This window comes from Nyctibius grandis, chromosome Z (genome assembly GCF_013368605.1).
Source record: "Nyctibius grandis isolate bNycGra1 chromosome Z, bNycGra1.pri, whole genome shotgun sequence".
Taxonomy (NCBI): Eukaryota; Metazoa; Chordata; class Aves; order Nyctibiiformes; family Nyctibiidae; genus Nyctibius; species Nyctibius grandis.
In genome coordinates this window covers 10175083-10246703 of record NC_090695.1, presented here as the reverse complement: position 1 = coordinate 10246703, position 71621 = coordinate 10175083, and the positions used below count along the sequence as shown (strand labels likewise).

The 71621-nt window shown below is 40.6% G+C and overlaps 2 protein-coding genes and 1 non-coding gene across 5 annotated transcripts in view; 2 read left to right on the top strand and 1 right to left on the bottom strand.

The window, feature by feature from the left end:
* SUB1 (SUB1 regulator of transcription) overlaps positions 1–9140 on the bottom strand; it is a 12167-nt gene extending 3027 nt beyond the window's left edge. Inside the window, exons 1-3 of one of the 2 annotated variants that reach the window (XM_068422637.1) lie at positions 9001–9111; positions 7004–7076; positions 5191–5310 (exon numbers count right to left, since the gene is read on the bottom strand). In XM_068422637.1, the coding sequence (XP_068278738.1) occupies positions 5191–5310; positions 7004–7075 (192 nt within the window). In that variant the 5' untranslated portion in view covers position 7076; positions 9001–9111. Of the gene's footprint in view, positions 1–5190; positions 5311–7003; positions 7077–9000 lie in introns of both variants that reach the window. The other variant, XM_068422636.1, reaches the window with a different exon arrangement.
* A 9854-nt stretch (positions 9141–18994) lies between these two features.
* ZFR (zinc finger RNA binding protein) lies at positions 18995–69708 on the top strand. Of its 2 annotated transcripts, none has more exons than XM_068423200.1 (20): positions 18995–19084; positions 19358–19442; positions 41822–42104; positions 43768–43912; positions 44596–44814; positions 46089–46336; positions 47363–47554; positions 49706–49994; positions 50900–51093; positions 52970–53089; positions 54071–54216; positions 54604–54766; positions 56438–56643; positions 56875–57025; positions 58093–58234; positions 63163–63260; positions 64067–64162; positions 67149–67260; positions 67361–67458; positions 68193–69708. In XM_068423200.1, exons 1-20 carry the CDS (start codon positions 19048–19050, stop codon positions 68370–68372), a joined length of 3204 nt encoding a protein of 1067 aa, XP_068279301.1. In that variant the 5' UTR covers positions 18995–19047; the 3' UTR covers positions 68373–69708. The 2 variants fall into 2 exon arrangements, with proteins under 2 accessions (XP_068279301.1, XP_068279300.1); XM_068423199.1 differs by having other exon boundaries at positions 49706–50006.
* LOC137676976 (small nucleolar RNA SNORA66) lies at positions 33909–34045 on the top strand. Its single transcript, XR_011050207.1, has one exon. It is a non-coding gene; the product is annotated as a small nucleolar RNA SNORA66 (small nucleolar RNA).
* Positions 69709–71621: the final 1913 nt, after the last annotated feature.

Here is a 71621-nt window from a genome sequence, read left to right as displayed (position 1 = left end):
GACAATATAAATAGATGAACGACTTAAAATGAGTTGAGCATTCAATGCTCAATGCAAAAGTAGCTCTCCTAGAATAAAAATACCTATATTCTTAACAAGCTTACTTCTTACAAAAGCCACTAATTTACTGTTTTCTGAAACAAAATTTTGCCTCTATTATAATCATCTTTCTTTGCAGCAGTTGTAAACAAACAGGGAAAGAGGGAGCTCTACTCCCAAATCTGAATTTTAGTCCATTCCATACGTACAGAAATCAAATTAGATATTCACATGAGATAACCACAATTTCTAGAGGGACTTCTAGTTGGGTTTTTTTTTTCTTTTTTTTAAACACAGTAAATACAGATGGAAATGAAAGTAAGCCACCAACTGTACCATGCCTGCTCCCAAGTCCTCATGGCACTTCACTGGAACTGTGCTTAAAAGACTATCTCACTGTATAAGGTGTTCCAAAAAACCATCCAAACCCTCTAAGTTTACCAGCATGTAGCATAGCATGGAACGACTTTGGAATTCCATAATTTCTGCACCACACTGGCTTAACTGAACTAGAAGGGTGCTTTGGCGGGGGAGGGGGCGGGGGACAGGCACACTGACAACTATGCATTACAATACATATTTAGGCTTATTAAACATCTTTCCAAATTTGATCAAAAAATATTTGTTCCAATAAATTCAAAGTATAATGTGAATCTGAGAATCAGAAATTAGATAATGAAAACACCATCAAATACAATTCATGTAAGAAATTCTTAAGAATTCTGTGTGCACCTTCTGGATACACTTTATGAAGAAAGAACACATTCTGAAGTAAACAATTTTAAAATAGAATATTCCTTCCTGATAAAACATGAACTTTAGTTTTCAACTTCCTTAGTTTGTGCATCTTGATATAATTTAATGAGGGCTCAAACACATCTTACTACCACTAAGTCTGACCAGAAAGCTTGAACAACTCTCCAGTTAACTAAAATCATCCATAGATGTTTAAGTCATAAGCTGTTATTTCATAAAGTAGATAAAAACGAGAATGCTTTATATTTGCTTAAAGTAATTTTTCTTCTTATGCAGACCATGCTAAATTAACTCTAAAATTGATTTTAAAACAATTAGGACATCTTTAGGTATCATAACCCCGAAGCAGTTGTTTTCCTACTGCAAAGCATCCTTCAAAATGAACAAGACATTACCGTTTATAAGACAGTAATTTTGACTGATTTATTAAATACTTTCACAGTACTACAAATGTAACATTCAAAAATAAGGTATGATGTCATGGTAGCTTTGTTCTTTCAGACCAAACTTGGTACCATGCCCAAGTCCGTCAACACTGCTGGCAAAGGATATCCTAAATAGCTTACATGAACAACATTTCTTGGTTTTGCCCTTTAACACTTCAGTGACTTTTAAGGCCACCTCTAAGAACAGCTTCAAGTAGCAGCACTCTGCAACACCTTTTTTTTTCCAGGGCTATCAAAGAACATTAGTACATTGCCAAGTAATTCCAGATTTGCTCTAGGAAATAAAATCCAATACAATATAGCAGATTACAGCTTCAAATACAGTAAAAAGGTTTAGGACTTTAATTTTAAGAATAAGACTACATGTCTTAATTTAACTACAGTAAGGCAAGGGGCAGTAATGCAAAGTTCACGTTTACGCAATCAGTAAGTCTACCTTAAATGGAAACAGTTCCACACGAAAATGCTGAAATTAAGTTAGGTTTTACATCACTGCTTAGATTTCAGCTGAATCCTCACATTAAATTTTGATTACTTAGTTGAACTCTATGCAAAACAGCTGCCACCGCTAAAAGCTTTAAATAGGCTTCTAAAGTACAGTTTCAATTAACACCTAAGGTTAAAAACCTCAACAATAGATTTAACTATTTAAGTAAGTTGATGTTTCTTGATGTTCAGTTACCTGCAATTCTGGGACAGATTCATTTCTGAACAATTCTTTTTTCACACAGCAGCTGATGGTCCTAGAATAATTTCACTGATCTAAGACACCTTTGTATCTCTATAACCACAGTAGTGTACCAAGGGTTGTATTGACTTATCTCAGCGTAGTTACCACAGTTCAACCTTCATAGACAAGTTCATACGCTTTTTATTAAATATCACAGCTCCTTAGATTATACTATTCTATTGAATTACATAAATCAGAAGACATTAAAGGCATTATTTCCAGGTTTCTGTTTCTTAGAACAAAATGCACTGAACTGTGTCTTGGTTCCTTTCACAGCTATGCAACTGACTTCCTGTATGAGTTTCAGTAACCACCTTCATCATTTTTCCTCCTATTTCCAGTTTTTCTTGATTAAACTGTATACACACTGTGTATACAGCAAAAGCTGTAAAAGCAGCAAAAAAGCATCCTTCTTTCTTAGCTGATAACTGTATGTATAGCATTAGAAGGAGCACAATAAAGAGTTCTGTAAACAGTGAGATCTGCAACACAGGAAATTGATTGTGAAATGCATTAGTGACCACCTAAGTTTCAGAATTAATGTGCTAAACCAATCACCTTTCCAGAGCATCATAAACTTAAGTATTTATCTACTTTCAGGAGCCTATAATAGATAAAGACATTACACTGGGAAACTGAAGAACTATTTCTCACAAGTCAAAAAGTAAATATGACCCAAACTCTAAAAGAAAAAGAAAAAAGAAAAAAGGGAGGGGAGGGGGGGGGTGGCGGGACAACACACAGACGGTTGACTTTTGAAGTAACAATTTCAGTGAAATGCCTCATCATGCAACGTGGTTCCACTCTGGATAGTAATTAATACTGTATCCTGGCAGCATTAACAAACCTTATCCAAAACAGGCATAGGTAGATGACAGGATTTGTCAAACTAACCAAAGCACATGATGCAGAGCTCATGTTGGCCTGAAGCCATGGACAGGAATCTAATGTATCAACACTAAACCCTTCCACATTAACATGAATAATGCTTGTCCCTAGGGCCTCTAGTAATACATCACAAATGGGAGTAAGATAAATTTCCACACTCTCAACTGCACCCAAATCCTTTAACAAATTCCAAAGTATACCAGGCTCCCTATGAAACCTAAAAAGGCCAAGACATGTAAATAAATAAAATACACTTGGTCTCTTATACTGTATTAATTCCCTTCTACTTACATTTATACTGTTCTTCACAATTAGTTTCAAGAATACCATTACACCAACATTAGTCTCAAACAAAAATAGTAAAAAGTAGATCTTTTTGAAAATGCTGAATCTTCTGAATACAGCTGTCACAATGAGCTCCATATTAAGGGAAGCTGTACACATTAAGAACACAGCCTGAAGGTGTAGAACAAGCCTCTAGAGTTTCACATCATTTGCTGTCACTCCCACACATAATATGGACATCACAGAACTTCTGACTATCCTATGAATGCTTTACGGCCTGATTTCCATCAATGGAAGCAATGCTTGTAACTTACACTACAAAGTCACTTGCACATCAGAGATCATTTTACTGCCATGGGAAAGCAGAAAGGAAAGTTTCTAGTATTACTAATAGTCCTAGAACAAACAAAACCATACCTAAAAAATTAACATGCAACTCGATCTTACAGCATGCTCTCTTGAGTAGGGGGAGAGAGGGGAATTATCTTCAGACCTACAGTGCTATTTCTACACTGAAACAGTTGCATCTTGGTTAACGCACATAAGCTGATATAGCATGAAAAAACTCACAATGCTTCACATAACACAATAAGCAATATAAAAAAATTTTGTTATTGATTAACTAAAAGGCAGGCAGAGACTAAGTAACACCGATGTTTTAGGTCAAGGCGATATGCAAATTTTTTTTCTGTATTATACTCAACACTGGAAGAATACTGTTCTTATCAGACTAAAAGGAGTCCTCTACTGTCTGTTTTTAGTAACTTTTTATTATCTTAGGTCAAAAAGGTTGAAAGAAACCAGAGCACGCAAATATTTTTGCTTTTATTTGAAAGGGTTTGGGGTTTTTTTGCATCAGGGGAGCATTAAAAATTTTAACTGCTTTCCCAAGGCTGGAATTTCTGAACTTATTACAAACATAGCATAAAGCTTATACATAGTAGTTTCTTTGAGTTCTAACTGCAGTTCACTTCATTAAGTGTAGAAGACACTGTCTCGTTTTCCCTACATGGTTCAAAGCATGCCCCAGAAGAACTAAAAATACTGTATTCTTCCTTCGATGGAGAAGTCAAGGCACTGCCTTCAATTGAAACTCTCCCTCACAACTATACGTGAAGAGGAAAGTGAGAATCGATACATTAAGAATAACTGCCCTGTATAACAATATAAATCAAGCCGGTTTTCTCTCTAGAAAAGATTTTTTTTTGCCATATTACTTTGCACAGTTACAGCCCAAAACCATTTCTTTTGTCTTACTCTGTGCCGAGGACATCTTATTAGGCACCTCTCCCATACCCTTTCACAAACTTAAGAATCAAAGTCTTCAAGCATTTAAGTTCCTTTCCAACCAGCTAGTCAGAGACGTTTAGTAAGTCTTGATCCACACCTCTAAAATAGCTAATTCTGAGCTATGTATATTCTCGCAGAGCTTTCAGCACACGCTGCTGCTGCCTCGGCTAACCCCAGGAACTGCAGTACCCTGAATTCAAAAATGCATCTTGCTACTGAAACATGTACATTCATCCTGTCTTAAAAACAAGGACGATGTCAACAATTACAATCTTTTTGGACGTTCAGTGCGAAAGCCTGCACCATAAAACAAAGGAACAAGCAAAACATTCCAAGACAATCTGCCCTTGACCTAGTTAAATAGGAATGAAGAGTCCATACTTTGGTTTCCAAGAACCTTTCTTTCAAGAGTTCTGATTAAAAAACATTTCCATGTAGAGATAGCCCTGATCTAATATTTACAGTATACTCATGGTTAAGTGCTGTATTTATGGACAAAATGACCACCCAGAGTTACCATGGGCAAAAACAGAGGGTTATATCAGCTGCTACAACTCAGATTCTTCTACTCTGCTGAAACCTGACAACGCTTTTTCTGAGCATCTCATCTGCATCCTAGCATCGCAATCCCCTTTGACCCAGGCTTCAGGAGACCAAGCACTATGCTGTCAAGATATTCAGATTACCTCACAAAATTTATACTGAATATGATGTAACATGTTATGCTAACCAGGCTCTAAGAGTCATCAATTTTACCTGAAACATATTCTCGTCTCTGTTACTGCTTTGCTTAGAAGAAGCTGCACCTTTTGAACTTTCACCCGTCTTTTGTTTCTTTATAGGCTTTTCTGGCGCTGCTTGCTTTTTCCGCTTTGCCTTGGAGCAAGAATAAAAAAAAGAAAAGCATGAAACAAAACTCATTCTGTAAGTTACAAGAAGTTTAGGTTAGAGGTCACAAACTACTACTATGCAATGCGCATTATCACCTTCCTTCTGAGAATCCAGAACTGTACGTTTAGACTGGAATTTAAAAAAAAAATTCAAAAAAATCTTCAAATGAGCCCAATTCTGTTCCCAGTAAAGTTCATCACAATACTTCAGCTTTAAAGAGAACCAAATTAGATCAAAATACATTTCAAAAAGCCTACTCTTTCTGCGCAGTAATACTGCTGGTTCAGTAGTTCTAATAAAAAATGTTAAGTCTGATGGAAGTTTCACCTTCCTTTCCACCGAGTGCAACAAAAAATGCAGGACAGCTTACAACTCTTCTAGAAAAGAAAAAAAAAATAGAGATGAGATAATGAAGAAAGGATCAGGAAATCACCTCCATCAGAGCAGATTTTTTTTTTTTAAATCAGCGTCAAATCTCTGTCCATAGCATGATAAATTAAACATGTTTTTTAAATATTCAGATGATATCACCTGTAAATCAGATTACCTGCAGATGCTACAAAGTTACTATTTCTACTAATGGTTACATAGTAACCATGCCCACCCCATAAGAGAGTAACACAAAGATACCAAAAATTAGTCTCACCTGCTAGAACCATGTTGTGGACAACCCCTTTTAAAGACACACAGTTCCATCAAATATGAGAGGTTATAACAGGAAAAAAAAAAGAAGCACCTTACTGCCCACTAAAGCAGACTGTTAGACTATGTCTTTTCAGCAATATATTTCCCTATCAAAAAAAAAACCACCTGACCATTTTCTCATATTAAGATTTGACAGAAGGCTTAATTCGCAAAGTACAACCAAGTCACGTCTGCACCAACTCAGTAAAGGAGACTGAGTCTCTTCACATACTACACTAAAAGACCTGATGTCTGTGTTACCACCTATCATTTCTTAAAAAGATAAATTCACTGTTTTTTTTCATAATAACTGGTACATCTATACAAACTTATAAATAACTATTAAAAATGAATGGGACCACTCAATTTATACATTTAGAATAGCTAACATATGCTAAAATTAATGAACTCAAAGACATTCAGGTTGACTCAGCTTTTAAGTGAGAAACTAGCAGACAGTATTACAGTAAACACAAGAATCTGTAAGAAACAGAGATAAAGAACACACAAACAAGACAAGCAAGCAGCACATGAAGGACAGGGCAAGTGGAAGCTTCTGTTCTAGACAAGTAATTAAGATACCAAAATGCGTGTGGGAAGCGCATTTGTCCTCAAAATTAGCCCAAATTCTTGCCACCAGGGGCAGATTATACAGAAGCCTTCTATCACTTGCCACAAAGCAGCAAAGAATTCCAGGAAGCTTGTGGTTAGATATATCATATGGAAAATCCTGGAGAGACCAAATGCAACTTAAGAAGTTTACTGCAAGGCAAAAAGCATCCTATTCACCCAAACCCCAGTCTTGGGAGGTGTTTTGTTGTTGTTGTAGTTGTTGGGGAGGGTGGGAGTGGGAGAGGGGGGTGTTTTGGTTTAAGTGTCTGATAAATCATATGGAATAACATGCATGTTGTGACATAATGCTCACCTAATTCCTTATCCCCAGCCTGAAATATAAGAGTTAATACAGTAGTAATAAACTGCATATAATGTTCACCTTTTTGTCAACTTCACTATCTGAATCACTGGCAGACGAGCTTGAAGACACAAGTTCCTTTGACTTAGGCATTCTAGAAAGAGAAAAATAACATGAGAACACTATACAAGGAATACGTCCCATTATGGCTGGAAACCCATCTTCAAACCTGTTTGTAAAGGCTCATCTTATTCAAAACCTTCCCAAAGACTTGCCTGCCTTTTCATATAAGCTTTAACAGACGTTGCAGATGTGATCTCAGTCACTCTTCCCTCTTATCTCAATTCCCCTGTTTGCAGCAACTGCATTAAATGCATTGTTTTAGTTTCCGAACTGCTTACAGAGGGACAATTTTTCACTAGTTTCACATACACCCAGGTCTGGCAGAAACCACAACGTAAAAAATACAATACAATACTGTCCTCCAGTTGAATTCTTAGTATTACATTCACAAATATAAACTATTAAGGCCCTAGCATTATCTATGCTCTTACATGGGCATTTCACCGAGCTGGACTTGCAAGTAACATGCTGCACAGCCATCATACACGAAGCTGAGGTTCCCACCAATAATACAAGAGTCTGAAAAAACACCTCAGTTACAGTGAACTACAGTATTGCAATTAATATTTCCACTGCAGCTTCAACACATCAGTCAGTAGAGTCTATTCATTTTGCCAGACATTCAACTTTCCTTGAATGCATGCTGCCAGGTGTGCTTCTGCAACTCTAGTATGCAAACATGTGGTCAGATATAGCAGTTGCACATCTTGTGTGCTACTAGAAACTCTTTGTAACAAATAAACAGCTCATTTGTTCTTTCAGAATAAAAATAAGCATCCCAGAGAGAAACTGTATAAAATGAACTACAGCTAGGAAAGGCTAACAAAAGATTAAAGAAGTCTGTCTCAGGAAAGAAAAAGGAATAGTGGTGTTTTTAAGCTGGTAGTGAAATATACCATATGCACAGGAAAAAAAAGGAGTCTGAATGGATCAATGTGGTTCTAAAGTAGGGTAAGCTCTGTCGTAACAGCTTGGAGCACAACGATGCAAGCCATAGCACTGAAAATGAAACAGGTACAGAGAAGCAAACATAAGCCACGCTGCAGGATGGAGGCAGAGGAGAGCTAGTATGGGACAGCGTAAAAATAAGCACAGCGATGACATGAAATCGGGGAGCCGAACAAGAAAAGACTGATACGAGACGGGATCGGGCACCAGCTTGGGATAACCCCAGGGTCCGCATCAGGATGAGGGAGTGACAACATGGAGGAAGGTGGGGGCGGAAGTTGATGGAAAAATAAACGGGGGCTGGTAGGTGCCCCTCGGGAGAGGCTGGCAGGCAGAGCGTGAGGAGACACCGAAGCACCGGTGAGAGCGAGGGCGGGAGGAGACGGGCCAAGCGAGGACGGCGGAAAGGGAGAGGGTAAAGATAAGCGCGGCCGCGCTAGGAACACCAGGTAGGCGGATCCCAGCCGCCATTTTCCTCCCCTATTCCTCTTTTCCACAGCTCGTGTTGCCCCCCAGGGGAAAGGAGCGAGGGCCCGAATAGGGGGGCGCGGGCAAGGCGCCCAGGTCCTCCCGCAGCAGAGTGGCAGCTAAACGGCTGCAGGTCACCGGCGGCGGCGGAGAGAAAAAGCGGCACAAAAAAAAAAAAAAGCGTTGGGGGTCGTCAGCGGGCAGGGTCTGATCCCTGCGTGGGGGGGACGGAGCCGGGCGGTTCCCTGCCGCCATTTTCTCCCTCACTCAAATCCTCTTTGCCCCCCCAACATGGCAGCTTCTCCTCAACAGCGGCTCCTCCTCCCGCCCCAGACCCGCTTCACAGCGGGGGCATCCCTGCCGCGGGGCACAGCGGGCACTCGAGGAAAAGGGGAAGCCCCCGCCACACGGCTGCCCAGCGCGCCTTCCCCGAGCCGGCCGGGAGGCGCCGAGCCCCCCACAGTCAGCGGCGGGGCCAGGGGACGGCGAAGATGGCGGCGGCCCCGCTGGGGCGCTCGGGGGGGGACCCCAACACTCACGTCCTGCGCCGCGCGCGGCTCCTCTGCACCACGAGAGAAACGGAAGTGACGCGCCGCGGAATCCCCGCCCCTGCCCTGCATCACGTGAGAGGGGGCGGGGGAGGTGTTTAAAGGGGACGCGTCCCTTTGTTACGCGTTCCCGCCTCCCCCGGCCCGGCTGACGGGTTGGGCGGGCGGCAGCAAACGCGTCCCGCCGGGCCGCTACCCGCGTGCGCCGCCTCACGCCAGCCAAGCACCGAGGGGGCAGAATCGCGCCCTCCGAGGAAAGCCTGTGGCGCTGACGGCAGGACACCGCCCGCCCCGCGGCCCAGCCTGGAGCCGGGACCCCTCGGGGTTGCGGCCTCGCTGAGGGGAGGTGCCGCCGGGGCCGGGCCTTCGCCAGCCGCCTGCCCTCCGCTGAGAGCCTGCGAGGGGGGCCAGGAGGAGGGAGGAGGGCCCGTGATGCCCAACGGGAACCCTTGACAAGATAAACCCGTAGATGGCTGTGTGCTTTCGCACGCTGCAGCGGTTCCTCGATGTCGTTCGGAGCCACCCGTCCCGCAGCCCTGCCCGCGGAAGCGCCGTGAGGCGGCGTCGCTGCGGCGGCTTTGCACACCGAAACCGCAGCCCCGGGTGGCAGCTGAGGCGCTGTTCAGGAAAGCGCCGGTTCCCCTTTCTGCCACCCGGTGACTTGGGGTTTCATGTCCTTCCTGCAGGGCTTTGCGGGGTGGGGGTGGGGAGCTTTAGGGCTCCCGTCTTGGCTGTTGCCTCGGGTCTAGTGCAGGTCTGAAACGCTGGAGACTGAAGGCTAAAACAATCTCTGCTCCTGTTGTAAACACCTACTTTTTAAAAGCCCTCCAAGCAAAAAACAAACAAACAAAACCTGTGAAAGTACAATCTGAATCACAGAGGGGTTGGGGTTGGAAGGGCCTCTGGAGATCATCTAGTCCAACCCCCTGCCAAAGCAGGTTCCCCTACAGCAGCTTGCACAGGGTCATGTTCAGGTGGGTTTTGGGCAGCCTGTTCCATTGCTCTGTCACCCTCAAAGTAAGGAAGTTTTTCCTCATTTTCAGATGGAACTTCCCATGTTTCAGTTTGTGCCCATTGCCCCTTGTCCTGTCGCTGGGCACCACTGAGGAGAGTCTGGTCCCATCCCCTTGACACCCACCCTTAAGGTATTTGTAGGCATTGATAAGATCCTTCCTCAGTCTTCTCCAGGCTAAACAGACCCAGCTCCCTCAGCTGTTCCTCATAAGAGAGATCCTCCAGTCTAATCATCTTTGTAGCCCTCCACTGGACTCTCTCCAGTAGTTCCTTATCTTTCTTGAACTGGGGGGCCCAGAACTTCACATAGGTGTGGCCTCACTAGGGCAGTGTAGAGGGGGAGGAGAACCTCCATTGACCTGCTGACCACACTCTCCCTAATGCACCCCAGCATGCCGTTGGCCTTCCTGGCCATGAGGGCACACGCCACATCCTAAGCACCCTGGTGATGCTGTCTCCTGTGTCAGGAGTTCAAGGGGTGCTATTGGATTAGGTCATCTAAACAAATGTGTAACAGCTTCTGAGATAAACCAAAATGACACCTCTTTGAAGGTGAGGTGGGGAAAGGCTCCTCTGCCCCCAGCTTTGTGAAAGGAGATGACTTTTAGCAGCCTTTGCAAACTGCAATAGGCCAAACAAGGCTCTGACATTGGTGCTGGGGAAGCTTATGGAGCAGATCAGGAGTGCCATCACGTGGCTCATACAGGACAACCAGGTGATCAGGCCCAGTCAGCATGGGTTTATGGAAGGCAGGTCCTGCTTGACTAACGTGATCTCCTTCTATGACAAGGTGACCCGCTTATTGGATGACGGAAAGGCTGTGGATGTTGTCTACCTAGACTTCAGTAAAGCCTTTGACACCATTCCCCACAGCATTCTCCTGGAGAAACTGGCTGCTCATGATTTGGACTGGCATACACTTTGCTGGGTAAAAAACTGTCTGGGTGGCTGGGCCCAAAGAGTTGGGGTGAATGGAGTTAAATCCAGTTGGTGGCTGGTCACAAGTGGTGTTTCCCAGGGCTCAGTATTGGGGCCAGTTCTGTTCAATAGCTTTATCAATGATTTGGACGAGGGGATTGAGTGCACCCTCAGTAAGTTCACAGATGACACCAAGTTGGGTGGGAGTGTTGATCTGCTTGAGGGTAGGAAGGCTCTGCAGAGGGATCTGGACAGGCTGGATCGATGGGCCAAGGCCAAGTGTATGAGATTCAACAAGGCCAAGTGTCAGGTCCTGCGCTTGGGTCACAACAACCCCATGCAACGCTACAGGCTTGGGGAAGAGTGGCTGGAAAGCTGCCTTGTGGAAAAGGACCTGGGTGTGTTGATGTATGGGCCAGCTGAATATGAGCCATCAGTGTGCCCAGGTGGCCAAGAAAGCCAAAAGCATCCTGGCTTGTATCAGAAATAGTGTGGCCAACAGGACCAGGGAAGTGATCGTCCCCCTGTACTCGGCACCTCGAACCCTGTGTTCAGTTCTGGGCCCCTCACTACAAGAAAGACATTGAGGTGATGGAGCAAGTCCAAAGAAGGGCAGCAAAGCTGGTGAAGGGTCTGGAGAACAAGTCTTATGAGGAGCGGCTGAGGGAACTGGGGGTGTTTAGTATGGAGAAAAGGAGGCTCAGGGGAGACCTTATCACTTTCTACAACTACCTGAAAGGAGGTTGTAGCGAGGAGGGTGTTGGTCTCTTCTCCCAGTTAACAAGTGACAGGACAAGAGGACACGTCCTCGAGTTGCTCCAGGGCAGGTTTAAGTTGGATATCAGGAAAAATTTTTCCACCAAAAGGGTTATCAAACATTTGAACAGGCTGCCCAGGGAAGCGGTGGAGTCACCATCCTTGGAGGTATTGAAAAGATCTGTAGATGTGGTGCTTAGGGACATGGTTTAGTGGTGGACTTGGCAGTGTTAGGTTAATGGTTGGACTCGATGATCTTAAAGGTCCTTTCCAACTAAAACGAGTCTATGATTCTAAGTATGCTGTCAGAGCATGAGCGGTTTCACATTGTGTCTTCCCGTGTTACCTATCTGAGCCTGTACTTTCAGTTTAAGATGAGATTTATGAACATATTATCATAGTCAACACAACCTTGCACAAAATTAACACAGCTTGCTGTTGTTTGCTTATCGCTGTTTGCACCGATGGGTCATGTAGTTGTTCTGTGAGCGTGGTGGGGTGCCAATGCTTCAGATACCCATTATCAGTTCAGTTTAGTCCTTTTCTCATTGTTATTACCTCTAGACCTGTGCTTTAGCTACCATGATAGTGCAATCTTTTCATAAAAAGTGCAAGCAAACTATCAGAAATAGGGAGTGGACTCTAGACCCAATCTTAGCTTCCAGGTGAAGCTATTTTTGGTACAAGTGGAGTGGGGTGGTGCGTGATTGGCCTCTGTAGTTTCAAGAACAAACACCTCTTAATAAAGTGTTGAAAATTAAAAGTCTCGGGCTTTTTTTAAATTCCAGAAATCCCTGTTCGTTGACATGGGCCAAGGATAAACATCATGTTTCAAGAGGGGATAATCCTGCAAATCCAGCATGAGCAGCTGCAAGTCCTAAGCAGTGTTTCTGAAAAAATACTTAAGGGAGGTGGGCGAAGAGGTTTCTAGAAACGATCCGTGCAGCCTGTACCGCCTTCACCATGAACTGAGGTAAACTAGTGCTCAGTATGAGAACCAGTTTTTCACTTTTTCACTTTGATAGCAGGAAAACAGGAAGCTAATACCAGAAATTAGATGTGCTCTCTTTTAACTAATTCTTGGAAATCGGCTGTTTCATAATGTTGTTATATATCTTGCAAAATGAAAAGAAAAATAGAAAAATATACAGTTCTTACTACATGCCTGACCTTGGGAAAATAAAACTATGGTTGTTCATACAGAATCAAAGCACAGTAAATCACATGCATGCAAATATAGTAATTATCACCACTGCGCAGATATCAGGCTTGTCAAGCCATATAATTATGGAAGATGAACAGATGATCTTTTATTACTTAATGCTTAACACCAACAAAAAAAAAGAGAAAATACTCTACACAAGATAGTCTCCACATATGGAATATTAATTTGAAAAAAAATAGCCATCCTTTTCAATGATTTTAGTATCTTGTTATATTAGAATAGTAATGGCAGTTCAGGTCTTTGTAATCCCTATCTATCTGCTTTGCTTTCTTATAGGTCAACACCTGGTACACAAAGAATGCCAAGGTTTTAGAAGCATCACATGCAAACCAACAATTCTTCATGCACTTTTAATCAAGTTTTTCAGACTTGAAATAAATCAAAATAACTAAAAGAAAGAGATTTTTCTGCTGGATCTCAATGAGTTAACTTCTCCCACCTGCAGCATTTCCTCCAAAGCAAGCACCAAGTTTATTTTTACAGCTGAATTCCCAAATAACAGGTCAGTGAGGGGAAGGGAGTGTTTGCTACAACTGGGGATTTCATGTTCTGTTTTTCAGTAACGATAGGTTTCTTTGAGAATTACTCTGGTCGTTGAGTATAGTGGCTGTTTGAGCTTTTTGGTAAAATACTCTTGCTATATTTTATTCTATCTAAAAAGAAGAAAGAAGATACTAAGAAAAAATGCTAGTTTTAGAAGAAGTGGGAAAGGAGCCTGAATTTTTGCAAGGTAAATTTTTTCTGTTACCTTCTGAGTGAGTCATCTATCCCCCCAAGGGGTATAGTTCACTTTCTGAGCTCTTAAAATAGATTTTTGTAATGAGTTTGTTCCCTCATCAGACACTTTCCTTCTGTAGCTGCCTTAAAAGGGCTTAAATTCTTCCAGTTACTGTCCGATTGCCTCATTTCATATCATACATGTCTTTGGCTGAGAAGAATGTTGAAGCATTAGCTTTTTCTTCAAAGTGGAAGTTTAGCATGCAGATTTGAACAGGAATGCTGAAAAATACAAGCTTATGCTTCTGATCACATAGCAATCACTAACTGCAATATTTGACTCCTCTAGTTACAAATAGTAGAGTTGGTAGGCAACACATCTTGGGGCAAGCAGAATGAGGGACAGCTCTTTGAAGTTTTAGTATTCAGTACTTGTTAGTTTAAAAGGTGGATGAAGAAATTAGGTGAGGAAGGGAAGATGAGCCTATAATATGGGCACTAATTTTGTTGAAGTGTCAGGAAAGAAACATTAAGGGATACTGCTAGGCAGAATTTTGCTTGTGTACTGTATCTCGTTCGTTTCTCGTGTGCGTATAATGTGTAATTTGAGTTTGCATTAACACTTGCATAATTTTGTATTATGCTTGGGTTTGGGTGGTGAGGTTTTTTATGTTGCAGTTTGTTATTCTAAACACTGATAACATCAATTTGTGGTTTAATAAATTACTTTTATATATTTTAGTAACACTTCTGTTGTTATGGTCACTGTTCAATGTCTAAACCCTGTTGTTAAAAGGTAACACTTTTTTGCTTTAGTCATTTAAAACCTTGGTGAAAACATCAGGTCTTTGTCTTCACTGCTTAAAAAATGTAATTTCACTTTAAAAGAAGCTGATGAATATCTTGTCTCTGTAGCTATCTGAAATAATTTCCAGGTGAGAAGGTAGCATTGAACTCCTTATACTGATTTTAAACCTTTTCCTATCTAGGGCTTTTACAAAGAGAGCACTAAGCATTAAATTACCTTTTCAGGAAATGAAAGTGCAGCTTTTGCTAACATGGTCTGTACTCTACTGTGCAGGAAAGCTGTAATCTGCTACCTCTGCCTTGCCCTCTGGTGGTCACACAACGGCCAGGCAAGAGTGGGGTTTTAAATAAACTGGAAGATTGACCCTGAGAAATCTTCCCTCCATCTGCTACCAAAAAAAAAAAAAACCAACCAGTTTATGTTTGCTCACTTTAGTGGTTTACCGAGAAGATGCAAAAGATTTAGAGTTTTCCCTATTGTGTTTCAACTACGGTTTTGCAGTCCTGTGGTAGCAGCAGCAACATGCGTCTCTTGGACTTTGAAGTAAAATAGTCAGATTGATGACACTGCATGTGATATGGTGCTTTCTTCTTCTCACCATATTTTGGAGATCTCCTCTCATATAGATGAAATCACAGTCAAAGATTTGTTTTTCTGAATGCTAGCTTGCCATTTTTGTCTGTGATATTTTTAGATGCATTGAACTTTGCACAAACAGAGTAGCTGTACTATTTAATCCCAAATTAAAGTTTTGCCTTCTAGTGTATGTTTTCATTCTGGAAATTCTTGGCTATTCTTCTGTAATCTAAATAGGAACAGACATGGAGAAGTTTCTTTTTCCTATTTAAAAAAAAATGTTTTGAATGTTTCACTAAAGCTTTTCTGCCTTTCTCTCTCTGCCACATGATTTGCACTTTATCACTCCATTTATTTTCCTTCCAGTTAAGGATACAAAAGTCATTAAAGTTCAAAATGCCCTAAAGGATCTAATCTGAATTTATTATTGCTTCATTTTGAAGCAAATCTGATACGCACGTCTTACGAAGATGCAATCTTGTTTTATAACCCACTGAGGTTTTTTAAGTATAGACTATGAACCTGATCCTGCGAGCTAGTAGTAACATAAATAGATGTTATGTAATGGTTCGCAAAGTCACCAGGAAGCATCAGGTTCGTATTAGGAAACTGCTGAGGAAAAGACTTGTATAATACCACTGGGTGGGTTTTTTTTCCATGAAAATGGGAAGCCTTCTTGATTTTTTTGTTTTTGGTCACACTTAGTAAGTGTGACTTCTCATAAAGTATGTTGTAATCCTTTTAAAGTGGTATATGCACTGAAGAATCAATATGCAAAATTCACCCATAAAAGTAATCTGAAACTTCTGCTGGAATTACAGCTGAATTGGGCTGCCAAATAGGAGCTTTTGTTCAGACATATGCAGGGCTGAATCACAAGATATAGTGTGGAATACTTGAATTAGAACTACTAGAAATTATGTGGATGAAAGAAGTTATGAAATCTAAGACAGAAATCTGTATTGTAATGAGAAAGCTTTTTTTTTTTTCTCAGTGTGTGGAGCTAAAGGTTGGAAAGAGGGTAAATATTCCAAGTTTTACCTCATGAATGAAGAAAGAATAGGCAATTGCAGGCCTACCCACTTGCAAAGCATAGGTTTAGTGGTACAGTGTTAAAAGGTGTGTGAATGTCTGTGTGTGTATATAGATGCTTATACTTTTAATGAAATGTGTATTGAATACTGTATATTTATCAGTATATTGGAAGGTTTATGCCTGAAAAAAAATGAAAGACAGTGGAATAAAGAAAACTTCCCTTTCTTTCTTGTCCAAGCATCATGATCCAGTGGCCTAATTATGAACAATTTTCAATAAAAATAAGGAGGGGAGAGTATAGATATCTCTCATTTGTGTATCCTGACTCCACTGAGGTTCTCATGGGAGAGGTCATGCCCTGTAAGTTCTTCTATAGAAGATTTGTGCAGAGCCCTGTCCTGAAGTACTCTTGCATATAACTTCAGGATTAGGGCTTTTGTTTTTATAAGCAATAGCAATTAAATGTCTTCACTCAATAGCTGCTTTCTTCACAGAAAAGCACTTTGCGTGGAAGTGCACCACAGAGGTTGGAAATTCATTCCTTTTCCCATGCAGGTTCCTCTCCTATTGTGCTTGATTAGGATAAGAAAGAACAAGAGGTACAGTAATATTTAGTTCGTAAAACTAATAATAATGACCAACAAATTATGTTCAGTGAATTGGCAAGGATGTTTGGCGTCTTAAGTAGCTATACTTCATATGCAGCTGCAATAATGTAAGCTTTAGATGAGAAGTCACTTTCCTCTTCTCATTTGTTTTATGAACAATAATCACAGAATCACAGAATCAACCAGGTTGGAAGAGACCTCAGGGATCATCGAGTCCAACCGTTGCCCTGATAATATCTTTGTTGAAGTCTTACTGCCTAAGACGACCACAGGTAATGTGGGATAAGGGAAACGAGTGGTTTTGTGAGGACTGTGGGAGATCCCAGGCAGGGGTGTTTCGAGTAGGAGTGGCTTACGGAAAACAAATACTTCTAAAATGATCAATTTTTAATTAATCCGGAAGTGTTTTGTAAGTCTAGATTAGTTTATTAAAAATGCACATCATAGTGCAAAGTACATAAATGAGATGCAAGTGTTTAAGGAATTAAGTTTTTCTTTGTTCAGAGCTTTGAGATGCATCTGCTGCTCAGAGGGAAGGATTGCCCTAGAGGGGGAACAGAGTCATGGGGAACAGACGCGAATTCAGTCACTTTGAACGGGAGGTTACTGCACTGGCTGCAATATGCTGCCCAATGGTTTTTAGGAGGAATCTGGTGGACTGCTGGTGCCTAGGGACTTCAGACGAGTGGGCCCTGTATGGGTGAGGCTTTACCTCACGTGTGCAATAAGCACATGGGAACTATTGCAGGATTCATTTGTGGACATGTCGGCTGCAGTGCCCTGGGGACAGGTCAGACGATGTGCACATGGCTTTAGTTGGATGACAGCGACGTTGATCTTCACGTGTGTGGTTGTGGTGGTGCAGCTAGGGGCTCAGGTGAATCTAAAACTAGTTTAAAGTTTAGACAAGTCTGAGGTCTTGCTGTGAACTCTGCACGTGTGCACTAACTGCAGCTCCTGTCTTTTAGCTCCATGGCCTTGCAAGAGTGCTAACTAGGTACCTGCTGCGTATGCCAGGCTTCAGCTGACAATGTGCTTGTATGGGAAAGGTGGTAAATACTGACACATGCAGTACGCATCTGGGGACAAAACACCAATTATGTTATGTGGCAGGGGCTGTGGTGACCCGCTTCACCTGGCTCTGGAGCTACCTACTGCAGCACCTTGTGCCTTTGCAGGCAAGAATGAGAAACTGACCCTATCCAGACCTGCTGGAAGGCAGCTCTGCAGAGAAAGACCTGGGAGTTCTGGTGGACGAGTTCACCATAAGCCAAAAATGTGCCCTCGTGGCCAGGAAGGCCAATGGCATCCTGACGTGCATTAGGAAGAGTGTGGCCAGCAGGTCGAGGGAGGTTCTCCTCCCCCTCTACACTGCCCTAGTGAGGCCACACCTGGAGTAACTGTGTGCAGTTCTGGGCCCCCCAGTTCAAGAAAGATAAGGAACTACTGGAGAGAGTCCAGCGGAGAGCTACAAAGATGCTCGGAGGACTGGAGCATCTCTTACGAGGAGAGGCTGAGGGAGCTGGGTCTGTTTAGCCTGGAGAAGAGAAGTCTGAGGGGGGATCTTATCAATGCTTACAAATACCTTAGGGGCGGGTGTCAAGGGGATGGGGCCAGACTCTTCTCAGTGGCGCCCAGCGACAGGACAAGGGGCAATGGGCACAAACTGAAACATGGGAAGTTCCATCTCAATATGAGGAGAAACTTCTTTACTTTGAGGGTGACAGAGCACTGGAACAGGCTGCCCATGGAGGTTGTGGAGTCTCCTTGTATATTTATATCTCTCTCTTTGATATTCAAAACCTGCCTGGACGACCCTGTGCAACGTGCTCTGGGGGAACCTGCTTTGGCAGGGGGTTGGACTAGATGATCTCCAGAGGCCCTTCCAAGACCAACGACTCTGTGATTCTGTGATCTTGGCAATACGAGCCCGCGGGCAGGGGTGCAGTGTGGGTGCGGAACAGGGGATAGCGAAGGCAGGATGGCGACAGGCGGGCGCCGAGCACCGCGCTCCCCGCAGAGCGGCCCTGCACCGCGCCTGGGCCTCACGGAGCGGGACTACAGCTCCCAGGAGCCTTTGCACATCCCGCGCACGCACACGGGAACCTTAAGCGGGGCGGTGGCTGCCGCGGCACGCAGAGCGCAGTTCTGCGGGCGGCGGTAGGGGCCGCGGCCATAGGCCGGACTACAACTCCCAGCGGCGACCGCGCAGATCCCGCGCGTGCGGACAGCGCCGGTCCGGCCGCACTCCGCCGTTGTCGGCGTAGGTGGGTGGGAGGGTGGGGGGAAGGGAGCGAGCGCGGCGGTGAGGAGGAGGCGGAGAAGGGAGGGGGGGTGAGAGTTGAGAGTTCAGCCGCCGCTGTCGCTGCCAGCTCGGACTCATGATTCCTATATGCCCGGTAGTTTCGTTCACCTATGGTAAGTAACGGCGCTCGGTGTGTGTGTGTATGTCCGTGCGCGCGGGGAGGGTGGGGGGGCGGAGGGGGAGGGGATGCGGCCCGCGCGTGGGGCGGGGGGGTCCTGAGGGGGTCCTGAGGCGCCATGTCTGACCTGGCGCTCGCTCTTTCTGCCCCTTGTTTGTCTGTGCCCGTCTCTTCCTCCCCCCTCCGCCTCCTCCTCCCCCCTCCTCCTGCCGGGCCTCCTGTCATGGCCCCGACCGCCGCCGCCGCCTCTTGGTCATCGTCGCCACAGTGCCCAGCCGGCTGGGAGAAGATGCCAAAATGGCCACCGGCAACTACTTTGGATTCACCCATAGCGGGGCTGCTGCCCAGTATAGGTAACCACCGCGACCCCTCCTTGCCCTGCCCAGCCCCTCCCTCTGCTCGGGCCCGCAGCCCCCTCTCCCCTCTTCGCGTCCGGTCCCTGACAGGGATCTCCCCGCCCCCTCGGGGTGAGGGCTCGGGGCTGCTTCCGTCCCCCGGCCCGTGTGAGGGCCTCTTCTGCACCCCGCTCCTCCGGAATGGTGGTGCCTGGGACCCTTCTGCTTGTTTGCCCCGCCCGCGGGTGTGTTTTCTTATCCTCCTGGTAAGGGCCTTCCTGTATCCCCAGTGGTGTGAGGGTGGGGAGGTGGAGCCGGGCACCGCGGAGGGAGAGGAGGAGGAGAATCAGCGGCAGCATCAGGTCCCAAGGCCCTTAAATTAAAATGGCCACTTGCAGTCAACACCACCAGCGAGTTACTGACTGCCGCTCCTAGGCCTTTCTCCTCCTTCGGCTTCAGGGAAGATGGGGCTTGCTCCCCAAGGCTTTTCCCCCACTTATGTTGGTGTAGGAGGACGGAATCCTTTTTAACATAGATTAGGATTATATCAACCCTACCTATGGGAGACTGGGTGGATAAAGGAAGAGCTGAAGCACCAGAAAATACAGGGAACTTCATTCCATTGAAGCAATGTTATAATTAATGCCTCTAAGAAAGTAGACAAGGTATTTTCAGGGCCAGGCACCTTTTAAAAAGATTTCCTGCTTTGATACATAAGACCAGGAGCAGGTCTTATAGTGGAGCTTGAGGACATCTTGTGTAGACATGCTGCTGTAAGTCTTTGTATCTTTGTCATTTTTGTGCATCCAAACTGTGTATCAGAGTGTTAAGAAGTAGTTGGTAGCATGTATTATCTCACGTTTCCTGAAATCAGATTACTGGCAAAAACCAGATACAGTCAGGAACATCTTCACATTTGGCTAGTGTTGGAGTATCACCTTGAAGTCCACATTTGAATCTACATTATTAATTTCATAAATCTGTAATAAAGACCTTTCTTGACTTCTAAGTCTTGGTTAATGGGAAAAACAGAAGAATAAAGCAAATATATGAGAGGTTATTAACAAATGAATGCTGATGTGTGCTACTGTTAACTAGCTAATCAAAACTGCATACCTGATGTAGTTTCAGGTGTATATAGTTTTATGGAGGTCTTGGAATGACTCCCAATCTATTCTTTCTATCTATTTTTTCCTGGAAATAGATATAAAGTACATTAAATTTCATTTACTCCTATGTTCAGTAGTTAAAGGAGAGGATTAAACTTAGCTCTTCTTCTAGTTCTATTAAGATTAGGTGTTCACAGTATGTTTATGTTTTACTTGACAGTTATAGTGAAATTTGAACCTGGGTTGTCCCATGGTATGAAGGAGTTTCTAAATAGGATTTTCTTTTTTTTTTTTTTTTGTAAGTAAGCAAATTATCTTTAAGTGAATAATAAACTGAGATCCATATGTCTGCAGTTTTGAAGTGGAGGTGAATTTTTAAGATTATTGTCCTCTTATTGTGGAGTAGAGGTGATCTCTAGACTTATGAACCCGAACAACTAATGTGAAATTTCCATTTGAATTGCAATATAGAAACGTATGATTGGACTGTCATTCAAGTTCAAAACTTGCCTTCATAGTTAATCCTAAATGTGTTCCTGAGAAGATGGAAAAACTGATTGAAAGCTTTTCCTTTGGTGTCATAAGTGCAAGATACTATTTAATTTGCCATCAGTAAAAGGCTACATCCTGTAAATAGTTTATTTACCACATTTGAAAGTGAAGAAATACAGCAATCAGTGTTAAAGCAGTCCTTTCATCAGAATGAATTTAATATTTTGAGCAGAAAACACAGGAGTCACTTAAAATGTCTGAAAGGGAGCTTACCTTCATGAAGCAGGCTTGGCAGGTCCTTAGTAGCTTGTTTACAGAGTGCTGCAAAACGTGTATTCCACTACAGTATATTTGAGAAACAGATGGTGGTGGCAGGGGATGATAGTAGAAGATTTAATATTGCAACAAGTCCTCTAAGATTGTTACCAGTATTTGAAATAACAGTTTGTAGAATGATAAAATTATTATGTTCTTAGAAACCAGGATGATAAACAAATGGATGTTTATCTGCATAATTAATACATAGGTGAGCTTCATAAATCTACCAAAAAAATTTTCTAGCCACAGAGCTAATTCATGGAATTTAAAAAAGTTGCTCAAAACACAGAGTTATTTTAAGACGGCAAATCAGACACTTGAAATTTAAGACCTTAGTTCTTTGATACATGCCATTTAGAAGTCCTAGTTTTATAGCAAGTGACAAATTTTCAAAATATGTTATTGGTCACGTTTTGGGGACTTCGCTCTTGACAAAATGTCTGTAAAAAATTCTGACGTATTGGGAGAACTTTAGGCTGCAACTTTAAAGGAATGTCAGCCAGTGCTCCCTAATGATAATATGTAGAATCCTGTTGATTTCAGCATTTACTTCAGCTAAGTACAAAAATCTGTGCAGTACTTTTTAGGATACATGCCTGTCTTGGAATATCTCAAGGTATGAAACTGTTAAATCTTTAGCTAGAGACATGCAGAAAAAAAAAACCCCAAACTTTGCATCAGAAAGAAGAGAGTCTAAGTATTTGCTGATAAGTAATTTCAAAGACTAGAATAGAATAGAATATTTCAGTTGGAAGGGACCTACAACATGCATCTAGTCCCACTGCCTGACCAATTCAGGGCTGACTGAAAGTTAAAGCATGTTATTAAGGGCTTTGTCCAAATGCCTCTTGAACACTGATAGGCTTGGGGCATTGACCACCTCTAGGAAGCCCGTTCCAGTGTTTGACCACCCTTTTGGTACAGAAATGCTTCCCAAATCCAGTCTAAACCTCCCCTGGCACAGCTTTGAGCCTTTCCTGCATGTCTGTCACTGAGTACCAGGGAGAGGAGACCAGCACCTCCCCTCCTCAGGAGGCTGTAGAGAGCCATGAGGTGGCCCCTCAGCCTCCTTTTCTCCAGACCAGACAAGCCCATAGTCCTCAGCTGCTCCTCACAGGACATTCCTTTCAGCCCTTTCACCATCTTTGTTGCCCTCCTCTGGACTCATTCAAGGACCTTCACACCCTTCCTAAACGGCGGGGCCCAGAACCGCACACAGCACTGAAGGTGAGGCCGCACCAACGCTGAATACAGCGGGACGATCACCTCTTTGGACTGGCTGGTTATGCCATGCTTGATGCACCTTGGGATGCGGCTTGGCCCCTGGACTGCCAGGGCACAGTGCTGGCTGCTGCTGAGCCTGCTGTCGACCAGCACCCCCAGATCCCTTTCTGCAGGGCTGCTCTCCAGCTGCTCCTCTCCCAGTTTATACTTGTGCCTGGCATTACTCCATCCCAAGTGCAGAATCTGGCATTTGGACTAGTTAAATTTCATGCCATTGATGATTGCCCACTGCTCCAATCTATCCAGATCCCCCTGCAAGGCCTCTTGTCCTTCAAGAGAGTCAACAGCACATCCCAGTTTGGTATCATCAGCAAACTTGCTAACGGTGCATTCAAATCCTGCATCCAGATGATTGATAAAAATATTGAACAGATCTGGCCCTAGAATTGAACCCTGAGGAACACCCCTGGTGACCAGTCACCAGCCAGGTGTAGCCCCATTCACTACAGCCCTTTGAGCCCTGTGGTTCAGCCAGTTCTTCACCCAGCTCACTGGGAACCTGTTATCTCACAGTTGGACAACTTGTCCAGAAGGATGCTGTGAGGGACAGTATCAAGAGCCTAACTAAAATCCAGACTACATCTGCTGCCTTCCCTTCATCCACTGGGCGGGTGATCTTATCATAGAAGTATATCAAATTAGTTAAACAAGACTTTCCCTTTGTGAACCCATGTTAACTGCCTGATGATTGGATTATTCTTTAAATACCTTTCAGTAGCACCCGGTGTGATCTTTTCCATAACTTTTCCAGGAATGGAGATTAGACTAACAGGTCTGTAGTTTCCTAGGTCTTCCCTCATGCGCTTGTAAATTGGAATAACATTGGCTAGCTTCCAGTCAGCAGGGACCTCCCCAGACTCCCAAGACATTTAGTAGATGTTCAAGAGGGGTCCTGCCGTAACATCTGCTAGTTTCTTCAGTACTCTCTGATGAATCCCTTCAGGCCCCATGGACTTGTGAATATTCAGCTGATAGAACTGGTCCCTTGCAATTTCAGTGTCCACAAATGGAAGGTCACTGTTCCTGCAGTCATGGTCCTCCCACTCAGAGGACTCAAAGGAGAAAATCTGCTGTACTAAGTGGTGTTCGAAAGGTGCGTGTAGTAGAGATTTTCTGTATTTAATTCTAGGCTTATTGGAGACCAGTATAAACCCTGTTGGAATTCCAGTTTCTCAAAATTACAATATTCTAATTTGCATTAATAGTAATGAAGGGACAACATATTAGAAATATTGGGTTCAAGGAAATAGCTTCTTTAAATCAACACTGAAAAGATGATGAAGCTATTATTGGCGTAGAAATCACTGTGTCTTCCTGTGATTCTAGTTCATGTGTGGCCGTGGTGGATCATTTGAATACTCTCTCATCCCTCGTGACAAAATTAAAATTTGTCCAAGGAATACAGTCTTAACATTAAATACTGATATTTGGAGCAGTTATGAAGGCCAGATTGGTAGCTGCTCAGATGTTAGATCTTGGATTTGGGAAATTTGTGAGTAGTGTGTGCAGGAGTTGGTAAAGTATTTACTGTTTTAACAGTGTGAGCAGTATGGTTCCCTGATTTGACTAGATAAGGAAGGGAATAGATGTCTGTCTTTATTAGTTCATAAACAGTAGTTTTTATAAAGTACATTTGAAATCTTAACTCATTTCATATTTAATCAAAGGCAGCAGAAGAGCTAAGTGCCCTTCAAACATGTAAATAATGGATTAGAAGCATTCTTGTTCCTTTCAGTATTGTCACTGCTTAAAATTTCCTGCTGCCCGCTCATTCAAAATTCTTTGTGTGCACTACCCAGTAATAATATCATGACTTAATGAGAGAAGCATTAGATTATGCAAATACCGATACAGGAAATTTCTCTGAATATTGCAATACCTTTACAATTTGTGCTTTCTGCTAGTAGTGGTCTTAAGGCTTAAGGTTATGCAAACTTCATCTGTTACTTGTTTAAGCAACTGTATTAATCCATCTATTTAGGAGCCTGAAATAAATGTGGAATTTGGTGATACTAGTCCTCTTTTCTTTGTGTGTGTGTGCTGTGTAGGTCACCTGAACCACTGTGTGTCTATTCAGTTTGAAACAAACAACCTAATATTGTCTTGTCTTTCATACGTAACAAATATTAGTATTCTTGATTCAGTGCTGGAGAGAGGCGTAGTTACGGTTTTATTCTGAAGCTGACTGATTGAAATGTGGGGATGCTGCTGGAGAGAGAGGGACATTGAGAAATGTTTGGACAGAGAAGTGTGCAAATGTGGTAGTCTCATTTAATTAACCTTGTGTTAAGATTTTGGTTTCTGTTAAGAATATGATTCTTTCAGTGTCTGGGTTTCATCTTAGTGATATTTGTACTGTGTCCCTGCTTTAATGAGATAGGTCAGATGGGAGATTCTTGGGTAGTTAGGAGTGATTTGTTAACTTTGAATTGCCCTCAAGTAGCATGAATATTAGTAAGTGTTAGTCTTAAGTGCTATCTTAAACATACTGTTCTAGCTTACTTAATATACACAAGAAGCGTCCAGTAAGCTACTGCTGTTTATAAAAAGATTTTGATAGAATTCTTTTCAAATCAGTGAGGTACCACTCTCAAAGGAGGTATGGCAACATTAGAAAGGCAGTAAGGGGCTCTGGGTTTGTTAACGCGGGCTGTGTGCCAGTATTGCAGTTGACTAATGATGGGTAGACAGGGGAGGTGGTGGTAACTGGGGAGGAAAGGTGCCTCACTAATCAGAGGAGCCTTTGTCATTTTTATGAGGGAAGTCTGCCAACTTGTTGAAATTTGCAGCAAGCTTACGTCTTTAGGAACTGAGCACTTGGGGAAGCTTTTCTGTTAATGGTATAGTTATGTCTGTTGTAGTTGTAACCTCAAAACGGATTGATGGTTGTAGGCTTAACTGTGGAATGTTAAATTATGTGTGAAATTTTGTCTGCTATTAAAACGCAACAACGGTAGGTTAAAGTGTAGTTGCATTATTGGTACTAGAAAAGCAAAGAAGTAGCTTAAGGCAGGAAATATAGAATGCTTTAAGCATTGAATACAATTTTCCGTACTAGTGAGGTTTCTTTCCTTTTATAGAGAACTGGCCAATCTTAGCATTTTTTTCTGTTTAATGTGTTCATTAATGATCTGGATGATGGGGCACAGTGTACCCTCAGCAAGTTGGCTGATGACACAAAACTGGGAGGAGTGGCTGATATGCCAGACTTTTGCACTGCCATCCAGAGGAACCTCAACGGGCTGGAGAAGTGGGCTGACAGGCATCTCTTGAAGTTCGACAAGGGGAAGTGCAAAGTGCTGTACTCAGGGAGGAACAACCCTTTGCACCAATACATGCTGGGGGCTACCCGGCTTGAAAGCAGCTTGGCAGAAAAAGACCTGGGGGTCCTGGTGGACACCGAGTTGAATGTGAGCCAGCCATGTGCCCTTGTAGCAAAGAAGGTGACTGGCTGTCGTGGTTTTAACTTGGAGGACTGCTAAATACCACGCAGCTGCTTTCTCACTCTGCCCTGCCCCCCCGGGAGTGGGGGAGAGAATGGGAAAGGTAAAGGTAAAGAGGCTTGTGGGTTGAGGTAAAAACAATTTAAGAATTGAAGTTTAAAAACAATAATAATAATAGAATATAGAAACAAGTGATGCACAGTGCAACTGCTCACCACCCACTGACTAGTGCCCAGCCCATTCCTCATTAGCAATCCCAGAGGGGAGAAAATCCCCAAACCACAGTCCCAGAAGAGAGAGAGAGCTTCCCAGCCAACCCTCATCTATATACTGAGCGTGACATTGCATGATATGGAATATTCCACTGGCCAATTTGGATCCATTGCTCTGGCTGTGCTCCCTCCCAGCTTCTTTTGCACTCACACACTATTAGAGCATGGGAAGTTGAAAAGTCCTTGATTTCTTAGCACAGCTAAAGACTTCGGTGTATTATCAACGTTCTTCTCTTACCAAATCCCATACTAAATCCAGAACATAGAGGTATTCTAGCTACTAAGAAGAAAATTACCTCTATTCCAGCCAAAACCAGGACACTGGCATCCTGGGCTGCATTAGAAAAAGTATTGCCAGCAGGTCAAGGGGGGTGATCCTTCCCTTCTAACTCACCACTGGTGAGGCCACACTTGGAGTCCTGTGTCCAGTTCTGGGCTCCCCAGTATAAGAGAGACATGGGCATACTGGAGAGAGCCCAACAAAGGGCCATAAAGATGATGAAGGGACTGGAGCATCTCTTCTATGAGGAAAGGCTGAGAGAGTTGGGACTGTCTAGCCTAGAGAAGAGAAGGCTGAGGGGCGATCTTAATGTATATAAATACCTGAAGGAAGGATGCAAAGAGGACAGAGCCAGACTTTTTTCTGTGGTGCCCAGTGACAGGACCAGAGGCAATGGGCACAAACCAAAACACAGGAGGTTCCCTCTGAACATCAGGGAATGCTTTTTTACTGTGAGGGTGACTGAGCCCTGGCACGGGTTGCCCAGGGAAGCTGTGGAATCTGCATCCTTGGAGATACTCAAAAGCTGTCTGGCTACAGTCCTGGACAATGGCTCAAGGTGGCCCTGCTTGAGCAGGGGGGTTGAACCATGAACCTCCAGAGGTCCCTTCCAACCTCAGCCACTCTGTGATTCTGTGATTTCAACAGGAAAAATGTCAAAAAGAAAAAAAAAACACCCTAACCCTAGTAGTTGGTACTTTTTTCAGGCATACATAACATCTCAAGCTTGGTCTTTTTGTCTTGCGTGTTACAGTTGTGAACATGGCTGTTGACTAGACTTGAATAAAATCCATGTTTTAATAATGAAAAAAGCAGTATAGGCAATGAGCTGTCCGTTGTGTGCAGCTGGGTAAAGGGAGGTGGATACAGAGCATATATTGCAGACACTGTTACAGACACTTGCAGATATGTTGTGATATACACTGAGGAAAAGATTGCATAGTTTGATTGTATTTAAATCGGGTCATGAGACTAAATGCGAAGACTAACAAAGCAGTAAGAGTGTATTGAAAACATGAGAATATTAATCTTTGAGGTGAGTTATTGATAGTACATGGTTTAGCTATTTAGTGGCAATCAGTATTTTTTTATTTGTAATGAAATGATGCAAGGGTGTTTCTAGAAACAAGGAAGAGGAAGGGAAAGTCAAAATTGCTACAAAGAACTGCCTTTTTAGGCCTTATGTAGTTAAACCATAGAATATGTTACTAGGAGCTACTGAAATTTAACAGAATTCAAGAGGGGATGGCATGTTTGCATGCCTTCAGGCCTGTCTTTGAATTCTTAGTGAATTGCATTACAAACAATGTTCTGTTCACAAAATTCTAATATTAGGAAATAATCATTTTCATTAAAATTCTAAAAAGATATATTCAGTCTTCATTGAAATTTTATGCCGTAGTGAGTGACAGGCTCTAGAAAAACAGAAGTAAAGTCACTTCTAAAGTACAACTTACTGTAGTACAGTATTTCAATTCACTGTTTTATGCTGTTTATTGTCAAGTGTGTTTAGGAGGAAAAAAGCTCACTTGATTTTTTTTTTTTTTTTAATTGTTATTATTTTGTTTTCACTTTGCTCTGCCCAGGTACCATTAACACACCTGAAACTTCATCTGACCAGTTATTCAGTAGTGCCTCTTCCTAGGTTAGGATCTGAAGAAGCAGCAGATTTTAGTGCTTCTTTCAGTTTTTGTAGAGTTAGGTCGTACTTGTTTCAATCTTCATATTCCTAAAAGAAAGACTGCAAAACTGAGTTTTTTGCTGTTCTGCTGCTAATAGAATAATCTATGAAACTTTGAGAAATCTGGCACTTGGGTCTCAACAAATATGTTTTCCGTAATGCTAAAATGTTCAAATGTTCTCAAAAGTTAGAATTCAAGAAATAAGTCTTAATTAGCGGGTTTTTTTTAGTTCAAGATATTTGTATTATAAAAATTGTTTTTAAAGTAGCTTACATGTTGTGCTAAGCTAGCCTGGTAATAACTTCTTTAAACGAAAAAAAAAACCTGCAAGAAATATCTTTTAACAGTTGTAATTTCTGAGGAAGCTGGTAGTTTGGATAGAGACAAGACTGATTTTAGTCCTTTGCCTCTAGGAAGAGAGTTTTCAGTGTTCAATGCCCTAAATGGAGCTGGAATAGCAGCAGCGTTAATGTTTGTGTTTGTGTGTGCGTTGGTTGGTAGTACGGACATGCTGTGGAGATCAGCATTTTTGTTTTTCTTCCGCTTACATGCATGTGAATTACAATTCATTTTTGTTTTTAAATTACATCAGTCACTGTGATGAAGAGCAACACTTAAGGGAACCTTGTGTGTTCTTCCTCCATGTATACCTTTTATGTGCTATGTATCTTTTGTGGAAAATAGACTACGTTTTCCTGAAAGTGTGTTCCTCTGACAGTAATTGCCACAGACACCTTTTTAAGTTTCTTAGCGCATGACTTACTCCACAAATATCTTAATGTGGAAAATAAAATATTTTACAATCTTAAGTCATCTGAAGTTATTATTTGGCAAAATAGATAGCATTGTATCAAACTGTTGTATTTTCTTGATATTGTTAATGTGCAAAAAATAAATAAAGCTTTTTACTTTCAATTTACTTTTTTACATAAAAAGCCTCAACACTTTTTTGCTAGAAAAGACCAATAGCTGGAAATGAAAAAGGACTTGAGCAAAGTGTTCTACAGAAGAGAATTCAGTATTTGTTTCTTAATTGCTTTTAATTCTCTGTCATACTTGGGCTAGTACATCACAGGAAACCCAGACCTCCTGTCAGTCTTGCTGTATAAAAGTAACTAAAAAGTGAGGGTTCTGCTATGTTAGATCTAATAGTTATAGCACAAGTTCTCATCTAAGGTTTTTTTGTGAAAGAATGCTGCTCATTTACAAACCTATATTATAGCTATTTAAGTTAGACAAACCTGTGTGGTTTTGGAACTGGAGAACAATGGTTTGCTAAGTGGACACCAATACTTCATTAATTGCTATTGATCACCAATTTCTGCTTCCTAGCCAGCTTCTGACTTAATAGTTTTAAGCGTGCTGCCAGCTTTTTTTTTACTTTGGAAGTCCATATTTCTTTTTCTATAATTAAGAACACTGATAGTTTCCTGTGTTGAAGATCTTTGTGCAGTTCAGAAAACATTTTTAATTCCTCCTTGAATATTCTGGTTTTTGCCAAGAGGAATAAAAATTACCACAGAAATATAAGATTAATCTAGTTATTTTAATAACTAATATGGAGTAGTGATGGATAATACCTTCTGTTCTGAGGGCTTGTTCTCGGGGTGTGGACTTTTTTGTTGCTAGTTTTTTAATACAACTTGGACAAATGTAAGTGTTCAGACTGGCATTTTCCTGGCTAAATATCCATGTAGGATTACGCTTTTTTTAAAGTTATACTATACCTTAATTGATTTTATGGTGTAGAATTGTGCAGGGAGATCGTCATAACTCTTTGATGCCTCAGTGTTTTGGAGTGGAGACTTTACAAATGAGAAGATGATTTTTACATGTTACGCTGTTTCAGAATCACAGTTCTGAGTGTACACAGCAATATCAAATATTGATGCCATGAAGGCAGATGCAGTGTTAGTCTTATATACAGCTTGCAAAGTACCGGGGCAAAACACGCACCTGCCTTGGGAAAACATACTTTCACTTAGCAAAACGAGTTTCATATACCAGACAGCAAAGTGGACGAGGCCAGTATTTGCTGTAGTGTTTGCTCTGGGATGAACCACCTTAGGGGTGGATGTCAAGAGGAGGGGACCAGACTCTTCTCAGTAGTGTCCAGTGACAGGACAAGGGGCAATGGGCACAAGCTGAAACATGGGAAGTTCCATCTGAAAATGAGGAGGAACTTCTTTACTTTGAGGGTGACAGAGCCCTGGCACAGGCTGCCCAGGGAGGTTGTGGAGTCTCCTTCTCTGGAGATATTCAAAACCCGCCTGGACGCAACCCTGTGCAACATGCTATAGGTGAACCTGCTTTGGCAGGGGGTTGGACTAGATGATCTCCAGAGGTCCCTTCCAACCCTTAACCATTCTGTGATTCTGTGAATTCTTCAAGACTGTGACCCAGTGTGTCCCCTCACCCCCTAGAAGATCAGATTGACATGGAATTGGAGATTAGTGTGGAGAAAGATACGTGGTCACAATTCGATGCAGTCAGTCTGTCTAGGAGGTTTAATTTCATAGTGATATTTCATCATACACAGCACTTGTTCTAATACTAGTGCATCAGAAAGATTAGTATTTCCCATCATTAGTGTCAGTAGAAATTAGATTTGAGTCAAAGGTGGTTTACAAAAAATAACTTTTCTCATGCACTGTAATGCGATAATTGTGAATAAAGAATTAATTCTCTGAATCTTGAGGTTACTTAGGTAGGATATGGAAGATGAGGGCAAGCTAGGTATACACTGAGGTGTAAAACTTTTGAATAGAAGCAAGCTTATTTGGGAGGAGGAAGCAAATAGCATGGGAAATAGCGATATGAATGTAGCAGTTTAAAGCAGGTAGGGAGAGACAGAACACATGAGGTAAGGTGCTGGAAATTACCTTCTGTAGTTGACTGAAACATACATCTACAGAACCTGGAGCCGAACAATTGAGTTCAGCATCTAGACTGTAAACTGGCTCTTGCGGGGATAGTGAAAACACAGTGAAATAGAAATCTGAGTTGGAGGATGAGCATCGAAGAATGTGTGGTGTTCCTAGAAAATAGAAAGTAAAGTCACCTTGGTGGGGAAGCATTGTTATTATTATTAACCTGCAACCCGTGGGCACAAACTGTGACAAAGCTCATACCATCTCTCCTACCCTGGGAGACTCCTAGCCATATGGAAACCCACAATCCTGAACTAAATGAACTTGATGAACTTTTTGTATAGAGATGAATCATAAACTAGTGATATCTGTATATATTTAAAAATGAAAAGGTAGTGGTGATCTGAGTATGATGTGAATGGTATGGAATAAGGGTTGGAATGTCCTGGTTTGGCCTACCCAGGCCAATTTTCCTTTCAGTGATTTTTACTTTCCGCTAAGTCTCTTCTAAGTAACTGCACTTTCTGAAACTAACTGCATGTTTTGCAGACAGTGTCTTGCTTCCAGGACTGATAACGCTCGAAGTTTGTAGTTATCACTGAGGCACCAGTAGGAATGTTATGCAGAAAGGCTCTTGCTATACTTAGTCTTAGAGAAACCAAGGTCACTGCTAAATTCCTCCCTGCTTACGAGTGAAGAGCCAAAGGGAGGTCACACCTGCAGGGAGGAGCATACAGGGCAGGTGACCCAAAATTGACTAACAAAGGTATTCCATCCCATACACGTCATTCTCGGTATAAAGCGGGGGGATCACGACGGTCTCGCTCTCTTTCTGCTATGGCCGGTGTCCAAGGAGGACTCCGTCTGTTTTCCTGCTCCCCCGATCCCGATCTGTGCGTTCCTGAATCCAGCTCTCGACCATCGCTGGGCCCAGCCTGGGCCTTCCCGGAGCCTGCCCTGCAGTGCCGGTGGTGACATGGCTGACTTCAGGGGAGCTTGATCTTGGTTTTGTATATATATTTGTATATATTTGTATATATTTGATTATTTCTATTATTATTACTATACTCTTTTTCATTATTATAGTTTATTAAAACTGTTTTAACTTTCCAACCCATAAGTCTCTCTCCCTTTTCCCTTTCCCTTCGGGGAGGGGGGAGGGTTAATAGAGAGCGTCTGCCACAGGTTTAATAGCCGGCACAGCTGTAAACCGTGACAGATGATCAGCTAAAGAAATAGGTGTTGTATGAATAAAATACATTCTTCTTGAAGGAAAATTTTTGGCGGAAGAGGTAATATAATAGATTTGAAGCTACCAAGTGCTTCACCCATAACTTCTTAAATGAAGGAACGACGTTCATTTTGATAGTAAATTCAAACACTGTAAGAATTGTAATATGAAGTTACATTGAATTGAATGGTCACAAACTGAGTTTGCCTTATGTAAATATTGGTCTAGAGCTCATTTGCTTTTGAAACTGAAGCTGTTACAAACTAAGGAAAAAATTCTTGACAGTGAGGGTGCTCAAACTCTGGAACAGCTTGTCTAGAGCAGTCTTGCAGTCTCCAGTCTTGGACATGGTCGGAACCTGACTGGACGAAGCCCTGAGAAGGCTAATGTAACTTCGAAATAAGCTGTGCTTCGAGCCCTGGCTTAGAAAAGATGACTTCCAAATCTTTGTTTCAACCTGAATTATGCTGTGATTTTTAAGCTCCACTTACTTAATAAAGCCAATTGGACTGAGTGTCTTTTCATGTGAAGAAAGCTGGAATTCCTTGAACTGAAAGATGCTGATAAGGATATTAGAATTTATTTTGGGGAAGAGAATTTTCTACAAAGAAAACTGGCTAAGTTACCAAGTCAATGAGTTAGCTTCTCTGTCTGCTGTGCTGCAGTACCTGTTTGCATGTCCTTAGCCCATAGAACATACAGAGTAATTTGTTTCAACTTTTTCCCACTGTGTTGGGGGATTAAGCTAAACTGAATTACTTTCTTTGTTGTGGTGAAGAACACACATGGGGTTTGTTACCATAGCTCAGCTGGCATACTGTATTTCATTGTTGCTCTAATAAGTTGATCACATGCCTAAATCTTTTGGAGTTTTATTTGTTGGGACTGAGTTGAAATACTTGGATGTGGTGCACTATGAAAATTATTACTTGAGGTAGAGATTAGTGCAATAATTGTAGAGGAGGAGCTGGTAGAGGTGCTTAGTAGAATTAGAAGAGTGATTATCAAATAGGAATAATTGCAGTGGAGTTCCCTAGGGATTAGTTCTAAGTCTTACTTAGTATTTTTATTAGTATGGCAGGTTGTTATATTTGATGCAAGGAAAATATTATTGATACACAGGTAACTTTAGAAGAAGCTGCTCTGAGGAAGCTAGGACGTTTGGAAAGAAAGCACTGTCTGCAGCAGAGCGGGTAGCACAGCTGAAACTTTGTCTGAAATGATGCTTAAGGTTCTTGACATCTGTAGCCAAAAAAAGAAGAATAGATAATACTAGGATAGGTGCACAGATGAACTGCAAGAAAGATCAGTGGAACAGGGAGTCTGGCAAAATAATCTAGGAAGAGGTAAGTTCATCTCAGCAAGTGTGGTAAAGCACTAATCACCAAACAAGGATAAAAACTCTTGTAAGTTAAATGAAGAAGTTGGCACAAAAATCTTTTTATGTAACATATCTCTTAAAAAGGAAGAAGCAGTCAATTCTAGAATGTTTTTCTTGCAGTCTTGCAAACTCGATCACTAGCTCTGCATGATGTTGCAGAAGCAAGGGGAACAGGTTTGCTAAAGTAAACATGGTCATAGAACTATATTAGCCTTAGAAATCAAATGTTTTGGGCTGTTAATTCTATACCATGATAAGGAATTTCGATACAAAAATAGCACAGAAGAAATTAAGCTCTACTAGAATCTTGTTAATAGTCCTCTTCATAATGATCATAATCTCTTCACAATATTAAATACTGAAAACTGTCAGGTAGTTTTAATCATATATATTCTGAGAACAGAAGCATTTTCTTTGATAAACTGACTGATACAGTGTCCTGGTTTGGCCTAACCCAGGCCAGTTTTCCTTTCAGTGATTTTTACTTTCAGCTAAGTCCCTTCTAAGTAACTGCACTTTCCGAGGCTAACTGCATGTTTTGCAGACAGTGTCTGCTTCCAGGGCTGAGAACACTCGAAGTTTGTAGTTATCACTGAGGCACCGGTAGGGATGTTATGCAGAAAGGCTCTTGCTATACTTAGTCTTAGAGAAACCAAGGTCACTGCTAAATTCCTCCCTGCTTACAAGTGAAGAGCCGAAGGGAGGTCACACCTGCAGGGAGGAGCATACAGGGTAGGTGACCCAAAATTGACCAGCGAAGGTATTCCATCCCATACACGTCATTCTCTGTATAAAGCGGGGGGATCACAAGGGTCGCGCTCTTTCTGCTATGGCTGGTGTCCAAAGAGGACTCTGTCTGTTTTCCTGCTGCCCCCGATCCCGATCCGTGCATCCCTGAATCCAGCTCTCGACCATCGCTGGGCCCAGTCTGGGCCTTTCCGGAGCCTGCCCTGCAGTGCCAGTGGTGACGTGGCCGACTTCAGGGGATATATTTGATTATTTCTATTATTATTATTATACTCTTATTATTATTATTATACTCTTTTTCATTATTATAGTTTATTAAAACTGTTTTAACTTTCCAACCCGTAGGTATCCCTCCCTTTTCCCTTTCCCTTTCCCTTCGGGGAGGGGGGAGGGTTAACAGAGAGCGTCTGCCACAGGTTTAATAGCCAGCCCGGCTTTAAACCGTGACATACTGTTACTTCATAGTGTGCTGTGAGCACTGTATCATATTTTGTAATAGTAACTTAAGCACAATCTCATGAAACTTGGAAGAGCCAAGTTCATGCTTCCTGGGCAGGTTTGCGTTCTTTCTCCTTCTCCCATTTTTTTCCCGTTTCCCTGTGTATAACTTATGTGGGTTCTGGCACTCAGCAGACTTTTTTTGTAAGCTCCAATGTTTCTGACATTCTACCATGTTAGAAAACAAGCCCAGCAAAAAAAATTCTCATTGTTTTCTGCTAGGATAATGAGTCAAATCAGTGCACTGAATAACTTGACAAGTAACAGAAGTAGCATCAGGGATGGAATAAAATGGCCTAGCCAGGTTTGGTATATGGGAGGAGGGAAGAATAAGAGTGGGGGTAGCGTGGAGCAAGACTTTTCTTGTTGACAGTATTGGGCTGTTGATGTGTTCAGCTGCAATCTGAGTTAAAGAGTCTGCTGTCTGTTTTCTTAATTTAATGCGTTTTTAGTAGATATCTATGATAATGATAATTACCTCAGAATCTCTGAATATTTTACACTTCTGTACTGTTAGTTATGTAGATAATGCAGCCTGATTTTATAGACTGTCATTCACTTTTACCATCATAAACTAGTCTTCCTGAATTTTCTGATGGAGTCCGATTTCTCGCCATAAACTGACAAAGTAAAGCATCTTCCTGTGTACGTTAAGTAGGAGAAATTGTTTCAAGCAGTGCTGGGAGCTACACCACAGAATCACAGAATCACAGAATCAACCAGGTCGGAAGAGACCTCAGGGATCATCGAGTCCAACCATTGCCCTGACACCACCCTGTCAACTAGACCATGGCACTAAGTGCCATGTCCAGTCTTTTCTTAAACACATCCAGAGATGGTGACTCCACCACCTCCCTGGGCAGCCCATTCCAATGTCTAATAACCCTTTCTGTAAAGAAATTCTTCCTGATGTCCAACCTGAACCTCCCCTGGTGAAGCTTGAGGCTGTGTCCTCTTGTCCTATCGCTAGTTGCCCGGGAGAAGAGGCCAACTCCCACTTCACTACAACCTCCCTTCAGGTAGTTGTAGACTGCAATAAGGTCACCTCGGAGCCTCCTCTTCTCCAGGCTAAACAACCCCAGCTCCCTCAGCCGTTCCTCGTAGGTCAGACCCTCCAGACTCTTCACCAGCTTGGTCGCCCTCCTCTGGACTCTCTCCAACACCTCAACATCTTTCTTGAAGTGCGGGGCCCAGAACTGAACACAGTATTCAAGGTGTGGCCTCACCAGTGCCGAGTAGAGAGGGACAATCACTTCCCTAGACCGGCTGGCTACACTATTCCTAATAGAGGCCAGGATGCCATTGGCCTTCTTGGCCACCTGGGCACACTGCTGGCTCATGTTTAGCCGGCTGTCGATCAGCACCCCCAGGTCTCTTTCCACCGGGCTGCTTTCTAACCACCCTTCCCCCAGCCTGTAGAGCTGCATGGGGTTGTTGTGGCCGAAGTGTAAGACCCGGCACTTGTTCTTGTTGAACCTCATGCCGTTGGTCTCGGCCCATCTATCTAACCTGTCCAAATCCCTCTGTAGGGCCTTCCTACCCTCCAGCAGATCGACACTGCCACCCAGCTTGGTGTCATCTGCAAATTTACTGAGGGTGCACTCAATCCCTACGTCTAGATCATCAATAAAGATATTGAACAGCACCGGCCCCAGAACTGAGCCCTGGGGGACACCGCTAGTGACTGGCCGCCAGGTGGACTTTGCCCCATTCACCACCACTCTCTGGGCTCGGCCATCCAGCCAGTTTTTAACCCATTTAAGAGTCCACCCATCCGAGCCCCGGGCAGCCAGTTTGTCCAGGAGGATGCTGTGGGAGACAGTGTGGAATGCCTTACTGAAGTCTAGATAGACTACATCCACAGCCCTGCCCTCATCTACTAAGAGGGTCACTTTGTCATAGAAGGAGACCAGGTTGGTCGAGCAGGACCTGCCTTTCATGAATCCATGTTGGCTGGCCCTGATGCCCCGATTGTCCTGCATGTGCCGTGTAATGGCACTCAGGATGATCTGTTCCATCACCTTGCCTGGCACCGAGGTCAGGCTGACAGGCCTATAGTTCCCTGGATCGTCCTTCCGACCCTTCTTGTAGAAGGGCGTTACATTTGCTAATTTCCAGTCAGCTGGAACTTCTCCAGTTAACCAGGACTGCCGGTAGATAATCGAGAGTGGTTTGGCAAGTTCATCTGCCAGTTCCTTCATCACTCTGGGGTGAATCCCATCCGGGCCCATAGCCTTGTGGGTGTCCAACTGGCACAGCAGGTCACTAACCGTCTCCTCCTGGATCATGGGAGGTTCACACAGCCCCCTGTCCCTAACTTCAGGCTCTGGGGGCCGAGTCTCCTGAGGACAACCAATCTTGACATTAAAGACCGAGGCAAAGAAGGCATTGAGCACCTCTGCCTTTTCCTCATCCCCTGACACTACACTACCCTCCTCATTCAGCAAGTGGTGGAGGCTCTCCTTGACCCTCCTTTTGCTGTTGATGTATTTGTAAAAGCTTTTTTTGTTATCTTTGACTGTAGCAGCCAAATCAAGCTCTAATTGAGCTTTGGCCCTTCTAATCTTCTCCCTGCATGACCTGGCCACGTCCCTATAGACCTCCCAAGTTACCCGACCCTTCTTCCAGAGCAAGTAGGCTCTCTTTTTTTCCTTAAGTTCTAGTCTAAGTTCCCTGTTTAACCAGGCCGGTCTTTTTCCCCGACGGCTTGCCTTCCTACAGACTGGGACAGCCTGCTCCTGAATATTTAACAATTCCCTTTTGAAGCATGTCCAGCCTTCCCGGACTCCTTTGCCCTCCAGGACCGATTCCCAAGGGACTCGGTCCACCAGCCTCTTAAACAGGCTAAAGTCAGCCCGCCGGAAATCTAAGGCAGAAGTTCTACTCTTGCCCCTCCTTACTTCCCCCACTATCGAAAACTCTAACATTTCATGGTCGCTACTCCCAAGACAGCCACCGACCCTCACATCTCCCACTAGTCCTTCTCTGTTCACAAACAACAGGTCAAGCAGGGCCCCTCCTCTAGTGGGCTCATTTACCACTTGCATGAGGAAGTTGTCCTCCACACATTCGAGGAACCTCCTAGATTGCTTCCTCTCTGCCATGTTGTATTTCCAGCAGACATCCGGCAAGTTGAAGTCACCCACGAGTACAAGGGCCGGCGACCGGGCGGCTTCTGACCGCCGCTTGTAAAACGCCTCGTCCGCCTGCTCATCCTGGTTGGGTGGTCTATAACAGACTCCCACCATAATGTCCGCCCTGCCGACCTTCCCCCTGATCTTCACCCATAAACATTCAACCTTGTCATCCTCACCATCTTCCTCAATTTCAACACAGTCCAAGCACTCCCTAACATACAGCGCTACCCCACCGCCTCTCCTGCTTCGCCTGTCCCTCTTAAAGAGCTTATAGCCATCCATAGTTGCACTCCAGTCATGAGAGTCATCCCACCACGTTTCTGTGATGGCAACCACATCATAACCTTCCTGCTGTACAGTGGCTTCTAGCTCTTCCTGTTTGTTGCCCATACTGCGTGCATTGGTGTAAACGCACTTCAGCTGGGCTAGCAGCCTTGCCCCTGACGCAGGCCTGTCACCCCTAGGTTTATTTGTGGCTGCCCTGGTCTCATCCCCCTCCCCCATCGAACCTAGTTTAAAGACCTCTTGATCAGCCCTGCCAGCTTCTGGGCCATAACCCTTTTCCCCTTCTGCCTCAGCTGTTTCCCATCTGGCATAAGCAGGCCCGGTGCCATGAAAGCCGCCCCGTGGTCAACAAACCCAAAATCCCACCTCCGGCACCAGTCTCTTAGCCACATATTAATCTGTTGTACTTTCATAGTCTTTTCCCTATTTTCACCAAACACTGAAGGAATTGAAGAGAATATCACCTGCGCACCTACCCCCTTTACCAAACGCCCCAGGGCCCTGAAGTCCCTTTTGATTGCCCTGGGACTTCTCTCTTCAATCTCATCCCTACCCACCTGGAATACTAATAGTGGGTAGTAGTCAGAGGGCCTCACCAGTTGAGGAATCCTCCTGGCAACATCCTTTACCCGAGCCCCAGGGAGGCAGCAGACTTCCCTGTGAGTCGGGTCTGGCCTGCATATGGGGCCCTCTGTTCCCCTTAGCAGGGAGTCGCCTATAACAATTACTTTTCTTTTCTCCTTTTTGGAGCTGGTTGCAACCCTCTTACTCGGTTGCTTCTGTTCACGTAGTCCCGTAGAGAGTCTTTCACCTAGATTCGTGTCTTCCTGACACTCAGGAAGACGCTCAGGCTCCAGCACCTCATACCTATTCTGCAGGGGGACGTGGGGAGGGGAGGAAGGTCGGGATGGGATTCGCCTGCCACCCTGAGAAGGGACCTGCCTCCATTCCCCCCCCATCCCCTAGGTCTCCTCCTGCTCCTTGTGGAGGAGGAAGAGGATCCTCCACTACCCGGAGAGCATTAGGCCCGTCCGTTTTCCCCAGGACAGGCAGGGAACAGCACTGCCCGCCATCCTCTTCCTGGGATGCTCTTGTACTCCTTAACCTTTCCACCTCCTCCTTGAGCTGGGCCACCAAGGAGATCAGGTCGTCGACCTGTTCGCACCTCACACAGGTGAGGTCTCCGTTACTCTCGAGTGCCCTGCAGCCTGCCACCTGCACCTCCGCATGCTTCCGCAGCAGGTCCGTTTGCGTTGCCATGTCTTTTCTGGCACCCGCAAGGGACTTAGGGCCCCGCCAAGTGGAAACCATACCTGCCTGCCCGCCTACCCTGCTCGCCGCCCTGCCTGCGAGAGCTGCTGCGCAAACTGCCACGCCCCTGGGGCTGTGCCCTCCCCCGCCCTGGGACACACACAGTCACTGCTGACTCACACAGTCACTGCTGACTCCCCCTCTCCCCTCTGGGCAGGGACTAGTCCCTGTCCTCCCAGAGGCTCTTTATCACCCGATCACAGGGGGTGGTGCTGCGCCCCCTCCTCTCCTGATTCGTTGCCGGGAACTTCCGGGTCCAGGCGGGTCTCGGACTGCTGCTCGGGGGGGCCCGGAGCACGGAAACCGCTCACCCGCTACGGCCCGATCTCTCCCCGCACTAACCTCAGTCGCTGCCGCCGCTGCTGCCATTGCCAACTGGCTCACCGAAGTGTGACCTAAAACACCGAAGTGTTTTAGGTCTTTTCATTCTACTGTTATGCTAAGAAATTGAATATAAAATGAAATGTGATTGTGAGTACAACTCACAACTGAATTAAATTTGGATGGAATGCAAGTGGTCTTCTAAGTAGTCAGGGGCCTACAATGGGGGAAGAAGGTAGAGTCCAGCCGTGGAAGTCCAATAGTGATAAAATTTTCTGTTTCTGCTCTTAAGAATTTTTTTTAATATATTGAAGTTAATAGGTTCTGCTGTAATTAAAATGACAAAATCCGTTTTTTCTAAAAATAATTAAATAAAAATTACTAAAGATAAGAGAAGTATGGAAATGTCTTTTGCAACACTAATAGTATGTATAGTTAAAAGGTGCTTTGTTTCTGGTAGTTATGTCAGACAGAATATTGCAGACTTTAGGAAAAAGTACTATAACTTGTTCCTTTTGGTTTTGAGCATAACCATACTACAGTTCCATTGTGCCACTGAGTATGTTTGCTTCAAGTGAGATTTCATTTTTCTGTTTTCTTCTGAAAAATAGGGGATACTACCTCCTTGATAGGCATGGAGTTGCTTTTGAATTATCTTTTAATAGAGCTATGGAGATGTGAAATCCTATAGAGATTCTTAAATATTATTGAACAACAGTGCAGGAAGTGTACTAAAAAATTCAGAATAATCACTCAGTCTCACTTCATACCATTGTTCCGTACAGTGATATTTTGCCTAGTTCACTTCATTTGTTTAAAAATCAAAGTAACTATTGTAAGATTTTAATTATAATGGACAGTTACACATCAATATGGAACAGTAATATTAGTTTTTGTTCAAATAATTAAACCTTTGAAGCCATCATTTTTTATTTCTGCTGTTACTATTTACTCAGTAAATAGCCACATACTAGTGCCCTACCTGCAAATTTTAGAGAGGCAGATTAGTCTCAGCATGTGCCTGGAAGATTGCCAGAGCTCTGGTAGCAGCCGTCTTGCTCGGTCTGACTGTTGTTTTGATGCTTCATGTTGTGAGGCAGTAGACTTCGGTATGAGCAAGTGGTGCCAACTTTTGGAATTCTAAATTTTTGTGGGAGAAGTCCCGTACCAGAGGTGTGTATTTAAAATGTCTCTGCCTTAAATGTAAGAGTTCTGAGCTAATTTTCATGGAAGTCTTTAGAATCTCATTACTTTAATACGGTTTATTGAAAAACTTCATGCAAGTGCAGGTCAGTAATGAATTCTTGTAGGAAAGTAGTATTTTGCTTAATTTGACAGGTATGTCAGTTTTATTGAAGAACTACTAAAGCATTTAAAAAACTTGTTGGTCATGAAAAGATAACAGTTTAAGACTTCTGTATTATTTTGAATGCAAGACTTGTGTTCCGCAGCTTGAAAAATAACCAACACAAATGGTCCCCTTGCTAAGAAGGTTATCACCTGCATGATATGTGTGCATCCACAGAAACTTCAGAATGATACAGCCTTTTTAATGGGGGTGGAAGAGAGGTAATAAAAGCCATTAAAATGTATGCATAGATAGATAGCTGCTCCAGGTCTGTTTGTAGTATGAATCAAGACAAGTATGAATCAAATCTGGGATTTTGAAATGTGTAGGCATTAGCTTAGTATGTTGGATTAATCTAATTATTTACTTCCTGTCTTTTCCAATATAGCCAGCAGCCAGCTTCGGGTGTAGCCTATTCCCATCCAACTACAGTTGCTAGCTACACAGTCCACCAGGCACCAGTCGCTGCGCACACGGTTACTGCAGCCTATGCTCCAGCAGCAGCCACAGTTGCCGTAGCCAGGCCTGCTCCAGTAGCTGTTGCAGCTGCTGCAACAGCTGCTGCGTACGGAGGCTATCCTACAGCGCACACAGCTACGGATTATGGTTATACGCAGAGGCAACAAGAAGCTCCACCACCACCACCTCCTGTCACTACGCAGAATTACCAGGTGGGTTCCAAAAAAAATTACTGCTGTTGTATGATTTTTAAATGGTACGTTAAAAGGAGGAGGCCTGTTCGGATAAGAGAATGTGATTATATTCTTTTCTTCTGTGAATCACAGTTTGAGTACAACTCAAATTACTTAGTAGCGAAATAGGAATTGACTGCAGTCTTCTATGGCCGGTATAGAGGCTTTTCAGCACTAGTACTGCAGGAGCTAAGATTTAGACATTCACACTATAAGCAATGAACTTATGTTTACCTCCAAGGGATTTTGTGAAACTACTGCTGAGAAGAGTAACAGTGTCTTGTCTCAGCTAGCTTAAATGTTTGAGTGGTGTGCAGTAAATCGAGTCATGGCACTGATGTAGCTGAAAAACTGTGCCAATAAAAATGGAGGTCGAAATAGTTCCCTTGTCAGATTCCTGGGTGCCACAGGAGTTTTTGTACCAAACATATGAGGGTAGAATATTGCCCTAGGAGAGGGCAAAACTACCCTTTGGGTAGTTTTTCAGTACCCCTTCTGAGATCACTGCCTAACCTTGTGTGGCTACAGGCTTCTCCAAAAATGAACTGTTTGTCTTTCATCTTGGATGTTGAAATAGTATGTCTCTGGTAATCATTTTTTAACTTTCTAGTCCTAAATTTCTCAAGGCATTATCTAGATTCTAGTTAGTATTTTGGTTTGTTTAAAAGGACTATACTATTGCTGCATGTTCTCAATTCTTTTGTACAGCTTTTATACTTTGTTACATATGGTAACGAATCATAACAGGAGGCTTTCCGGTAGCACGGCTCTCACAATTACGAGGTCAGTTATTAGATGGATTCGGACAGAAAAGAGAATCCCCTAAACTAAATAAAATAATTCCAGTTTACACAAGTTGGATGGAAAAGAGATTTTATTGATTTTTTTTTGGAAATAAAAAGAATTTTTATACATTAGTACATTTCAACTGCAGTAGTTCATGCCTTGCTACTCCTCAGTTGATCAGCTCTTTATGCTTTACCATAAATACGGTGAGGATGAGAAAATATACGTATATACATATAGTGGCTTCCAGGCCGTCCCCTTCTAAGCTTACTAGCCATCTTGTGAGTTCTAGAGGTGTTCAATGAGCTGCTTGCCTTGCCATTATAGACAAGATATGGTTCCTTAATGGGCTAGTTGATAACCAAAAAGTAAAGAAGGCGCTAAAAGTATCACTTTCATATTCTGAAAAGTATAACCAAGAAAAGCATTGTTAATGATGAGATTTTTAAAGCCAATAGTGGTTCATATTTGTAAACTTGTGAATTTATTGTGGTTTGTAGAAATTCACATTTTGTGGAGATCTGTGGTGGTTTTTCACTTCATATTTTATAGAAATGTAATCTGATACAGTCATTATGAAAAACTAGTGAGAGTAGCTGCTTTTCAGTAACAAAAATAATTTTGTAGTCTGAAAAAGACCATCAGGGTTATTTTCAGGCCTGAAGTATCTGTAAACATAAATTTAATTTCTTTAATGCATTTATTTGTGTACACTGTATCTATAAATGTTTTTTTAAATCTACTTTAGTAGACCACAAGAAAATACATTGTTTCTTTGCCTCTACTAATGACTTTCATTACTCCAGATACCTACTAAAAGCAGAAATTTGCTGGTTTTTCTCTTTTGAATTTTTAGGATTCCTATTCATATGTTCGATCTACCGCCCCAGCTGTAGCTTATGACAGCAAACAATACTATCAACAGCCAACAGCGACTGCGGCGGCTGTGGCTGCTGCTGCCCAGCCTCAACCTTCAGTAGCTGAATCATACTACCAGACAGGTGGGTGGCATGATTGAAACTGCTGTCGTTATACATAGTCTGTGTACTACTTTAATACCTTAAAAATAGTTTTTTGAATATTTCACATTATCCAGATTATTTTTTTTAATTTTGTCACATAATCTATGTCAATGTGTAGAAAAATTTACTGCACCTAGAACTTGAAAATTCTTGTGACATTGCCATAAGTAGCTGTCTCTGAGGTTTGGATTGTTATTTAATGCACTCAGAATGTACTTCTAGGCAAACTTCTTGTTGATTTGTCTAGAAGCCTTGCTGAAGTAGGTTCGTATAGTCAATGGTGGGTTCAGATGATAACTTTATTAGAAAGGCTCTCTTATAATTCTTTAGTTACTTAATGTATGTAGTTCTTTAATTATTGGTATCATGATTGCTACAAAATGTAAATCCTATTTACTTTTTTTTACTTTAACTAGGAATAATAGGAAAGTTTAGGTGTACTTTGTTTTCATGTACTCTGGTAAAACCGCTGAATGAGAATGTTGTTTAAAAACGTGGCAGCACAGTTAAAAAACACAAAAAACCCCAAACAAATCAAACAATAAACCACTTGTTACATGTTTATTCCCCAGCATATCGTTAAGTATCACTTAATATGGCATGCATTTCATTCAACTAAAACATATCAATGTTTGTACACTTTTATTTTCTATCCTAAATAGCTCCAAAAGCAGGATATAGCCAAGGGGCAACTCAGTATACCCAAGCACAGCAAACACGACAAGTGACAGCTATAAAACCTGCAACCCCAAGTCCAGCAACAACTACATTTTCTATATATCCTGTATCCTCTACTGTGCAGCCAGTAGCAGCTGCAGCTACTGTTGTTCCATCCTATACTCAAAGTGCAACATACAGTACAACGGCGGTTACTTACTCTGGTAAGAATTTTACATATTATGTTGCTGGGATCTTTGCAGTTGCTACAGGAGAGGCTTTAAATACTCAGAATTTTAGCAGTTCATATTAAATTACATCATAGTCTACTGAGGAGTATCAACCAGATAAATCATTATGATGGCAAAATATTTTGCTGTATCTTTAAAAGAGGTTTGATGCTTGTATGTGCCTGTTTTGTTACATGTGAGAATATACAAAGCATTGGCATTGCTACATGCACAGTGTTTTGTGACTTACTGTAAGGTTTGGAGAGAAAAGATGGGGGATAGAAAACCGAAGGAAACACATCCACACAAATATTACCAAGGGAAATTGGAAGGGAGCGTGCTGCCCTCAAATAGCAGTTACAGAGACAGGGAGGAGCAGTCCAGTATAAGTCTTGTAAGTTTGGGCTGTCTTGGCCCAAAATGGGAGGAGAATGGGTACTGAAAAAAAACTTTCCTTCAAACATTAGAAATATGAAAAGTAGTTAAAGATGAAAAGATGTTAACTTTATGGCCCGATGGTAATCAGCTGGCATATTACAGCTACCTTGAACTTTTTGTTTTGTTTTCTGTTTAAAAAGGGATTTTAAGACTTCCTTGAGACAGAGCCTGGTTAGAGGATTGAAATAGTTGAATCAGTAGATGTAGAAAGTTTATGGGAAAACTGGCTCAAAGGTATGAAAGCCCAGTTTCCTTGATTTATTCAACTTTGATACTAGAAATCAAGGACTGCATAGCCAGGTTTTAGCAGGCAAGCAACTTCTCTGCACTAAAACAACTTACTTAGATCAGTGAAACAGAATGTAATAGCACTAGCCATTCGTCTTTTGTCTTCATTTTTTTCCCCTTCCTCTGCATGTCTCTCCTCCTTGCCATTTGGAAAATTGAACAGCAAACCTGGTTCTGGAAGACTGCTTCAAGTGGCTTTTGATAAATCTTTTATTAAAATTCTTGTTACATCATACTTGGTCTTACCAGATGTCCCGGGAAATTTCACATATTCTTTAGGAATGCTTTGATGTATCTAACATAACTGCATGTCTGCAAAGATGTGTCTAAAATAAAATATATTCCTGATACAATTGGTAACTATGTATTTGTATACTGTGAAACATCAAGAAAAATTCAGACTGCCTAACAAGACCTCAATAAATCGTTTATATCCTGCCCTGCCCCCCAACTCTATTATGCAACATGTTTTGAATTAGTCTATTATGTAATTAATACATGATGTACAGTGATGTAACATTTAGTTTCTTTTGATCTTTGAGGTACCTCTTATTCCGGCTATGAAGCCGCAGTGTATTCAGCTGCATCGTCCTATTACCAGCAGCAGCAACAGCAACAGAAACAGGCAGCGGCAGCGGCTGCTGCTGCTGCTGCAACAGCTGCTTGGACAGGGACCACCTTTACTAAAAAGGCACCATTCCAAAATAAGCAACTGAAACCAAAACAACCTCCCAAACCGCCCCAGATCCACTACTGTGATGTTTGTAAGATCAGCTGTGCTGGACCACAGGTACTTGTATTATGTAATATTCTGCTATACACTGTAGTCATAATTTCTTGAGCTAAAAAACTGACCCCTTTAAGAATATGTTAATTTTTAAAGACCTGATTCTATACTTCTACTAAAGGAATGATTCAATCAAAATGTGCGCTGTTATAGAAAGAGTTCCTATGAGAAGACAAAAAGATACATCCCCTGAGCATATACAGAGAAGCTTCAGCTGTGCTTTGGACTTCAGAAATATTCTAAACTTTGAATTTTATTTGCTTTTTTAGCATAGCAAACTTCTTAGAAAATACTTTTTTTCAAAACTATGGAATTACATAAATTTTGTGAATGGTAAGCCTGAAAATTTATTCTTCATTGTATTCCAGCAACCCAGTTTAGTTTCACAGTGGGCACAAGTGTGTAGAAAGTAGATACCAATTCATGCAGAGTGTTTATGTGTGTGTCTGGCTAAACAGTTCTTACTTTTTAGGTAAACTTGTCATTATTTCCCACCCTGTCTGCTCTCTAGATTGCCAGTGTTGGTACAGGAACAAGTATCAACTTCTGCATTTCATTTTCAGCACAGCTTTATTTATGCGTGACCACCTTTTGAACTGACTTTTTTTGGTTCTCTGGATACACTTTGTCACTGTGGTCTTGTAGTTTGAGGGAAATTCAAAATCAAGAATAATTCAATGCAATGCAGGAAACTGCAACTGAGATGCAGTTTTCTGACCTTATCAAGTTTTCAGTGGTAGTGTCTGTTGACCAGTATTTGGTTGAGGAAGTGAGAAGTTAGAGGAGAAAAGCCCATATTATATTACCTAAAAGTGGAATCCTGGTGGTGAAGAAAATTTCTTGGTCTTAGAAGTGGCCTGCTAATGCCTTAGAGCACGTCATATGGAAGAAATGTTCAGTGTAGGAAGTGTTTCGTATACAAAGCATGTGTTTTATGCTATGTTCTGTATTACATGTATTCACATGAGTGATGAACAACACATGAGTGATGAAGACAGCTTATTGTGTGTGTATTGTTTATTTAAACAGACTTACAAAGAGCACTTAGAAGGCCAGAAACACAAAAAGAAAGAAGCAGCATTAAAAGCTTCTCAGAACACCAATAACAGCAGCACTTCTGCTCGTGGAACTCAAAATCAGTTGCGCTGTGAGCTTTGTGATGTGTCTTGTACAGGGGCAGATGCTTATGCTGCCCATATCCGTGGAGCCAAGCATCAGAAAGTAAGAGTTTTCTATTGTTCTTATTATACAAGTCAGATGTATGTTTCTTCCCATCATTTTTTCTCATCTTAGGAGAAAATACGCAGAAACAATATAATTTGAACTATTTTGTTTAAAGACGTTTAGTTCTGCTTTTTATTTCAAACTTACCTTTAAGCTCACTATTAGAAGGGCCTTGTTGGGAGAAAGGGCGAAAATTATTGCCATGGCACCAATAAGAAGAGGATGTATTGGGGCAAGTATGCCAATCATGGGAAGAAGGTGTAGAGTAAGATGGGGAAAAGAGTCAATGAGGACATGTGGTAGCATGCTTGTGCCCCCTGACTCTTCTCAAGACTTTTCTTGACGTTCGTCTTATTTGTCTGGTGCTGTGAAGCTTTCAGTACACTTTGAAACACTGTAAGCTGAGTCAGTGCCAAGGCATGGGACTATTACGCGTCACTCGTTGGTAATTCTTACAAAGAGAATTGGCATTTGGGAGCAAGGGGCAATGTCCTGTAGTAGACTTCGTAATGAGTATGTTCGGAAGACTTGTTAAGCGTGTTTTCCCTACTGTTTGGGTGCAGTTAAGTGAGCATTCCGAAGTAAAGACTGCGGGCTGCACTGTGAACCCCTGTGACCTGTGTTTTAAATTTGGCCACACAATAGTAAATGCAATGGCAGTGTAGAATGTTTGTTTACATATTAAAGATTTTCCTCATAACTCTGGAACGGCTAATGTCAGTAACAAATACAGTATTAATGTTCAGCTTTTATAGCTCTTTGCATCTCAGAACACTGCGCAAAGTGGCATCAGTAACATCATTCCTATTAAAATAAATGTCATAGGAAATTTAAAATAATTTTCCCAGTATCATTTTCTGTTATTAAAAGAGGAAAAGTTATAATTTATGTAGACTTGCCTAGTGTTCTTTCTTTCATTGATGAGTTGAGCCATTAAATTTTTGGGTTGTGCCCAATAACTCCATAGGTGTATGGAGTATAGTATATATTATCCTTATGTATTTGGATGTAGCTTTCTCTTCCTCCTAGATAGTCGCTAACCACTGCTAATATAGGTTGTGATGAGTGTAAAAATGAAATTTCAAAGGACTCTCTATTTCTGTGGTACACTGAAGAATCTTGTGCATTCTATTGGAAAAAAGTAATTTTGAAGAGTTGCTTGGACTTACAGTATTATATGACACTAATATGTCTGTATTCTGATGGGGAACATACTTGAACAAAAACCTAAGTAGTATAGGTTGTATATGTATGTATATGTATACAGTTGTGTGCATATCATGATTGTGTACATATATTTGCATTAAAGGCACGTCTTACAGATTTGTATTTTTTTTACTGCTACTTTCAAACCGAGAATTTAGTTTTGATTTTGCGTGTTTTGTTCTTATGAAATACACGCGTTGCTTTTTCAGGTTAATGTCAGCTGTCACCAAAAAGTATTATTCTATCGCAAGCATGTTGTGGAAAGGCTTATAACTTCTAAGAATAAGCATGTACCTCTTTACTTTCTATGAGATACTAAAGACCTCTTAAATAAGCCTCTTGCATCCTCCTTAACTGTCTCTGCAGATGTGCTTTTTGAAAAAAAAAAAAACAACAAACCAGAAAAACCCCAAAACCTTTGTCTAATGAATCTCTTTGGTTCTGATAGGTAACCTGGAAATTCTTTCAATGTGAACACTCTTAAAGCGTAGTGATCAAAAGAGAGAATGTTGTTGAATCTGAATTAAATAACTCTTGTTTACAGATATTATTTGGAACCAAAATAGTTCAATGTACTATGCTTTTTGGAGTGACAGTAAAAAGCAAGCAGGCAACAAAACAGTCACATTGAAACAGTTTGAGCAAAATATTTCCTTGAGTTGTACTGGCTTGTGAGTTTATTGGCTTTCTGTTCTCATCTACACAGCTTTTGGAGTAAATGTCTGAATTTCTAATGGAAATAAGCAACGTGAGATGACTATTAAATATTTCCTTGTTATAGATGAGAAGAGCTTTAACATGCCCATCTTTTTTTTTCCTACCAAGATCACTTTTTGTAAAGAGGCAATAGCTAACTTTTTAGTTATATTGATTTTTTTAGTTATGTTTTTAGTTTAGTTATACCAGGGAGATCATATTATGAATTTCTCTTTATTCTTATAGGTAGTAAAGTTGCACACAAAACTTGGCAAACCCATTCCTTCAACTGAACCAAATGTGGTTACCCAAGCTACTTCCTCAACATCCACATCTGCTTCCAAACCAACTGCCTCTGCTTCAAATATAGCAACTAGCAGCAGTACTGTGAACTCCTCTGTTGCATCCTCTGCAGTGAAAATTCTTACTCCCACGGCAAACACACCACTTAACACTGCGTCCAACAACAAAACATCTTCAACCGCTGCTAATATAGCCGTAAAGAAAATATCTACACCGAAAATAAACTTTGTTGGCAAGTACAGAAGTCAGTCTTTATTTTGAAACCTAACCTATTCTGTAATATTTTTAAGACTTAGTGCAGCAAATACAAATGTATTTAATTAACTTTATGCATGAGTAACTCTGTTGTGTTTAAGAGAATTACTGATAGGTGAAAATAAGAATGTATATCAAAGTTTTGCTTCAGAATTTATGGTATTTTCTGCCCGGTTGTATCCTTCCACCTTTGGTTTCTGGTGTAGTAGCTGCTAGAGTGTTACAGTTTATAGTCCAGTTGGTTCTAATTTCAGTTTACAGCCTGGGCTGTTAAGGCAACCTGCAGTAGGTTGGCAGTTGATAAGTGGGCAACTGAAACATCTTTGTAACAGTGGAAATCTAACAGTGGAAGCTTTTGAAATGAGCATGACAGACATTTAGAGATGGGAAGCAACTGTTCAACAATAAGCTATCCTGCTCTTGAAGGGAAGACCTATGCAATTGCAAAACTGAGAGTATACTTCCATTGTTAGTATGAACATTATAAGGTTTTGAAGTACTTTTTTGGATCCATTTATAAAAAAAAAATTATCTGATGACAAAAAAAGAGGTGATTAATATGCATTTGCCGAGTTGTTTCCATTCAGTCCTATCTCTTTTGAAAAAGCATGAAAGTGAATAATGAAAACTGCAATTATATAAAGCAAAAGTTTTGCTTGCTAAAATAAAAAACTAAGTGTTGAAATAACTTGAAAGTTGTTAAACTTATTTTTTAAAATCTTTAGTTGTATTTAAAATATGTTTAAGTCTTAACTAATTTTAAGACTGGCAATGCTTTGGCCAGAACATTGATGTTTGCAAATGAAGTCTTCAGTTTGCACATCATATGTAATCACATTCTCATTTTATGAAAGTTAACAATTTAACTTTTTTGATTTGTAGGTGGCAATAAGCTTCAGACAACAGGAAGTAAACTGGAAGAAATGAAATCAGCTGAAAGTGTTAAAACACCTCCTGCTGCTACAGTGCAAACACAGGAAGTAAAACCAGACACAGCAGCTGAACCAGTGACTCCCACAACTCTTGCTGTCTTGCAAAGTGATGTCCAGCCAGTAGGCCATGACTATGTGGAGGAGGTATTGATATGAAAATATGCATTACTTTTTAACTATTTTAGTGAAAATTTGTTCAATGTGAAACAGAAGCACAGGGTGGTTGAGGTTGGAAGGGACCTCTGGAGGTTACGTGGTTCAACCCCCCTGCTCAAGCAGGGCCACCTTGAGCCATTGTCCAGGACTGTGGCCAGACAGCTTTTGAGTATCTCCAAGGATGCAGATTCCACAGCTTCCCTGGGCAACCCGTGCCAGGGCTCAGTCACCCTCACAGTAAAAAAGCGTTCCCTGATTTTCAGAGGGAACCTCCTGTGTTTTGGTTTGTGCCCATTGCCTCTGGTCCTGTCACTGGGCACCACAGAAAAAAGTCTGGCTCTGTCCTCTTTGCATCCTTCCTTCAGGTATTTATATACATTAAGATCCCCCCTCAGCCTTCTCTTCTCTAGGCTAGACAGTCCCAACTCTCTCAGCCTTTCCTCATAGAAGAGATGCTCTGGTCCCTTCATCGTCTTTGTGGCCCTTTGTTGGGCTCTCTCCAGCATTCCCATGTCTCTCTTGTACTGGGGAGCCCAGAACTGGACACAGGACTCCAGGTGTGGCCTCACCAGTGCTGAGATAGAGGGGAAGGATCACCCCCCTTGACCTGCTGGCAATACTTTTTCTAATGCAGCACAGGATACCATTTGCCGCCTTTGCCGAAAGGGCACATTGCTGGCTCACATTGAACTTGGGTGTCCACCAGGATGCCCCAGGTCCTTTTGTGCCAAGCTGCTTTGCAGCTGAGTGTCCACCAGCATATGTTGGTGCAAGGGGTTGTTCCTTCCCAGGTACAGGACTTTGCACTTCCCCTTGTTGAATTTCATGAGGTTCCTGTCAGCCCATTTCATCAGCCCATCGAAATCTCTCTTCTCTGCCTGTCAGTGCAACACTCTGATGTATCAGACACTCTTCCCAGTTTTGTGTCATCAGCCAGCTTGCTGAGGTTATGCTCTGTCCCATCATCCAAGTCATTAATGAAGATGTTAAACAGGACTGGACCCAGTATTGACCACTGAGGTACAGTGCTAGTTACTAGCCTCCAACTAGGCTTCATTCTACTGATCACCACCCTCTGGGCCTGGCCATTCATCCGGTGTTCAATCCACCTCACTGTCTGCTTATCCAGCCCATACATCATCAGTTTATGTATGAGATTATTGTGGTGAGACTGTGTCAAAGGCCTTACTGAAGTCTGGGTAGACAATATTTACTGCTCTCCCCTCATCTACTAGGCCGGTCATTTCGTTGTAGAAGTTTATCAATTTGATCAAGTGTGACTTCCCCTTGATGAAGCCACGCTTGACTACTCCTGATGATTTTCTTGCCCTTAATGTGCCTGGAAATGGTTTCCAGGATGAGCTGCTCCATGACCTTCCCATGGATCGAGGTGAGGCTGACTGATGTGTAATTCCCTGGGTCCTCCTTGAAGATGAGAATGACAAGGCATTGAACCTGCAAAGGCTTGTGCATATGTTTAGATTTTTGTATTGTGCGTGTTTCTTTTACGCTCAGTGGGGCATTCTTCATGTGGGTGGCATGAGATATGTGGATGAAGTCTGATGTAAATTTTTCATGATTTGCAAGTTTGTAATTATTCAACTCAGTATGTTCAAGCTCGAGTTTAAAGCTGTATACTCTTTGGGATGGAAGAACTTTGTTCTTTGTTCATTACCGTGCACAGCGGCGTGTCTGTCAGAACGGAAAGTTCTACTCTGCCTTTTTTCAGTTATTGTGGGAACTTTTTAGGATGTTTTGAGACAGGTAGACATTATCCAGTGTCACTAAATCGGATTAATTTTTACATCAGCTTTGTTTAAAAAAAAAAAAAGAAAAACAAATGTGTTATAACTTTATTTTCCAGGTAAGAAATGATGAAGGCAAGGTGATCCGCTTTCACTGTAAACTTTGTGAATGCAGTTTTAATGATCCTAATGCCAAGGAGATGCACTTAAAAGGGAGGCGGCACAGACTTCAGTATAAGGTTAGTAGGAATCCTAATGCATCTGTCTGAAAATCCACCAGATGTCAGCTGACTGATTACGTGTTCTTACACTTACAAAGACAACTTACTAGACAAAAGTAGGTACTCTGAGTAAACAGCATATAAAAAAAGGTAGAGAAATATATTTCTTAGGGAGTATGGTCTTTAAAGAAGTAATGCAGACTGCGAAACTGCATTTTGGTTTTGTTTTTTTAAACGTTTTGAACATTGCTTTTGACCAACCTTTGCAACGTTAAAATATGGTACAGTGTATGCAAGGAACTTTAGGTTCTTTATGTTGTTTACCATGAATTTCAAATAGTGTAAGATAGTAGTGCTTGATGGTTTTGGCTGGATAAACCAGATAAACCCTTTGTGGAGACATCTGAGAAACAAGTGTTGCAGATTTTTTAGTCACGAATGGATAGACACCTGTACTGACATATGGTGTGCATTTTTATTATTATAAGATTATATTGGAAGAATCTACTGTGGCCCCAGGAGGTACAGTGGACCTGTATAATCATGAAAGAGATGAAAGAAGAGAAAAAACTGCCAGAAAATTTTATTCAGTAACTCATGATTATGCCCCTGTATGAGGGACCCTTCAGGAGCAAGGCATCAGGAAGCACACTGTAATGAAGATGAAGTGTTTTTTCAGGCTACAGTGTAGTCATCCTGCTACAGAATGAACAGCAAATTACTTAGTATTTCATGTCACATTTTAATCTTAAATTGCTTTTTTCTCCTATAAATGAAGAGGGTATTCATGCTATTCGTAAGATGTTGCTGTTTCTTTCCTTTAAAATACTGGGCACAGATTTTTATTCTTCAACTACTCATTCAATGCAGTTCTAAAACTGCATTTTACTCCCCTTGATTTTAACGTAGATTATCATGTGTGTTAAAAATGTCAGAACTCTGTAACCTTGAGACGACACAAGGAAAAACAACATTTCATTCCTTATTTTTCTGAACTAGAAAAAAGTAAACCCAGACTTACAAGTAGAAGTAAAGCCCAGTATTCGAGCAAGAAAAATTCAAGAAGAGAAGATGAGGAAACAGATGCAGAAAGAAGAATACTGGAGAAGGCGAGAAGAGGAAGAACGCTGGAGGATGGAAATGAGGTAATGCATTCTGTTTTATCAGTGAATGAGACAAAGCTGCAGTCAGTTTATCTGAAACTAACTTTGCTTCTGTATTTACTTATTTTGAATACTTGTTTTGGGAACTCTACTGTCTTTTTTTAAATTAAGTTGTCGTTATCCCTCTGGGGTTTTTCTTTGTTAGTGTACGGTCCCTCTGAGGAGTGCAGACTTATTAGAATTATTTTGCTATAAATTCAGACTCACTTTCAAAATAATCATTCATTTTAGTTACCCTGTGGAGTTTACTGGTATTTTCTTATAACTACTGGAAATGAGTTAGTGAGGACATACATACAAGAATTTATTTAGAATGGTTGCAAATATTAACTGCTGTATAAAGAGAACACTTTGATTGATGCACTTCAGGCGATATGAAGAGGACATGTACTGGAGGAGAATGGAGGAAGAGCAGCATCACTGGGATGACCGTCGCAGAATACCAGATGGAGGATATCCTCATGGTCCTCCAGGACCCCTAGGCCTGCTGGGAGTTAGACCAGGAATGCCTCCTCAGCCTCAAGGACCAGCTGTGAGTTTCTTAACTTCAGAAAAAAAATGAAATCATACTTACCAGGAGGCACAGTTAAGAATTATAAATTATTTAGTGCTACTTCGATTGTCTCCAGTGTTTATTAATAAAGGGTTTGGAAAAGTGAAGAAGTTGTTATATGCTAATGAAGCTGTGTAGGTGGACCTGTCTTCCAAAATAAGTCCACTGAAATGACAAAAGGATGCCTTAAAGAAAAATATTGATTTTTCTGAAATACAAGTCACTCTGGATTTAGGTACTACTTTTTATTTTATTTAATTGCGTTATACAACATTGTTTATCTAGTTGTGGACAAATGTGTGGATAAAAAGTGGTTGGATCGTCAGTCCCAGAAGATAATGGTTAGTTGTGGGTCGTACTCTACGTGGAGGTCAGTAACAAGTGCAGTACCACATGGATTTATCCTGGGATTTGTCTCATTATCAATGATCACCTTTCAAGGTGATGGAGTGAGTGCACACCCATAAGGTTTACATCTGGCATGAAACTGAGTCAGTTTGGGGTGGGGAGAATAGTTGATACCTTTGAGGGCAGGGTTGCCATCCAGAGGCACCTAGGCAGACTGGAGGAATGTACCAACAGGAACTTTATGGAATTCTGCAAGGACAAATGCCTAATGCTGCACTTGGGAAGGAATAACCCCTTGCACTGATACAGGCTGGGGAGTGACAGGCTGGGTAGCAGCCCAGTTGAAAGGGATCTAGGGATCTTGGCAGATCGCAAGCTGAACATGAGTCAACAGTGTGCCCTGGCAGCAGTGAAGGCCAACAACATCCTGGGTTATACTAACAGGAGCATAATCAGTAGATGAAGGGAAGTGATCAGCACTCATTAGGCCCAGACTGTAATACTACATTCAGTTTTCATCTTTCCAGTACAAGAAGGATACTGTAAACTGTAGCAGGTTCAGTGTGTGGCTACCACATTGGCCAGGGGTCTGGAACACATGCCCTGTGAGGAGAAACTGAGGGATCTGGGCTTGTTCAGCCTGGAGAAGAGATAGATAGCTTCAGTGGGATGTAATAGCCTTCTAATACCTGTGCATTATAAAGACAATGGAGCCAGGCTCTTTATAGTCATGAGAGGGCGAGATACACCTAGCTTAAGATGAGACAAAAGAAGTTCAGACTGAATACAGGAAATAATTATTTTCAGACATATGTTATAGCCTCCGTCTTTGATGGTTTTCAAGAACCAGCTGGATAAAGACCTGAGCAACGTGATGTGGTCTTACAGCTGACCATGGTTTGCACAGGAGGTTGGACTAGAGGACCTCCTGAGGTCCCTTCCTATTTGAATTCTTCTGTGTTTCTATGAAGGCAATCATGGACACTTTATTTTGCAGCAGTATGCAAGTATTTTCCCAGCTGACAGAAAGACAATAGATATTTATGTTGGGAAGATACTTCTGGTCCTCAGATTTCATAATTTGTTTAATTTTGATACATCTAATGTTTTTTCAGACATGACTGATTGTCTGTCACCAGTGTAAGTTGTTAAGGACACTTCTGTTCACGTTTTGTTACATTTCAGCAATTTTGAGGTTTGAATATTATGTTGTTTAGCCACATGTTTGGGTTTTTGTCACTTACCATTTTTTAACTTGGAAGTGTACCCAAATTTCAGATATATGCTTTTTTGTCTGTTTAGCCTCTACGTCGCCCTGACTCTTCTGATGACCGCTATGTGATGACCAAACATGCTGCTATCTATCCAACAGAGGAGGAACTTCAAGCAGTCCAAAAAATTGTTTCTATTACTGAGCGTGCTTTGAAACTTGTTTCTGACAGCATGACTGATCATGAAAAGAGCAAGAACAAAGAGGGAGATGACAAAAAAGATGGCAGTAAAGACAGGTATTTTTTTAATTACTTTTTAAGAATTTCATCATTTGTTTCTGAAGTTTTTCTTTACACTGTTATCAGTGTTTCCAGGGATTCTCTTCTCTTTGGGTTTTGATACAGTATATGTCAGTATGGCCTTAAAAGTGTGTGCAATACACCTATTTTATTTCACTTTTCTATCTTCAGGATTAGTTTTAAGGTTTTTATGTTCTTTTAAATGCAACTTTTAACTGTAATTCACAGAGCTTTGAAAGGAGTTTTACGGGTAGGCGTTTTGGCTAAAGGTTTGCTACTCCGTGGAGACCGAAACGTCAATCTTGTTTTGTTATGTGCTGAGAAGCCTTCAAAGTCATTACTCAGTCGTATTGCTGAAAGTCTTCCTAAACAACTTGCAGTAAGTAGAATTTAGATTTTTTGGATTTGAATTCTTGTAAAGATAAGGTAAAATCTATCCTCAAGTCAAATGTCTGCCGGCCTCACTGTGCCACATTTAGTAGCTCAGGTTTAGTTTCTTTCCATTTTCTGAGTGTTTCCATCTGAATTCAGGGACTATGCTGCATAGTCATATAAACCATTTGGTGTATTTCCACAAGACACGAAAATGTAGAATAGTCTCTGCTCTCTGCTGAACAAAGCCTGTCCACCATCATTATAGAATGCTTGTCACAGCATTGGTATTTCGATACTGTCTGGTAAAATGTTTGGCAGAATCACTGGCATGGTAGAAGCTTTAGCAGGATCAGATTAGTTAGAAAATAATCTTGAGTTTGCTTGTGTTTGAAGTAACAGAACAGAAGAAAATTTAAAAACTGCACATCTTGGTCTGGCTTTGTGGAGAAGTCACTTGTCCCTCTAGTTTGTGGGAGAAGGTGACAGAGGTGCCTACAGCTTCCTTTTCGGGGTATTTAGAATTATTAAATCTAGTCGCAAGAAGCAAGTCGGTATAACCACCTTGTTAGTTACTCTTACTTTTCCTCGCTGTTTATCTTCCCCTTTGTTCTTACCATGTTGTGACAGCCAAGTATAGAATGTACCTAGCAGCACCCATCCTGTAACTGCGAGCTTGAAGAACAACCGCTGCATCTTTGTGCTTTTTAAAGGCTCTTGTGTTCCAATGAGAAACATATCCAGCTGACATTTTAAGTGGCACTGAGGCTTTTCTTTACCTGAAACACTGTCAAGATTCTGGTTATGTAACTTACTTGTATATGAATTTCCATTCTGGGTAGTTTTTTTTTCTTTTGCATGCTGTGTATTTTCATTAATGATTTGGAAACAGTATGCAAGTCCATATATGTATATCTTAATTGTGTATACTGTGGTTTCTTTGAAGACAGAGGTATCTGCTTCATACAATTATATTGCGTTTCTGTTGTTAAATAGACTATGTTGGAACCCTTTTTCTTTCCCCTACTTGTATTGGCCACATGCTAATGGAAATTTCTGTTTCTTGATATTTAGGTAATAAGTCCTGAGAAATATGATATCAAGTGTGCAGTCCCAGAAGCAGCAATAATTTTAAATTCATGTGTGGAACCCAAAATGCAAGTTACTATCACACTGACATCTCCAGTCATTCGAGAGGAAAACATGAGGGATGGAGGTTGGGAAGTTGTTAAAGATGTTACTTCTTTCTCACCCGTTTTTTTACGTTTATCTATTCTGCTTAAGATGGCATTAAGGTCCTGGAAGGCAACATGCTGGCACATGTATTGATTGAAACCTTGTTTTTCAACAACCAATCTCAGCAGAGAACAGTTGGTTAAAATAAATGCTTTTATGATGTGCTTATTTAACTTTTAAAATTTCTAACTCTATGTCCAACCTCAGCTTTCTGGAAAAGGTACAAACTTGACTATTTATTTCCCCTCATTTAAAATTTTGTGGAAAACTAAGTATTTTATAGCAAGTGGCTATAAACTGGCTTTCTAGAGCAGTCTTGCCCTAAGAGAAAGATTGTATGGTTTTAGAAAATCAAATCACAGAGTTTTGGGTTTAAACTGGATCAGTATTACCATCACTTACACATTCTAAATAGCAACACCACTTAAAATGCACTTTCATAATACTTTTGATGGTAACAGTGTCTAAAAGACTATGTGATTTTTTCCAGCTCTCTGAGGTTGTTTTTTTGTTTGGAGTGCTTTCTGAGTATATTTAGGCTCCTGGTATTACAATCAGTCTTCTATCCAACTGGCAAACCCAGCCTAGTACAATAAGAAATGGCTTTGTCGTTGAGCTGAAGGAGAAGGTGGAGCTTGTAAATCAATTTACATTTCTGAAGTCCGCAGTTTCTCTGGTGCCAGCAGTGTTGCTTTAGGGTCTGTTTTGTAACACTTTCAAAGCTCCAAAAGCTTTTAAGCCAACAAGCATGATTAATGTCTGCAGTACATTGGTTCTTTTTGTTTACGGGTCAGATAAAATTAACTTTTGTTTCCTTTTAATCCTGTATTTTCATAGTTGAAAGAGATCATGGCAAACAGGGTTCTGGTGTTTGACAGTGAACCTACAAATAGGAAATCTGAGGCTATCTTAACACTTCTCATATGCAGGTTGAAAAAAAATTGTGTGTGTGTATGTATACATGTGCTTGTGTATATACGTATTTAAATAAGCCACAAGGGTTTTTTTATTTCATCTCATCATTACATGTCCTCTAAAATACTTGAGGTTTTTATATTGCATTAGTAAATGTCCTGTAGCTGTGACTAGTGCATTATAAGCAAGCTGTGTTAACAAAGTCGTCCTTCATAATCAGAAAGAAAAATTTCAAGATGCATTCTCTGGTTTGGATGACTTCTGAAGAGTCTTTAAGAGTGCTTTGTACATGATTTTTAAGCTATGCATATTATTCCTAGCTATAAAGGCTTTGTACATGTACTGTCACACCCAACCAATTTTACTTGTTTTTTTGACAGTCTAAGTGTAACGTGACTCTTGACTTGTCTGTGCTGAATCAGACTTCACATATTATTTAAGTTTGTAAAAAAATACTTTAGATTTGATTATTAAATTAGAGTAACCATTAAATAACCATTAACCTGAAACACCATGTTTATTTCTTAATGTGCGGTGCAAAAGTGCAATATTGATTCCCGCCACAATACTCAATTTTAATTAAGTGGTTTCTGGCCTAAAATTCTGTGATGTGGTCTAAAAACAAAATAAATTTCAAATTACTACCATCAATCCCTTAATTTATGCCACCTAAAGGAAACAAATCTGTATTTTTGTCTGACCCTCACTTGAGTTAAAATGATCATTGTGAGTTTATTCACTGCGGAATGCAGTACTGCCTCTAGGCAAGCAAAATCAAGTTAGATTTCTCTTCAAGACACTGAGCAGTATAAAATGGATGTGCAGAAAAGTTCACTTTTGAAACTAGAGCAAATAGAAGACTGAATTGCAAATTATTGCAGCAAAGAAGGCCTTACTACGAAGACTTCTGCTTATTTGCTGCAAAGTAACAGTATGTGTTTGTGCTTTTTCTTACTGCAGCTTCTCATGCTCTGTGTCTTACAGTGGTTTAAAGTTTTCATTTTTTTTAGCCCACTTGGGAAGCTAGTTCGGGTGATAAGGAAGGCTTTACCGGAAGAACCAGTCTGAGTAAAGATGAGACTGAGACTTGCACGTGGAGTAGAATCATGTTTGCTGTGTAATAATGCCATTACATGATAAAAGACTAAAAAAAATACAGTGAAATGAAATTGTTAATCGCATAGGTACTGTTTCTTACAGTATTGTGCGTTTGACAGTTTCCCAAATCTGATATATTCGAAGTGCTCTAACCCCTGCTGTGGAATCTTTCCTTCAGCAAACAAAGTGTACATACTTGTAAACACATACATGTGTGCGCGTGTGTCTTTTTTTATCCTTAGCTAAGAGCCCCGGTCCAAAGCCTTCTAGCAGAGACTTGATTCCTGTCAGGGGTTGCTGCAAGACATCGGAAGGATTTTTGACCAAGGTTTTCTAAAGCTCAGTGTCACACCTGCCATGCTTTACAAAGGAGGGGGTTTGGATGCATAGTCCTAGCATCTGCTGTTACTTTGTGGTTTTTTTTTTTCTTTTTGTCTTTGTCTCTCTCCCAGAATTAAGCAGTGTTCACACTAGTCTTGAAATAATTGACTGGGTAAAAAGTATTTAACATAATAAAACTTACCAAAATTGATATACCTGTTAACTTTTAATGAAGAGGTAGTGTGGACACAGCATGTCTAACTGAAGATTAACCCCTTATATTTAGGCCAGTAATAAAGTAAGTTATATAGGGAAAGAATTTGTGCTTGTGTTTTGTAAATTAATTCAGTTTTTTGTCTTAGCTTAATAGGGTGGCAGGTTAGGCATCTGAATTTAGTTAAATAGTCTTTAAGGGGTTAATCCTGAAATGTGAAACAGATGCAAAAATCCACAGATTAAATATTACAGGAGTTTCCTTGAAACATATTTTCAGTCAATGTACTCTCAGTGCAATAGGTGCCTTGACAACTTCTGACTTTCAGAGTCTTTTTAAGTTTCAAGGGTATTCATGTTATATCTATTAGTAGCACATTTTAGATCGACATTTCCAGCACTGAGTAAGATTCTCTTCTGTGCACTTAAACTGTAATTCTTTTTAGTAAAACTGTTTTCCAAATTGAAGTTTTTCAGAGCTAGAAGTAATTGGAATTTCAAATTATGTAATGAATTATTGTGCTAAAAGTTTGCACAGTGTCACCTATTTGCATATTAGTTTTAGAAGAATGTAAATAATTGACTGATTATGCTACCAGGCCCAACAACCCATATTTTTATTTTTAATTTCTCAACCTTACTTTGCCACTTTTTTCCTGCTGTGGGTTTTCTCTAAATGTACTCCTTGTCTCTTATATCCAGATTGTACTTGTTTCATCAGTTGTCTTACCTGGCACCTCTCTTGTATAGGTTTGGGTTTGTTTTGTTTTGTTTTAAAGGAAATACTGCTTTAAATGTCTTCATTTGCTCTGTAAATGCCCTGCTACTGCAGTTTTTCATCTTTCCACTTTAACATATAGACCATAAGTTTGAATATCTGTGTGAAAAGATACCTATATTCTTCTCAGCTTTGTCCATATTTTGAAATCATCCTCCTTTTAGCCCTGTGCAGAGTAATGGGACTGTCCTATAAAAAATGCTCAAGTCTGAATGTAGTACTTCAGATTAAATTTAATTACTATATTGCAAAGCTGTACCGCCATGTTCATTCATGGCTTTGTAGCTCTCTGTGTAGTAAAGTATCCTACTATTTATTTTACATTCGTGTAAAATAGGTGGTTTCAGAGCTGTCTTTCTGCAGCATCCCTAAAAGCTTCTCCTTGCAGGCATGTTTCATGAGTCTCAATATTTTTTTTTATCTTGTTCTCTGACTTACCTAAATATATGTCTTGCTGGAGTAAACGCTATTGTTCCATCCATCCAGCTCCTGTGAAATGAGTGCCATTGAGTGAGGGCTTTTTCTTTCATCTTCTCTGGTGTATCACCAGTTATGCTACCAATATACTTTGTTACTAGTCTCAGTAGCCATTTTCATAATTAGTAAAGCAAAGAACTGATCACTGCATTGTATCTGTACAATATTTAAGTAACCCAAGGATACCATTTCACATTGTTCAGTGGTTCCAGTTGCACTGATTAAACCACTTCCAAAAGGGCCTGTGGTCTCTTCCTTCTTGGTACCAAAGCAGTCAGCTTGGTAATTAAACACTTTTCTGAACATTTAAATATGTAAGATCTACTCTATTTTCTTTCTCTTTCAGACATTCTGCTTTGTTTTTAAACTATTCCTCGCTTTTCTTTTTCCTGCTGAATCTTAAGTAAAGCAGTCCCTTTTCAGATCCTTCGTTGCATCCTAAATGATACTGGAGCACATATATTATGGGCTGAGGAATTTTATTTATATGAGTAAGAGAGAGGGTGCTAGAAAGAGATGGAACTCTGTAATATTGAAGAACATTCCTTTAGTCAGGTTTTTAAAGCAAAATAATTTCAAATTCAAGGTATGATAAAAATAACATCAGTAGTAAACATCTGGTGCTTTTAAGATTTGTTATACTTAGTTTTTCTTTTAAGACTAGGTCCTAAATAACACGTGACCATTAAAATTTAGAAGAAACTAAGTTTAAATGTTTCTACTTGGTTAAAGTGGATTTTTGTGTTCCTTCTGTCTTGTGTTCTCTGTGCTGGTGCACTGTGTCCAACCATCCTTCCTTCAGTATTTAATTTTAGGGGATATGTGTTTTGCCAGTGTTAGCTTAAATAAAGAAGTACTACGCATTGCATAATCCGCAATGCATTAGAAAATAACTTCAGAGCTAAAGTACAATATGCTCTTGATCTTCATACTGGGTTGATGCCCTAACCCTAATTGAATGGCTTTTGTTGAACATTTACATTTGTTGTTCAAGGGTTTAAACTTTAAATGGCATGTGTGACATTGAAGCTACTTTAAGGAAGTGTCTTGCTCACCTGGTCAAACACCCATTCCTCACTGCATTTTGCCAATTCAATCCATTTTAGATGTAACCTCGGGTATGGTGAAAGACCCACCGGACGTCTTGGACAGGCAAAAATGCCTTGACGCTCTGGCTGCTCTACGCCACGCTAAGTGGTTCCAGGTTCGGAACATCATTTTACTTTCTTCTTGTAGCCTTATGAGAGATTAGTTCAGTTGCGATATAAGTGTTTAATTGTGTGGAAACACTCAGCGTTGTTCATGCTAATAATACTTAATATTTTTCTGGTCCCTAAATTTAAATGTAGAAGGTTGAGTATGGAGGAACTGCTTTATGCAGTTATTGCTCATTTGACATGATTTTTTTTTCTGGTCATTGAGAAGGCGATGTTGAAAGCTTGACTCGCTTGGGGTGATCATATGTTGTATATTTGTTATATATTCCATAAGGCTGCAGAGTAACTTTGCTTTAAATAATGGAACATGTGTTTAGATTTAAGACTTTTTTTCCTATTTCTTTAAGTGCATTAAGTGTAGGGAATGAAAGGTGAGAAGCAACTGTTTGGTTTAGTGACTTTGCATTCTGGCAAAGGCACAACAAAGAAACCAAACAGATTCCCTTGACCTTTCAGTCTCTATACCTATTTCTTAGATCTTTACTTTATCCTTTTTATTTCTAATATAGAAAGATACTGTATTTATTGTTACAAGTGAACATAGGTCAAAGTGTACAGGGGATCAAGAAATGTTATTCTTGTATAACCTGTGCACTTTGACTTTTACCACCTTAAATTACTAACCCGGTATAAAATACTGCTGTAAATGGCAGCTCATGGAATAAAGTTGTAGAGTGATTTGTTTCAATCTTGTATCTGAGCTTCCATTGAACAGTGGTGTTTTAGTCTTTCAACAACTCCTATTTGCTGTAGGTGCTGGGATTAATTAATTTGATTTTGTATTGCTCTCAAGGCTAGAGCTAATGGTCTGCAGTCCTGTGTGATTATCATACGTATTCTTCGTGACCTCTGTCAGCGGGTTCCAACTTGGTCTGATTTTCCAAGCTGGGTGAGTAATGTTCTTTTGAGTGAGCCTTTTTAATACACATGGTACTGCAAGTAAAGCATAGGGAACTGTTACTACAGGTTTTAAATGTCAACTTTTTAGAGAAGTAATGTACGGTTTTGTTTGGGTTTGGGATTTTTTTTTCCCAACAAATAATCCAGATTCCCTCTAAAAATTAATTTTCTGAGGTTTTGTCATTTGGAACTGGAGGTTGGGTTTGTTTTTTTTTTTCCCCCAAAGAAATTTTCTTGTTATTTGTATTCTTTGTGGGCAGCATTCTTATTCTAGATTTAAGCATTTATCCTTTACTCTGTATGAAAGAATCTAATTTTTGTCTAACCACCTACTCTGAATTGCTTGGAGTTTACTGAAACTTACTTAAAATAATGTCAGTTGTGCCCAGATAGTTCTGTGATAACAGAAAGGCTACTTGAAAGAATAAATCACAGTATTTCCTGTGATCATTAATATGTCCCTTCCGCGAGGTGAAATACCACAGTACTTCAACAGTCTGTGGATGTGTCACCATTAGCATTTTAATCAGTGTCATTTAAATCTCTAGGTTGTACTGGGTTACCTCTCTGAATTCTTGCAGCTAAGTGTTCTTGGAGCATTCCTTTTGCATTTACTATCTTAAATGATGCTCTCCAGGAGCGCAGCTTGTGCTCCAAATATTAACAGATGTGGACTGGACTAAGTTAGCCTGAAACAAAATCTCTGAAACATGTATCGTGTGTCAGTAAACTTAGCTCTGACTGTTTTGTTTCATAGACCAAATCCTGTTGCACTGTGCTGCTTCCTTTTCAGTTTTGGCAGGAAGAGCACTAACATTGTTAAGACAGTTTGAGCAGTTGACATTAGTTCAATGAGACATATTCTACAACTGTGCTAAGCTTGCAGCCTGATCATATTTATTGCTTCTGGAAAAAATGTAGAGCAGTTATTTCTGTTTTTTAAATATTTAAAGTAAAAAAAATATTGCCAGTTTCTGTGCTACATTTCATGAAAGATACAGTGTACAAATATAGCCTGAAAGAAGCTTAAGAAGTATGTAAGTGCCCTCTTAATATCAGTATGATACTGAGTTGCCAAAGAATAAACCCTGGCATACTTTTGGAAAAGCATCCTTAGAACGATTGCAACACACAGCAGGCACATGGATGAAGAACAAGGAATGTTGTTTCTTATTTCTCACATTATCTGTTCTAAGGCACATCCAGAAGGGAAGGGAGGTATGAAGCAGTGTGTCAGGCCTAGCTATGTCTCAGTTCTCTCCAAAACTGGTTCCTGATTTGCTCCTGGTACCTGATGCATTGTCAGTGACGTGGATTAACTGAAGTCTGTGTAGTCAGTTGTTCTTTTGTCCCGTTGGCAATGTCTTACGAATAAAAACAATGACAGAATGAAAATGGTGATTTTAAATATATGTAATTTCTGCCAGTCGCAGATGGAATTTCATAGATTGAAGAAACACATTTTTGTGGATACAGAACTTCTCCTGTATGCTAGAAGCCAAAGAGATGCCAGAGCTTTTTAAAAAGAGCCTAAGTAGTTATAAAAATAGAAGATACTAGGAAATCTTAATATGGACATCAGTAGCACCCACTTTATGTACCTAAAAACGAAAACTAAATTAGAAGAATTTTGTCAAGTTCCTACAAGTTAGAAGGAGCTATTATTAAAGGTTGATTTTTCAAACTTGAAATCCAGCCTTTCATGTACATAAACACCAGGGCACCTTAATTCACATTTTCTAGGATTAAGTTGTAGGCTTCAGTGTATTGTATGAGAACCAAAAGAACTAGACCTGAATAAATGCAAAAACATGATCTGCTTTTTTTTTTTCTTTCTTGCTGTATTTTGCTTCATACTTGAAAACAACTAAATTACTGTTGCTAAATTCCAAGTGATACAGTGGGAGTATGGAAATACCATGCTCAAGAGTTGAAATTTGTTGGTTAAATGGAGCTAAGATAGAAAGGAATGGACACCCTTAGTGAAGGATGTAATCAACACTGCCTGTAGTTACTTGCATGCATCAGAATAGGCATTTACTCCTGGAAAGTAAAAATAAAAGGCAACATTTGAACAACTGTAAACTCATTGGGGAGAGGGAGGATCAAAAAACAACCCCCCCAAAAAAACCACCAAAAAACGAGACGCATTGTTTGAGAATTAATTTGCCAAAGAGGTAGTATTGAAACATCCATTTAATACTGGGAAAAAAAACTAAGGAAAGCAATTCTTTACTTTTGCAAGTATCTTCTATAGGTTTTTCTGGAAAAAATAGTGTCTAATGAAAGTAAACAATGGAAATATTCACAGAAAAAACTATTTAAAATACAGCTAATAATTTAAACCATTTTAACTAATATCAAATAATGTATAAATTTTAGAAAACCAGTTTATCATCAAGTTTTTTTTACACTTGTTTAACATCTGAGTTGGTGTTAGCCGATATCCAGGAGAAAACTTGCTGTGAACTTCAGTGTTGCTGAACTGAGGAATTAGTGACCACTTAAATGTTTAAAGATCATTAAATTTTTGATGCTTTACGTTTCTGTACGCTTGTAGAAAACATTTATTTTTCTATAGCATCCTGTTAATTTCATTAGATGTACCGTGTGCTGTTTACTCATGTGGCTCACTGATTCAGGTGACCCACCATGTTTCATACTCTCTCAAAAAATGGCTGGAGAAGTTGTCTACCTGTATATGTAGGCTACTACTGTGTAAATTTATACAAAACTTTGAGCAATTTGTGATGAGAAGCAGCACATCAGTACTCAACGTTAATCTTGCACAAGCTTTCTTTTTATTCATCTTTATAAAATACCCAATTTTCTTCCATTTTTGCTGAAAGTGTTCTATGATGTGTAATGTTCTTCAGAATTCCAGATTCAAAAGTTCGGCATTGAAAAACGGTAGTAACTTTTATCTGTTTTAATCTGTCTTCTAAATTGGCTGGATTTTCTTACTGTTGGTCTAGGCTATGGAGTTGCTTGTGGAAAAAGCAATTAGCAGCGCTACTGGACCACAGAGTCCTGGGGATGCACTGAGAAGAGTCTTTGAGTGTATATCTTCGGGAATCATCCTTAAAGGCAAGTTGCCTTTGATTTACTTATGCTTAACTAATGTAAAATCTGTAATCTTGGTTGAAATAAGGTAAAGATGTGCTACTAATTAGCCCAACCATTGTAGGTGGTCCTGGCCTTCTGGACCCTTGTGAAAAAGATCCTTTTGATACACTTGCTGTAATGACAGATCAGCAACGAGAGGACATTACTTCGAGTGCACAGGTAAGGAAACGTATATGTGAAGTAACTATACTTGATGGCTGTTTTTTGGGGTGGTTTTTGTTTTGTTTTGTGTTTTGGTTTTTTTTAAGTGGAGCTATACGGTGGACATGAATTTTCCTTTCTTAGAATACAGTTGAGTCTTACCAGTCTTAAGCTAGGCAATGAACATGTCATAACAGAGGATGTATAATAGTGTTCATTTTTGCAGTAAAATTAACATATTTTCCTGAAAAGTCTGAAGCACTCCCATCTATATATATCTGTAAAGATGCTCACTCTATAGCAGTATATTACTGGATTTAAAATTACATTGGCATTTAATATTTTATAAATAAATCTGTGTAAGTTTAATTTTTTATATTTGTTATATCCACTTACAGTCCTGACCATTCACGCTTGCAGCTTAAGAGGTTACTGCCCCTCCTTCATTTGATCCTTTTGCTAAAGATTACTAACATGTAATGGGACATGTGACACGCCTTGGCTGCTTCAGTGCAGGTCCAGCAGCTAAAACAAATGTACATTATTTTTAAGCTAAGACAGCGTACTTTGAACAGAAGCAACAAATGTGACATACACATTTTATTGTGTTGCCTGTGTTGGGGGAAGGAAGAAGGGGTAACGAGAGCTAAGGATAATATCATACACTGCTAATGTTCTTCATTAATTGTTTGACAAAGTACTCAAAATTGACATTTGTTTCTAACAGAAATATCTTTCTACCCTCTTTCTAGTTTGCTCTGAGGCTCCTTGCATTCCGACAAATACACAAAGTTTTGGGAATGGATCCATTACCACAGATGAATCAACGCTTCAACATCCATAATAATCGTAAAAGGAGAAGAGACAGTGATGGAGTTGATGGATTTGAAGCAGAGGGAAAAAAAGACAAAAAAGATTATGATAACTTTTAAAAATGTTTGTCATCAGTGCTAAGATCAAAGGTGATAAAAAGTCCATTTGTTGCCTTGCTTTTAATTCATTCATAATAATGTCTGTTTAAAACATCCAAAAACAACTCGGGAATTAGATTTGGAAGAGAACAACCCAGCTCTTCTGTGAGATTCTGAATATTGTAATGGATGTACTGGAGCAGACAAATTATGGATGGAAAGACTGCAAATGGAAACTCTGTTGTTATGGGAAAAAATAGTTTTCCCTCATTAGATTTTCTTTAAATGTGTTGCTAACTTTAGTAACTTTTCTTCTTTTTGTTGTCTTTTTTATTAACAAGTGCGTTGTCTTTTATCTTGACTGTATTTAATGCAGAATTTGTGCTTCTGTTGCTATGTGTATTTTGACTTCTTATTTAGAAGTTTTTTTTGTTTGCCTTTGACACTAGTTGTATGAGTTACTTTGTGTTAGATAGTATAAACTGTTGCCCTCCCAATATTTTACAGAACTTTTTTTTGTAAAGTGAGACTGCAGGATTATGTTTTTTTCTAAATGTGAAGGGGTTACAGCACATAATTATCCTGCCATTTGAGTGCTCAGATTTAAATGTTTTTGCCAATCTTGTGGCATTTGTCTCCTTAGTGTGATATAACGGTGTAATTAAGACAAATTTGTGTTAATCTAATCAAGTTTGCTGTTAGTTGTGCATTAGCGGTATAAAAGCTAATATATACAGTATGGTCTTGCAACAGTTTGATCAATTATGCAGCTGCCGTTAAAGTTTTGCATGATGTTTTTGTTTTTAATAGAAGGGCTTTTAAAACTATCATTTTAGGTTAAACGCGTAGGTCTTTGTATGATTGACTTTGTGACATAGCAAGGCCAAAAAATAACTTTCTGAATTTCTCTTCTCAACATAGAAGCAAAAGCGGGCATTTCCCATTTAGACAAAGTTAGTAATTCTTTTCAGTCAACTTTGTCGATATGATATTAATGCCTCTCAGCCCTTAAAATAAATGTTTGTTATATCAGTGCCTGTGAGGTTATTCCTTATAGCTAGTTCTGTATAAACTTTCTGTGATTTTTTTTTCAATAACTCAAATTTTAAAAGTGAAGTATTACTGAAAAAGTGAAGGTTATCAAAGAAAAAAAACAGAAAATTATTTGATGTGGCCATAGTGTATGCTTATGTCTCTTTCAAAAAGCTGAATATAGCAGTGGTTTAAGTACAGTTACATCATACTGTTGATGTATGCTCTGGTACACAAGTGTGATTTGTTGTCACAGCACTACAGTGGAATACACAAATAAAAACTAAAATTTATTAAATGACTAAAATTCATTATACACTGGAAACTGAAGTTTCACTCATTCTGTTCCATGTGTATTATGCTTTGTTGCAAACCCATAAAACACAGATTAACATACACTAACATTCCGGTAACTACTTTATCGATGGCTGTAGGAGAGTATCACACATTACAAGGATCATTTGTTATTTCTAGTACCGTTTATTAAAAAAAACTGTTGTTCCATTTTGAGGTCGAATTTATCTTTGACCTTTTTAATAAGTAACTCTTGGAGTAGGCGTTGTTTCTGTTTGCAACACCTACTGCCAACAGCATGGGCCTATGGAATAAAAATACAATATTTTAGGAAAATAGAGGGAGTCTAAAGACAAAGAAAAAATTTAATACAGTGTTCTTCAAGCATCGGAGTGCAATTTTTAAGGGAGTGACTATTAGTGTTTAGTAAATGAAAGGAAAGCTTTCTCATGGTAGGAAAGATTTCTTACTAATTTCAGCATCGGATATATAGAGAGCAGAAATGCTTTAGTTACTTTAAAAAAAGATTACACTAGTGTCTGTGGTCCAGCCTTGATGCATAGCTCCAGGCATATGCTTGTTCTTAGCCTTTTTTTAAGATACCTTGCTGCCATGGTGTCTAGTTAGCCATTACTATTTATTTTGAAAGCTACAGGTGCTATTCATGTGGCTAGTTCAACTACGTACCAAAGTTTATTTCCTCATAAAGCAAACTTGTCTATTCAGGCACGTGACCCTAAAATTTAGGATTAAAAAGGTCAACGATGTATTTGTTACTTCCTGTGTTTTCGTTCTCCTGGCTTTTAACTCCTAACCAGTTTCTGGATCTTTTGAAGTATTGTATACTTAAAGTGATTCCACATTAAATATGAAGCTGTGACCATGACTTTTGCACTGTGTGGTGAAGAGTGAATTTGCAGTTTGTTTCTGGTTTTCCTGCTCATTTTAATGGGCTAATTTAGGTAACTTCTGTTGTTAAACTAAGAAGAATGGAAGAACAAGGTTTTAAAAAGTACAGAGCTAGCTTTGATTTTAAATATTAAACTGTGCACTTAGGAAGACAAAACAGAGACCAAGTAATCAATTTATGAACAAGTAATCATTTTAATATCCTGTGCTTTGGTAATGCTAGCAGTTTACTAATAAGCAGTGTTTGCCTTTTTTATTCACCAACGCTGTGTGTTAAATCTCAAAATCCCAGTCACTGTAGTCATCCTACACAAAAGAGAAATGTACACAGCAAGAATTTTCCCCTCAACGCTCACCTTAGAGGAACAGTTTGTGAAAATGTAAGCTGTTCTGTTTTGAAGCTTTTTCGAACTCTGACTTGTCTACTAGTTTGTAAGTGTGTCCTGTCTGTGAGCAGTGTGATTTCACATGGATTCCTGTATAGAGGCATTGCTAGAAATTAAAGACTCTTGGACACTGTCCATCAATTTCTTGCCCTATTATGAAATTATAGATGAACTGTTAATCTTACAGAGCTGTTGAATGTGATGGGTTAATTTGCTGCTTCTATTTTTAGACCTATTTCACCACCCAGAAGTGATTTAATAGTACTAAAAATTGTTATACCTAGCAAAGTTCTGAGAGTTGGAATCACCTTCAAATGTTCATACAACAATTTGTATGCATATTTAACATTCTTGTGGCTGGTTGAGTATCTGCTGATCATTAGTCTGTTAAGTATCCACACAATGCCAAATTCATTTATTTATTAAACAATTAAGATTTGTTTGCACTACCCAAATGGACTTTAATAGCATAGCATAATAGAGCGGGGGAAAAAAAGTAGTAGGCACAATTTGCAATCTGTTTTTTTCCACTTACATTGTAGGTTTACAAAGCACAGTGCTAGATTCAACAAAAACATCTGTTTTCCTTCTGTTTGTTGGGTTTTTTTCTCCAACAGCTGTAAGCCAGCTTTCTAGCCAAAAAAGCTAG

Bases quoted from the DNA above. Each gene is read 5' to 3' on its own strand.
- ZFR (XM_068423199.1), top strand. From the start codon at position 19,048: ATGATTCCTATATGCCCGGTAGTTTCGTTCACCTATG. The intron at 56,644-56,874 runs GTATTTTTTTAA...TGTAATTCACAG, and splicing joins AAAGATGGCAGTAAAGACAG to AGCTTTGAAAGGAGTTTTAC. The intron at 67,261-67,360 runs GCAAGTTGCCTT...CAACCATTGTAG, and splicing joins TTCGGGAATCATCCTTAAAG to GTGGTCCTGGCCTTCTGGAC.